This window comes from Gopherus flavomarginatus, chromosome 8 (genome assembly GCF_025201925.1).
Source record: "Gopherus flavomarginatus isolate rGopFla2 chromosome 8, rGopFla2.mat.asm, whole genome shotgun sequence".
NCBI lineage: Eukaryota > Metazoa > Chordata > Testudines > Testudinidae > Gopherus > Gopherus flavomarginatus.
This window is the reverse complement of record NC_066624.1, coordinates 93,353,341-93,425,429: the sequence shown is the minus strand read 5'-3', so window position 1 is coordinate 93,425,429 and position 72,089 is coordinate 93,353,341. Positions and strand designations below refer to the sequence as shown.

Sequence of the window (72,089 nt, the reverse complement as noted above, 5' to 3'; positions counted from 1 at the left end):
AAGCAAAGAAGTTTCCTTTTGGATGTTTGAAATGATCAGGCTTAACTCTTAGATCATGTATAGGAAACATTTTCCACCAAAACACCCTGAAATGCTATAGCTCAGCCTTCCACCTTAGTGTCAGTGGTTTAGCTTCGCAAAGAGTTACCTTATTTTGGCCAGAAAATTGGGGTTTTGACTAAATGAAATTTTTCACAAGATGTATCTGCTTTTCTTGAAGATGTCCAGTTGTTGGTGGGAAAACCAAAAGCTGAAGTTTTCATTTTTCAGCAACTGAAAAAAAAATTTGCCCCCTCTCCACCCCAAAATTAAGACCAACTCCTATAATGAAATTAGTTGTGCCTGTGCAATCTAGGAAATAGACTTGCTGTAGTTTTCCCAGAGGAGCTAAAGTAGGACAGTTAGATCACCAAACTAATCCATAATACTGGACTATTTTTAGCTGTGGCTTGCTATTACACACAGCACACTTCTTTCCTTTAGGGGGCCACTTGAGAGCCTATCCCTCCCTCAGTGCCAATTGTTGTGTCTGTCAATGGGTGACCAGGCATACTGTGCTAGGCCATTTAACAGAGTAATTTTTTGTAAGGAGGAGGCAGCAATGAGCTGTATCAGACTCATACTAGAGAATCAGAGTACTGGAGTTCAGTTAGAAGCCTGCTGCTGGACTGCAGCGAGCTCTTGTTCTCATTCCTTAGATAAGAATCCAGCTGAACTGCATGAAGGCCTAGGAAAACTATATCTATGGAATTTATTGGGGGCGGGGAGTTGTATGTTGTCCTAGTTTTTGGATTGTGGTAAATACAGCACAGTTTGTGTTAAGCTATCTTTTCATCAGATCAGCAGGCCTTTCAAGGAGCAGTGACTCAAGGAAAGAGGTCACACAGAGGTGCAGCTGAGTTGTTTGAAAAAAGTTATGCCTGGTCCCCCATTCTTCCATCCCCTTTTTATAAGAATAGGTACACTGATTAAAAATCTCCAGCTGCCAGCAATGTTTCTCCGTTCACTATCCAGGAGCAGCACAGAGCAGCAGAGCTGACCAAGAACTTTCAGCATATTCAGTTCTACTTATGGTCATCTTCTGAAAAACTTCTGAGGTTATTATTGAGTTATCCAAGCCCACCTTTGGAATACATTAGCACACTGCAGAAAGTAAAGAAGCAGAGGCCCCCAAATATTATCAGATATTCTCCTATGGGTCAGCAGTGACAAAACTGGGAACCAACAGTGCCTAACTTTTTCCTTCCAATCATTGTTATAGGCAGAAGTTAACATGCATCCAGCCACCTTTTCCCATTTATTATCCAACAGAAGCCAAACTAATTTAGTAATCAGCCTCCAACAATCTATTCTTTCAGCACGAGAGATATTGAGAGAATCACAGCCTCCCATTAACTTTCCATGAAGTACCAGAAAAGCTCAGTGAGAAACCATCACCCTGCAGACATTTTCTCCTCCAATTTACATTTTAATGGAAGAGCAGAGAACTTATTGCAAAGTGCTGGGAGTTGATAGTGTTGTGTAGAGTCTAAGGGTCTGACTAATAAATGCACTGACCCGCATTTTTAGATTTGATAGGACAGCTGAGGAAAACGGTTGAAGAGCTCATTTGCAGCTGCATTAATTACACTTTCTATGTGAAAATAGCAAAACATGCCACCAAGAGCTAGCTTGCAGGCTGCATTTGTGAGACAGTTCTGACTAGTGTTTAGAAGAGGCAACTGGGTGCCAGAAAGATCCAGAGCTCCAATGGTGGCTGAACCACTTATTGTGTGATCTTCATGGTCAAGACACCTGACTTTCTTGTGCCTTACTCAGCTCCGTTGTAAAAGCTATAAAAGCAGCATGACTTCACTGAAAGACAGATGCTGTGTCTGGGTAGAGCTTTCCTGGGTAATTAGATTTCCCCAGTCATTGTCACTGAAAAACAGAAGAGTTAGTGAAAGGTTTTTGGCTGTGGCATTTACTTTCTCTGATTTAGCACCGGCATTAATTAGGGCTATGGATTGGGATTTCTCATTCTCTTATCACAGCTGGAGAACAAGGCAGAAGTGAAAAAAACCTGCACTGCCATTCAGCTGTTTCTCTCATTCAGTTTTCTAATAGGACAGTGGCAAAACTATCTGGGAAATTCCAGTTTATATCCTAGACTTGAGAGCACTTTGAATCACTTGTTATAGCAGAGGACTGGCAGACACATTGATCCCAAGCCCCATAGTTCTGCCTACTTAATATGTAACTGCTGGTGAGTTGCAGCCTCTTACGTTTGGGTTTTATTATAGATCATAAAAGTAGATTAAAGAGGAGTCAAGTTTGTCCTTGCTTACACTTACTATGCGTGCTTAAGTGGTTGACCCTAGCAAAGTTCTTCAAATATCACTGAACAGAATGATGAAAAAGTGCCATGCATAGTCTGTTCCTACATAGGAATTGCACACAGCAGCCTAGGCCTGGATTTATGGTCTCTTTCCTCCCTCCCACTATGGAAGCTTCAAACACTTTCTTGAGAAACAGTCAACATCTCACCTTCTCTAGATCTATCTAGATATACAGATGGCCCCCACCACTGTAACATCTGTGCAGCACCTCCCAAATTTCCCTGTGAGGTAGGGAAATGTTATTGCCATTTGCAGATGGAGGCAGAGAGAGACTAAAACACACAATAAATCTATGGCAGAACCAGTAGCTGAATCCACATCTCCTGAATCCCAGTTCAGCACCTTTACTGCTCTCAATGGCAGAGCAGAACAGTAATTGAAACATACAGGTCTGCTACAGGGCTCTTTTAAATGACTTGGCTGTGGTTGGCAGATGGGTAGCCATATTCTCCTACTTACCTTCTATGGAGTACAAAGTTTAAAAGAAGAGGTGGCCAACAAATGAATCCACCATTGAGCACTGAATAAGGAAAGCAGAATTGTTTGATTGTATCCAGAAACTTCCTGGATAAGTCATCATTTTAGCCATCACGGAGTAAGTGGCAAAGGTAGTTGTGAAGTGCCTGGCCATTCACAAAGAAGAGGTGATGTTCCAGCAAAGTAAGCTCAAGACACTGACAGCTATCACAGGCCTGTGATGAAGCAGCCTTGGGTGAATGAATAACATTTCCCTCTCACTGTCACTATGAGAACAGTAGATCATTTAAGCCATGAAGACTGACCTATAGACATATTATTCCCTGCCCATTTTTTAAAATGTGGAAACAGTGGGTCTTTTAAGCAGGCTCCAGTCTCAAGATGTGTGTTCCCTCATATTAAAACTTCAGCAAGGCAGCACAAATTGTATAAGCATTAGAGCAGGCACGCCCTGCCTCAACCTCAAGGATGTGCCTCCCCTACTTCATCTTGCAAAACCTGATGGATCAGAGCAAAAGAGTAATCCATAGGCAGGAAGGCAAAGTTGGGTAGCAGCAGAGCACTTAGAGGGCTTTCATGAGAGTCTCTCAGTCTTATCAGGATATGTAGAATCTTGACGGTGTAAGTCCTAACCCCAACACACCACACGGATGAACGAGAGCCACAACTTAGCCAAAGTGAGGAGAAAGTATTCTAAAAGATACAAACAACAAAAAAAATTAAAAAAAACCAGAACTCACAAAGCATACGGCTATCACCACCACAAGTACTTGGCTCACTGATTGGTCCCTTTGCCCACATCCTTCATTTGCTTTTTGTCTATTCCATTTTCACCAGGGCAAGGACCTACCCTTGTGCACACCTGTAAAGTACTCATGGGCACTCTCAAATAGTAAATAATAAAGTGAAGAACTTTCCACAGGCTGCCTTCTAGCCACACAGTTCATTATTCTCCTGCACAGCAAACAGTTGAGATTTCAATCTACCAAAACCAATCCCAAACCACATTAATTTTAAGACATTGGAGTTGTTTCCTTTTTACAGGGGGAGAGGGGGGACACAAGAAACCACCAATAAATATTTTGTATAGATCTTTGCATTTTTAAGAATGAGTTTTACAACTTTTCTCTAGTCTTTCCTATTATCCTAGAATTTCCTAATTTAAAGGTACATTATATAGGTGCTAGTAACATGTTTTAGAAATAGTCTGTATGTAATTACATTGATTAATCCTATACAACATATCTGAATTGTAAGGGATGAGTTAGAAAAGAATTCTGCCAAGAACAGAGGATGTACTGCCCTGAACTTATGGAATAGGTGTTTGTTTCAGGACCAGAGGATGAAGTCTTCCAGTTCAGACATTTCATCTCAGCTGGCTATGGCAGGGATTCAGATGCCTAGAAAGGAGAGCAGCAAGCAACATCTATGATGCCACAAGGGGAGAGCCGAGGGATCATACTCAAAAAAGCTCAAACTGATCTGAAGTTGTGACTTATCCATTGCCAATAAGATCTTGGCCTTGGATGTGCTAATAGTGTTTGTTGGATTCTCATTGCAGATGTTTACTTCTTTTAAAAATTCGTTCTCTGTATAGTTTCTGCAAGAGCTAGATAAAGCGACCGTTTCAAACACCTTAGCCCAAATTTGCAACCTTTACTCATGTTGGTAAGGACTTGTCAGAGTGTTTTTAAAGGGACTTATTGTCTACATACTTCTCATTATGAATAAAGTTGCACAATGAGGCTGTAGGGAAAGAAGCATATGTCTGAAAGCTCCGATTATTCTATTGTTACCATTCTGTTGTTGCTTGAGCACGTGGAATGAAATCCTGGCACCTGTGAAATCAATGGGGCTGGGATTTTACATTTATTTTTTGCTCAGTTGCAAGCACAAGTTTACAAGGGCACTCCAAACATTGGCCCCAACGATACCGTAATGGAAGTGAGGCTGATGCCAGTTTGTGTAAACGTCAGTTGGATCAAGCTAATATTTTGTCATTACAGAGATGATGCCACTCATTTGACTCAATAAGAAATTTCCCATTGACTTTAATGAGAGCAGGATCAGTCCTTTTGTCACTGATAAAATTAGTCAGTGTAAGACTGACTATACGTCCTGGTTTTCTGTGAAACGTACATTACATTATATTGCTAGTACATGCTACAGGGCTTCTGAAAACTCGCAGGAAACCATTGACTACGATTTAGCCTAGACTTTGCTTTGTTTCTAGTAACAAACTGATGAAATTCTTGAAGGACAATTCCAATGTATTGGGAGACTTACATTATTTTAGCTTTCTATCCAAACCTCAGGAAAAAAAACACCTGTAAAGGTCTATTATACTAGTAATGGAGTTGATTCTGCAAGAGTAAAATCAGCTAAAACTGAAATTTCAGAGTGAGGGTAAAGGTAGTGAATTGGCATATCTGCAAGAAACCATTTTCCATTGGTACTAAAACGTGAATGGCTTTCAGGAGATGAACTCATGCTTCTTAGAAACATTTGATTAGTTTAACAGTATTGTCCAACAACTTGCATTTCCACTGATATTCTAATACATCAAGATGGACACAGATATTGTATCTGTAATTATTAGACAGATGCACTTCCTTGTCCCGCTCCATTCCTCATTTACTAACAAAACATTTTAAGAACAGTAAAAAGAAACCTTGAAAATGGACTTTGATCATTTTGTTCACCAGAAATTGCTCTCTGTGGACATAACTTTCATATTCAGATTTATCAGACTAATTCTGCATAACTCCAGATTCACACCTATAAAACCAATTTACAGACTTGTGATATATAGCTAAAAACCAACAGAAAAAGGCTGAGAGTCAGAATGGATAACACAACAATTTCACTTATATAAGTAATGTGATTATATTATTCTAATATTTTATTGACTCTTTAAAATGAAATAAACTCCGAGATTAAGAGGGCCATAGACAGGCATTTTTATTGACTAGTTTGGTGTTCTTTCAATACCAAATTGATGAGCAATCATGGCAGACAATCTTATTAAGCTAGTTTGCAGATTTATGAAATCCCTGGAGTTTAATAAACTGTTATGGGGCAATGAAAGTTTATGTAGATCACTAGAAATGTCAGAGGAGTACTCCAAAAGGCGCCATAAAATGGCGCATTACCCGTTTAATTCACGACCTAACTAAAATAAAACCAGTAGTTGTTTTATTAGTTTGTCCTCATCTTAGCAAAATCCAATTTTCCTGCCTAGAGTATCTACTACTTGGTGAACAGACTGGAGCTCTAATCTGGAGAACAATAAGTTCAAGAGACCTGAATTTCACTTAATGAAAACTGTCTTCTCATTGGGGGGGTGACAGGCCACCCTTAAAGTAAGGACAACAGAAAGAAAGATAAAGGTGGATGGGACAAGAGTACAGAGACAGTAGATGACAACAGAAATTAAGCTCCTGATCCCTTCCTCGGCCAGAAAGAAAAGGTGCAATGGTTCCATCCCCACTGTCTCTTTACTGCCTTGAAGGAGAGAAGCTAAAGTTATATCCTGCCCCCCCATTTTTCACCTTCTCAGAGGACAGACATTTACACCTCCCCTTTTTCTATGCCTACCAAACTACATGGAAAGAAACATAGTTCCTTGCAGTTCTCTCGTCTCCCACATACCCACTCTGTTTCCTCAAAGAGAAATAGGGGACCAGGCACGCCTTTTGTACAACCGCATTTCACCCTCTCTCTCATATCAGATGCTTAAACTGAAAGCTCTTTGGGGCAATGGCTGTTTTAAAACACATGTGAATACAGTGCCTAGCATGGTGGAGACCTTTAGGTACTGCCACAATACAAATACTATTGTAAAAGTTTAGATTATATTTATAAGTACAGGAGCTAAGAATAATTCTTTCAAGCTACACTCTACACCAGCTCTCATTTGTTACTCCACTTCCATCTGCTCTGGAATAACAATAACACAGCTACTCCCCTGTTCCACACCTGACTTGGAAAATGCAGGTCACTTTATCCTCTGGACAGCACAAAACACATGCAAACTCAACTGGAAAATGAGACTAAAGGCTATGGTAAAGGCTGTTACAGCTACCAGAGAGCAAGAGAAAATGACTCTGCAGTCCAGTGATTAAGGGCTTCCACCTAGGAAGTGGGAGACTGCAGCTCCAGTCCCCCTACTCCCACCACTCTTTCATTATTTATCCACATTGAAACAGCTTTAACAGGAGAGACTGAGGAACCCCACATAGGAATTATCCTAAAGCAGGGGTGGGTAAACTTTTTGGCCTGAAGGCCACATCTGAATATGGAAATTGTATGGCGGGCCATGAATGCTCACGAAATTAGGGGTAGGGTTGTGGAAGCAGGTGAGGGCTCTACCTGGGGGGGGGTGCGGGCTCTGGGGTGGGGCTGGGGATGAGGCATTTGGGATGCAAGAGGGTGCTCCAGGCTGGGACCAAGGGGTTCAGAGGGTGGGAGGAAGATCAGGGCTGCAGCAGGGGGGTGGGGGAGAGTGAAGGCTCCAATTCAGGGTGCGGGATCTGGGATGGGGCTTACCTTAAGCAGCTCCCTGAAGCAGCAGCATATCCCTCCTCTGTCTCCTACGTGGAGGCGCAGACAAGCGGCTCTGCACACTGCCCCATCCGCAGGCATTGCCCTGTCCGCAGGCGCTGCCCCTGCAGCTCCCATTGGCTGTGGTTCCCAGACAATAGGAACTGCGGGGGCAGAACCTGGGGCAGGAGCAGCATGTGGAGCCCCTGGCTGCCCCTACATGTAGGAGCTGGAGGGGGGGACATGCTATCTGCTTCCCAAGAGCCACATGGAGTGGGACAAGCCCCCCTACCTGCTCCCAGGCTGGAGCACTGGAGCGGGACAAGCTCCCGACCCTGCTCCCAGAGGGAGCTCCAGGACTGGATTAAAAGGTCTGATGGGCCGGATGTAGCCCACAGGCTGTAGTTTCCACACCCATCCTATAGCTCAATAGTTAGAGTACTCAGAGTTGGGAGACTCCTGTTCAAGTCTTGTCTCCTCTTCTGGCAGAGAGCAGGAAATCAAACCTGAGTCTCCCACATCCCAAGTGACTGCTCTAACCACTCATCTAAGAGTTATATGGTGGTCTTAGGGTTCCTATGGGTATGGAACTTGGAGTTAAGGTTAGGTTTCCTATGGGTCGGGCTCCCCACATTAGGGCTAGAGCTCTTATGGGAAGGGTATTGGAGTTAGGGCACCAAGGGGTAGGGTACCTGGAGCTAGCGTTAGGGTCCCTATGGGTAGGGTTTCTATGGGCAAGGCTCCCCACCCTAGGATTATGGTTCATAATGGTAGCTTACTTCCTGCTATAGTTAGGATTCCTTTGAGTAGGACACCTGGAGCGAGAGTTAGTGTTCCCATTGATATGGTATTTGGAGTTTGGTTAGGGTTCCTATGGGTAGGGCTCCTTGCCATAGGGTTATGGTTCCTATGGGTAGGGTACCTGGAGCTAGCGTTAGGGTCCCTATGGGTAGGGTAACTGATTCAAGGGTAAGGGTTTCTATGGGTAAAGTTCCCCTACCTAGGGTTAGGGTTCCTATGACTGGGGTACCTGGAACTAGGGTTAGCATTCCCATGAGTAGGGTACGTGGAGCTAGGGTTAGGATTCCTATGGGTGGGGTACTTCGAGCTAGGATTAGAGCTCCAATTGGTAGAGTACCTTTTCAAGAGATAGGGTATGGGTAAGGTACTAGGTACTAGGAGCTAGGGTTAGAGTTATGATGACTAGGGCTCCTGAGCCCCAGGTTATGGTTCCTATGTTTAGAGATCCCCAGCCTCGGGCTAAGGCTCCTATGGGTAGGCTTCCTCTACCTAGGGCTTGGGTTGCTGTGGGTAGGGATCCCCACTGTAGCATTAGGGTTCCTAATGCCCCCCCCCCGCCCTAGAATAAGGATTCTTATGAGTAGTTAACTCAAGCTAGGGTTAGGATTCCTAAAGGCAGTGTTCCTGGAGCAAGGATTAGGGTTCCTATGGGTAGGATAAGTCAAGCTAGGATATGAGTAGGGTACCCAGAACTAGGGTTAGGGTTCCTGTGGGTAGGGTACCTGGAGCTAGGAAAAGGGTTCCTATGAGTCTGGTACCTCAAGCTAGGGATAGCATTCCTATGGCTATGGTACTTGGAGCTTGGGTTAGGGTTCCTATGGATAGGACTCCCTGATGTAGGGTTAAGGTTCCTATGGGTAAGGTACCTGGATCTAGCATTAGGATCCCTATAGGTAGGGTACCTCATACAAGGGTTAGGGTTTCTATGGGTAAGGCTCCCCTCCCTAGGGTTAGGTCCTATGTGTAAGGTACCTGGATCTATGCTTAGGGTTCCTATGGGTAGGGGATCTGGAGCTAGGGTTAGGTTTCCTGTGGGTAGGGTTCCTGGAGCTAGGGTTAGAGTTTCAATTGGTAGGGTACCTTGAGCATGAGATAGGATATGGGTATGGTACTAGGAGCTAGGGTTAGGGTTCCTAGGAGTCGGGCTTCCCACCTTAGGGTTATTGTTCCTGTGGTTAGAGCTCCCCACCCTAAGGTTAGGGTTCCAATGGGAAGGCATCCTCACCCTAGGGTTAGGGTTCCTATGGGTAGGACTCCCCAAACTAAAGTTAGGGTACCTATGCTTAGGAGTCCCCACCTTAGGGTCAGGGTTCCTATGTATAAGCCTCCCCTTCCTAGGATTAGGGTTCCTATGAGTTGGGAACTTCAAGATAAGATTATAGTTCCTATGCTAGGGCTCCCCACCCTAGGGTTAGGGTTCCTTTGGGTATTGTACTTGGAGTTAGCGTTTTAATGGGTAGGGTATCTGGAGCTAGAGTTAGGCTCCAATGAGTAATGTACCTGGATCAAGGGTTATGGTTCCTACGGTTGTGGTTCCCAGTCCTAGGATTATGGGTATGGCTCCCTGAACTAGGTTCAGGGTTCCTGTGGGTAGGGTACCTAGAGCAAGGGTTAGGGTTCCTAAGAGTAGGTTCCCGACTGGTTAGGGTTCCCATGTGTAGGGTACCTGGAGATAGGGTTACGGTTCCTATGGATAGGACTCCTCACCCTAGTGTGACGGTTCTTATGGATAGGGTACCTGGAGCTAGGATTAGGATTGCTATGGGTAGGGTGCCTGGAGCTAGGATAAGGGTTACTATGGGTTAGGTAGCTGGAGCTAGGGTTAGGGTTCCAATTGATAAGGTACTTTGAGCAAGAGATAGGGTATGGGTACGGTACTAGAAGCTAGGGTTAGAGTTCTGATGAGTAGGGCTCCCCCCCTTTAGGTTATGCTCCTATGGTTAGAGCTCCCCATGCTAAGGTTAGGGTTCCTATGGGTAGGGGTCCACACTCTAGGATTAGGGTTCTTATAGTTAGGGTTCCCCACACTAAGGTCAGGGTTCATATGGGTAGGTTACCTCCAGTTAGGGTTAGGATTCCTATGGGTAGGGTACCTGGAACTATGGTTTGGGCTCCTTTGGGTAGGTTAGGGTTCCTATGGTTAGGGTACTTGGAGCTATGGTTAGGGTTTTTATGAATAGGATACTTGGAGCTAAAGTTCCTGTGCTTAGTGTACCAAGAATTAGGGTTAAGGTTCCTATGGGCAGGGTCCCTGGAGTTAGCATTAGGATCCCTATCGATAGGGTACCTGGTGCAAGGGTTACAGTTTCTATGGGTAAGGCTCCCCACCCTAATGTTAGAGTTCATGTTGGTAGGTGTAATAACCTTAGTCCCAGATTTGGACCTTAGCGTCCAAAATATGGGGGTTAGCATGAAAACCTCCAAGCTTAGTTACCTGCTTGGACCTGGTACCTGCTGCCACCACCCAAAAAATTAGAGTGTTTTGGGGCACTCTGGTCCCCCTGAAAAACCTTCCCTGGGACCCCAAGACCCAAATCCCTTGAGTCTCACAACAAAGGGAAATAATCCTTTTTCCCTTCCCCCTTCCAGGTGCTCCTGGAGAGATACACAGACACAAGCTCTGTGAATCCAAACAGAGTGAATCTCCCTCTCTGTTCCCAATCCTGGAAACAAAAATACTTTCCTATTCCCCCAGAGGGAATGCAAAATCAGGCTAGCAATCCAACACACAGATCTCCCCGATTTCTTCCTCCCACCAATTCCCTGGTGAGTACAGACTCAATTTCCCTGAAGTAAAGAAAAACTTCAACAGGTCTTAAAAGAAAGCTTTATATAAAAAGAAAGAAAAATACATACAAATGTTCTCTCTGTATTTAGATGATATAACACAGGGTCAATTGCTTAAAAGAATATTGAATAAACAGCCTTATTCAAAAAGAATACAAATCAAAGCACTCCAGCACTTATATTCATGCAAATACCAAAGAAAAGAAACCATATAACTTACTATCTGATCTCTTTGTCCTTACACTTAGAAACAGAAGATTAGAAAGTAGAACTACTTCTCCAAAGCTCAGAGAAAGCAGGCAGGCAGAAAACAAAGACACAGACACACAATTCCCTCCACCCAAAGTTGAAAAAATCCGGTTTCCTGATTGGTTTAAAAATCCGGTTTCCTGATTGGTCCTCTGGTCAGGTGCTTCAGGTGAAAGAGACATTAACCCTTAGCTATCTGTTTATGACACGCCCCCCAAATTGCAGACAGTGGGGAAGCTCACTGGCGGCGATTTCCTTCTAGAACTTTAAAATAAACAGATTACTACAACACATGCACCTTTACATATACTACTAAATATATAACTAACAGACTTCTACATTTTAAGAACACTTTTTAACTACTGAATTCTGGGAAACTCTCACGGGAGAGTGCATCAGCTACTTTGTTAGAAGCTCCTGTGATGTGTTGAATTTCAAAATCAAAATTTTGGAGAGCTAAACTCCAACGAAGAAGTTTCTTGTTGTTCCCCTTGGCAGTATGAAGCCACTTTAGTGCAGCATGGTCAGTTTGTAGTTGGAACCGCCGTCCCCAAACATATGGGCGTAGCTTTTCCAGGGCGTACACAATGGCATAGCATTCCTTTTCACTGACTGACCAGTGACTTTCCCTCTCAGACAGTTTCTTGCTGAGAAACACGACAGGATGGAAGTTGTGATCTGTTGCTTCCTGCATGAGCACTGCTCCTATACCACGCTCAGATGCATCGGTGGTTACTAGGAATGGCTTGTCAAAATCCGGGGCCCTGAGCACAGGGTCAGACATGAGCATCGCCTTAAGCTGGGTAAAGGCCTTTTGACACTCATCAGTCCACTTAACTGCATTTGGCTGGGTCTTTTTGGTCAGGTCGGTCAGTGGGGCAGCGATTTGGCTGTAGTGTGGTACAAATCGCCTGTAGTATCCGGCCAAGCCTAAGAAGGATTGGACCTGCTTCTTGGACCGTGGGACAGGCCACTTTTGGATAGCATCCACCTTGGCCTGTAGGGGGTTTATGGTTCCTCGACCCACCTGGTGCCCCAGGTAAGTCACTCTGTTTTGGCCTATTTGACACTTTTTGGCCTTAACAGTTAGTCCTGCCTGCCTGATGCGCTCAAAGACCTTTTCCAGGTGTAGTAGGTGTTCGGGCCAGGAGTCTGAAAAAATGGCCACATCATCGAGGTAGGCAACTGCAAATTCTTCCAGTCCAGCTAGTAGACCATCTACCAGCCTCTGGAAGGTGGCGGGTGCATTTCGAAGGCCGAAAGGAAGGACATTGAATTCATACACCCCCGCATGGGTGACGAATGCTGACCTCTCCTTGGCAGGTTCATCTAGCGGTACTTGCCAGTACCCCTTGGTTAAGTTTATTGTAGAGATGAACTGGGCACGTCCCAACTTTTCCAATAGCTCATCAGTGCGTGGCATTGGATAGTTGTCCGGACGAGTTACCGCATTTAGCTTACGGTAGTCCACGCAAAAGCGTATTTCCCCATCTGGTTTGGGTACCAGAACCACTGGAGATGCCCATGCACTGGTAGATGAGCGGATTATACCCATCTGTAGCATGTTCTGGATCTCCCGTTCTATAGCAGCTTGGGCATGAGGAGACACTCGGTAGGGTGGGGTTCTGATTGGGTGAGCATTACCTGTATCAATGGAGTGGTATGCCCGTTCAGTCCGTCCTGGGGTGGCTGAGAACAATGGGGCGAAGCTAGTGCACAGCTCCTTGATTTGTTGCCGCTGCAGACGTTCCAGGGTGGTTGAGAGGTTCACCTCTTCCACGCCACCGTCTTTTTTTCCGTCGTAGTAGACACCGTCAGGCCACTCAGCATCATCTCCCTGGACTGTAAACTGACAAACCTGTAAGTCTCTGGAATAGAAAGGCTTGAGAGAATTAACATGGTACACTTTAGGCTTTAGTGAGGAATTGGGAAATGCTATGAGGTAGTTTACAGCTCCCAGGCGCTCTTGGACCGTGAATGGCCCTTCCCATGATGCTTCCATCTTATGGGCCTGTTGCGCCTTCAAGACTATAACCTGGTCTCCTACCTTGAAGGACCGATCTCTCGCATGTCTGTCATACCAGGCCTTTTGCTCTTCTTGAGCATCCTTTAGGTTCTCTTTAGCAAGGGCTAAAGAGTGTCGGAGGGTGCTTTGTAGGTTGCTTACAAAGTCCAGAATGTTAGTTCCTGGAGAAGGCATAAACCCCTCCCATTGCTGCTTCACCAACTGTAATGGCCCCTTAACCTCGTGACCATACACAAGTTCAAATGGTGAAAACCCTAAACTGGGATGTGGTACAGCCCTGTAGGCAAACAGCAACTGCTGCAACACTAGGTCCCAATTATTGGAGAATTCGTTGATGAATTTTCGTATCATGGCCCCCAAAGTTCCATTGAACCTTTCCACCAGGCCATTGGTTTGATGGTGGTACGGGGTGGCAACCAAATGATTCACCCCATGAGTTTCCCACAGTTTTTCCATGGTCCCTGCCAGGAAATTAGATCCTGAATCTGTAAGGATGTCGGAGGGCCAACCTACCCTGGCAAAGATGTCTGTTAGGGCCAGGCACACAGTGTTAGCCCTGGTGTTGCCTAGAGCTACTGCTTCTGGCCATCGGGTAGCAAAGTCCACTAAAGTCAGTACGTACTGCTTTCCTCTGGGCGTCTTTTTTGGGAAAGGGCCCAGAATATCCACAGCTACTCGCTGAAATGGAACCTCAATTATGGGGAGTGGCTGGAGAGGGGCCTTGACCTGGTCTTGAGGCTTTCCCACTCTTTGGCATACCTCACAAGACCGGACATAATTGGCAACGTCCTTGCCCATCCCCTCCCAGTGGAAGGACTTCCCCAACCGGTCCTTGGTTCTGTTCACCCCAGCATGGCCACTGGGATGATCATGGGCTAAGCTTAAGAGCTTCCCCCGGTACTTAGTTGGAACCACCAACTGTTTTTGCGGCTGCCATTCTTCCCGGTGTCCACCAGAAAGAATTTCCTTGTATAAAAGTCCTTGGTCTATAACAAACCGGGATCGATTAGAAGAGCTGAGAGGCGGTGGGGTGCTCCGTGCCGCCGCCCAAGCTTTCTGAAGGCTGTCATCTGCTTCCTGCTCAGTCTGGAACTGTTCCCTTGAGGCTGGGGTCACCAGTTCTTCCTCAGACTGTGGACTTGGGCTTGGTCCCTCTGGAAGCGATGTAGGTGATGGGGTTGTTTCCGTTACTGGTGAACCGCTCTCCGCTGGTGCACCTGAGGGTATTTTAGGCTCTGGCTGAGCCTTTTGGGTATGGCTGTCTGTTGCTTCTGCCAGTTCTGGCTCGCTGGCGCCCTCTGGCGTTGAGTTTGAAGATGTGGTTGCACTTGCTGGTGCTGGTTGCTGTTCCAGTTCCGGGCCTGGGACTGGAGATGCTGTGGCTGTTTCAGTGGTAGGCATGGAATCCGGGTCCACTACCTCTGTCTGGGTCTCTGGTAACACAGACGGGGCCTCTGTGGACGGCTCAGGAACAGGAATGGGTCTGGAAGCTTGCCTGGTTTGGCTACGGGTAACCATTCCCACCCTCTTGGCCCGCCTCACCTGGTTGGCCAAGTCTTCCCCCAGTAGCATGGGGATAGGATAATTGTCATAGACTGCAAAAGTCCACATTCCTGACCAGCCTTTGTACTGGACAGGCAGTTGAGCTGTAGGCAAGTCTACAGCTTGTGACATGAAGGGGTAAATTGTAACTTTGGCCTTTGGGTTGATGAATTTGGGGTCTACGAAGGATTGGTGGATAGCTGACACTTGTGCCCCCGTGTCTCTCCACGCAGTAACCTTCTTTCCGCCCACTCTCAAATTTTCCCTTCGCTCCAAGGGTATTTGAGAGGCATCTGGGCCTGGGGATCTTTGGTGTGATGGTGGTGTAATGAATTGCACTCGCATGGTGTTCTTTGGACAGTTGGCCTTGATATGTCCCAGTTCATTACACTTAAAGCATCTTCCATCTGATGGGTCACTGGGCCGAGGTGAGTTACTGGAGACTGGTGAGGTTGAAGGGTAGGGTATCTGTGGCTTTACTTGGGTGGTATGTGGGGTCTTTGGCTGTCCTCGGTTGTAGGGTTTATGGTCTGTGTGCCCCCTGGGGTAATCGTTCCCCTTGACAGTAGCTTTCTTGCTTTTTGCCAGTTCCATCCATTTGGCTCCAATCTCCCCCGCCTCAGCGATATCTTTGGGATTTCCATCTTGTATGTACCGTGTGATGTCTTCAGGAACACCATCCAAGAACTGCTCCATTTGTATGAGGAGGTTCAGTTCTTCCAAGGTTTGAATGTTGTTTCCTGTTATCCAGGCCTCATAGTTTTTTGCAATGTAGTAGGCGTGTTTGGGAAATGACACCTCTGGTTTCCACTTTTGGGTTCTGAAGCGCCGACGGGCATGATCTGGGGTTATCCCCATTCTGTATCTGGCCTTGGTTTGAAAAAGTTTATAGTCATTCATTTGCTGCTTAGGCATTTCAGCTGCCACCTCTGCTAAAGGTCCACTGAGCTGTGACCTCAATTCTACCATGTACTGGTCTTCGGGAATGCTGTACCCAAGACAGGCTCTTTCAAAATTTTCCAAGAAGGCCTCGGTGTCATCACCTGCCTTGTAGGTGGGAAATTTCCTGTGCTGTGGAGCAATAATGGGCGCCGGGTTGTTAGGGTTGGCTGGCACATGCAGCCCAGCTTTTGCCAACTCCAGTTCATGTTTTCTCTGTTTTTCCTTCTCTTCATTCTCTTTTTGTTGTTTTTCCATTTCTTTTTGTTGTTTTTCCATTTCTCGGCGGTGGGCCACCTCTTCTTCTTCTAGTTTTCTTTTGTGTGCTGCCTCTTGGGCTGCCTGTTCTCTTTGGAAGGCTGCCAGTTTCATGCTTTCTTCCTTTTCTTTCATCTCCATCTGTCGCCTGTGTTCAGCTTCTTTGATTTGTTCTTTGGCGTCAATTTTTGCCTTAGAAGTCATGGTTCCTGTTTTCTTGTGTTGGGGTGCCCTCCGGTGTTTATCTTCTGAACTGCAGGCTCTCTGTTGCCTCCTGAAGTCTGCCTAGCAACAGTGCTTTTTTCCCTTTCTCTCTCTAGCTAATGTTCAATGAAGGGAAACCAGAAAAACCACTTTATTTGCATGCATATAAGTGCTGGTACTTGCCTCCTAATGGGAGGGCTATTGCATGACAAAAGACCCTCAACAGTCTCTTAATGGCTTCTCGCTTAACATGCAAGCCACAAACTGCCAGAGAGAGCAGAAAAAAAAAATTCTCTCTGGTTCCCTTTTAAAACCAACTGTTTCTCTTTGCTAAAAAGCCCTTAGCAGAGAAAAGAAAAATATAATATTCCTACTGGCTTCTGGATTCTGTCTATATCCCACCACTGCCACCATGTAATAACCTTAGTCCCAGATTTGGACCTTAGCGTCCAAAATATGGGGGTTAGCATGAAAACCTCCAAGCTTAGTTACCTGCTTGGACCTGGTACCTGCTGCCACCACCCAAAAAATTAGAGTGTTTTGGGGCACTCTGGTCCCCCTGAAAAACCTTCCCTGGGACCCCAAGACCCAAATCCCTTGAGTCTCACAACAAAGGGAAATAATCCTTTTTCCCTTCCCCCTTCCAGGTGCTCCTGGAGAGATACACAGACACAAGCTCTGTGAATCCAAACAGAGTGAATCTCCCTCTCTGTTCCCAATCCTGGAAACAAAAATACTTTCCTATTCCCCCAGAGGGAATGCAAAATCAGGCTAGCAATCCAACACACAGATCTCCCCGATTTCTTCCTCCCACCAATTCCCTGGTGAGTACAGACTCAATTTCCCTGAAGTAAAGAAAAACTTCAACAGGTCTTAAAAGAAAGCTTTATATAAAAAGAAAGAAAAATACATACAAATGTTCTCTCTGTATTTAGATGATATAACACAGGGTCAATTGCTTAAAAGAATATTGAATAAACAGCCTTATTCAAAAAGAATACAAATCAAAGCACTCCAGCACTTATATTCATGCAAATACCAAAGAAAAGAAACCATATAACTTACTATCTGATCTCTTTGTCCTTACACTTAGAAACAGAAGATTAGAAAGTAGAACTACTTCTCCAAAGCTCAGAGAAAGCAGGCAGGCAGAAAACAAAGACACAGACACACAATTCCCTCCACCCAAAGTTGAAAAAATCCGGTTTCCTGATTGGTTTAAAAATCCGGTTTCCTGATTGGTCCTCTGGTCAGGTGCTTCAGGTGAAAGAGACATTAACCCTTAGCTATCTGTTTATGACAGTAGGCTACCTCCAGCTAGAGTTAGGATTCCTCTGAGTAGGGCACCTGGAGCTAGCGTCAGGGTCCCTATGGGTAGAGTACCTGGCACAAGGGTTAGAGTTTCCATGGGTAGGGAACTTGGAGCTACATTTAAGGTTCCTATGAGTAGGGCTCCCCGCCCTACAGTTACAGTTCCTCTGCATAGGTTTTCTGGAATTAGGGTTTGGGTTCATATGGGTACAGCTGAACTCCTATAGCTAGGGTTCCAATGGGTAGGGGACTTGGAAGTGGGCTCAGGGGTCCTATGGGTAGGGTACCTGGAGCTACAATTAGGGTTCCCTTTGGGAGGGCCCCTGGCCCTAGGGTTAAAGATTACTTACTGGAAGGTTTAGGTTTCCTAAGGATTGATTCCTTGGAGCTATGGTTAGGGTTCATGGAGCTAGGGGTCCTCTGGGTAAGGTAATTGAAACCTGGGTTAGGGTTTCTATGAGTAGCACTACCTGCTCTAGTGTTGGGGCATCTATGCATAGGGTAATTGGAGCTAGAGTTAGGGTTCCTATGAGTAGGGCTCCCCTCCCTAGACCTACGGTTCCTATGGATAGGGTAAGTGGAGCTAGGTTTAGGGTTCTTCAGTATAGGGTAGTTGGAACTGGGGTTATGGGTCCTATGAGTAGGACTCCCCACTCTACGATTACAGTTCCTATAAGTAGGACTCTCCGCCCTATGGTTGTTGTTCCTGTGGGTAGCGTACCTGGATCTAGTGTTCGAGTTTGTATGGGTAGGACTCAAGGCCATAAGGTTGGGGTTGTTATGGGTAGGGCACTTAAGCCAAATTCAGGGTTCCTATGTATAGGGCTCCCCGCACTAGGGTTACGGTTCCTATGGGTAGGGATCCCTGCCCTAGAGATAGGGTTCCTATAGGTAAGGTGCTTGGAGCAAGGTTTAGGTTTACTGTGGATGTGTTACCTGGAGCTAGGGTTTGATTAGGGCTCCCATCCCTAGGATTACGGTTCCTATGGGTAGGGCTCCCTTCCTTAGAGATAGGGTTCCTATGGTTAGTGTACTTGAAGCTAGAGTTAGGCTTCCTAAGGGTAAGGTTCTTGAAGCTAGGGCTAGGGGTCCTGTGGTTAGGCTACTTGGAGCTAGGGTTAGGGTTCTTATGGATAGGACTCCCCACCCCAGGGTCAGGATTCCTCTGGGTAGGGTATTTGGAGCTAGGGTTAGGGTTCCAATGGGTCAGGCTCCCCACCCTCAGGTTGGGGTTCCTATGGGTAGGGTACCTGAAGTGGGGGGAGGGATAGTTCAGTGGTTTGAGCACTGGCCTGCTAAACCTAGGGTTGTGAATTCAATCCTTGAGAGGCCCATTTAGGAATCTGGGGCAAAAATCTGTCTGGTGATTGGTCCTGTTTTGAGCAGGGAGTTGGAGTAGATGACCTCCTGATATTCTATGAGGGTTAAGGTTCCATGGGTAGGGTACTGGGAGCTAGATTCCTATGAGTAGGGCTCTCTCCATCCATTGTATAGGGAGCCTAAGCCCCAAATTCAGCTGTGTGTATCCCAGTGTTGTTCCTGGACTTTCTAGGTGCCGCGACACTCAGCGTTGCAACTCCAGTGCCTTTGTGTGTCCCACCTCTTCTTATATTTCTCATTAAATTGTCTACCCCCTAGTAAGTGCTATGTATATTATCTAGAAACAATGTGGATAGAAAGACAACTCAGCACCATGTTGTAACTATGTATTAGAGGGTGTTTGGAGGACATGATTCTTAACTGTGAATTTCCATCCATTTGTGAATGCAAGATGAATTTTCTTTTAAACAATAGCTTATCTCACCAACTCTACTTTTATACAAATTTCCCAGTATTACTTTTGCTAGGACACAATCCCAGTCTAAAGGTATGAAGAAACCAGATCAGTTAGCAAAGCTCTCTTAAATTCTCTTAAATGTACTGTGGTTTACAACTGGATTCATTAAAATCAGCTCATTGATTTCAAGCAGAAGCAAACTGTAGGTTCCTTTGAAAACCGAAATGTTCCTTTAATTTCAATAGTTCTCAGCTGCACATTTCCTAAAATCATAGGGACAGACATTCAGCTGGTGTAAACCATGGTAGCGCAATTGGCTTCAATGGCGCTATGACAATTTACACCAGCCGAGGAGACAGTCTATAATTTTGTTAGAACCCTGGAAGGTAGAGAGAGACATAAGAATGAATTAGGGCATTTTTTAAAAAGTCATTCAGTTTTTATTTCCTGTTTCTGTGCTCCTAGGTAAGTAAAAGCAGCCATTTGTATCTCCAAGATAATACCTATGTTTGTATAGAAATATTGATTATTGCATTGCTCACAGTGAGAAACTGAGTTAGTTTAGCTGTCTGGCAGGCTATAAGACCCCAGTGTTCAAAAAAATGTGCCTAAGCGTGTGTGCCAAAGTTAGGCATATCCGTCACTCCTTCCCCCATGACACACACAATTGCATGTGTGTATTTAGGGCCTGATATAAAACCACTGAAACCAATAGAAGATTCCCGTGCACTTCTGTGAAAATGTGGGCATCATTCTGCAGGAGAGAATGGATCCCTCCCTCACTCCTTAGTTGGTTTTAAGCTATTAGGGGTGGGAATTTCAGAAGTACTCAGCATTAGTCTAAATCTGCTGTCATTGGCAATAATTTCAACAGGAACAGAGTGAGCCTGTTGCTGAACACTGAGGTTAGAGATTTTAGAATTTCTATTTGCTATCATTTTTCATGCAAATGTTCTTTTAAAAAATTAGTTGGCCTGATGTAAAAATTTTATACAGAAAGCTACTCTCTTGCTGAACACAGATGCATTTCATTGTAGTAAATAGGAATGTTTTCTCATTATATTGCTTCATTTTGGTTTTTAATGTTATTGAAAGTGTTCAACAGCTTGTTTTTAAATAATGTTCACCCAGCTTATCAAAACATAGAATAAGTAGTTCAAATACCATTTCATGCTAGGAATAATATTATAATGCATGAGGTGGGGGAGGGAAGAAATCATTAAAAGAAGATATTTGGACCAAACGTTGTTTCTGTCCAACAGTACGTTTTTGCATGTGGCTTTATTGGTCCAGTGGTGTATTTAAATATGAAGATTTGTCATTTGAATTCCAGCTAATCATTTTCTAATTACCCTGTTAAGCCCATACTATAATACAAGACCTACTGCATTAGATCTGGAAGTCAATCCCCTAACTGCAAATGAAAGATATCATCTCCGCTAGAAGATTTATTCAATATTAAATTGATACTACACTGGAATTTTGCTAAAGGCCAAGATGTAGCCAAATAGTAAGTGCTTTTCATGCAACAACTCACAGGTATTTTAGGGTTTGGTATCTTTATATTATCCCTTCCATCAGTCCAGACATAGAAAAATCTGTTGTTACCATATCAGCATTACTAGCTGAATTTGCAGGAAAGGTCTTACTATCTAGATTAACACACCATCTCTCACAGGACAATACAAGGACAAAGAGAGTTTCAGTAGAGTCTTGCACAAACTCAGGCCTACAGTTCCCCCACCTGCCACGCTCAATAATATAGGGCTATGTGCTCAACAGCCACAGCCCTGAGGAATGGATGGTGAATAGTCACATGCAGGGAGATATTCCCATAATTTAGTTCTAGTCCAATCCACTAGAAATGGAAAGTCCCGGGTATCGTGAAGAACAATGAAGTGGATCTTGTGGACCCTGATAAGTGAGGCACTTTGACCAGAGACCACATCAGAAAAGTTTCCCATCAAAATGAAAAGATACTATTTTAACCTTTGGGTCAATGTTTTATAGCCTTCCACACTTGATCTGACAGCCTCATCTCCACAAGCCAGTTTCAAGGGCTATGATTCTTTAGCCACCGCTGTCTCTCACTTTCTCATATATAAATATGCTTATTTAGAGAGAGAAACCCTAGATGTGTCAGGATTAGGACTATTAAGCCATTTTCTCCGTATCTTCCCATGCTGGGAGTTGAGTTAGCCAGGGACAGAATTAAACTGACCCTGATTTTGGTTTTGCAAAACTCAACCAAATGACAAGGATTAGCTCAAAGAAAACAAGTTCAGTGTCTGCTCATCTCCAATTTTATGTTTAATTAATTTGTATGTGAAGAGTGGGCAATACACATTGCTGAATTATGTGAGTGGGGCTTTAAGAAATTCTGCAGGAAGACTGGCTGCCATAGCATATTCAGCCTAGTTCTCCTCTCACACTTTAAAAAAAACACCAAGCTAATTTCACTTTCCCTATTTACATGCATTGCATTTTTTCAGACTGCTTGACTTCTCTAGTTTAATATTGCATTAACATTCCTATTTTGAAGAGTAGAGATGTAGACACATTGCTAAAGTATTTTGGGTGTCCTCTGGAATAAAGGTGATAGATATATGTACGTAAGAACATAAAAATGGCCATATTAGGTCAGACTAAAGGTCCATCAAGCCCAGTATCCTGTCCTCTGACAGTGGCCAGTGGCAGGTGCTCCAAAGGGAATGATCAGACAGGTTGTCATCAAGTGATCCATGCCCTGTCACCCAATCTCAGCTTTTTGCAAACAGAGGCTAGGGACACCATTCCTGCCCATCCTGGTTAATAGCCATTGATGGATCTATCTTCCATGAATCTATCTAGCTCTCTTTTGAACCCCACTATAGTACCAACCTTCTCAACACCCTCTGGCAAGGAGTTCCAGAGGTTGACAGTACATTGCATGAAAAAATACTTTGTTTGTTTTAAACCTGCTACCTATTAATTTCATTTGGTGGCCCCTTGTTCTTGAATTATGAGAAGGAGTAAATAACACTTCCTTATTTACTTTCTCTATACTACTCATGATTGTATAGACCTCTATCATATTCCCCCTTAGTCACCTCTTTTCCAAGCTGAAAAGTCCCAGTCTTATTAATCTCTCCTCACACGGAAGCTGTTCTATACCCCTAATCATTTTTGTTGCCCTTTTCTGAACCTTTTCCAAGTCCAGTATATCTTTTTGAGATGGGGTGACCATATCTGCATGCAGTGTTCAAGGTGCGGGCATACCATGGAGTTATATAGAAGCAATATGATATTTTCTGTCTTATTATCTATCCTTTTCTTGATGATTCCCAACATTCAGTTCACTTTTTTGACTGCCGCTGAACATTCAGTGGATGATTTCAGAGAACTAGCCACAATGATTCCAAGATCTCTTTCTTGAGTGGTAACAGCTAATTTAGACCCCATCATTATATATGTATAGTTAGGATTATATTTTCCAATGTGCATTACTTTGCATTTATCAACATTGAATTTCATCTGCCATTTTGTTGCCCAGCCACCCAGTTTGGTGAAATCCTTTTGTAGCTCTTCACAGTCTGCCTGGGACTTAACTGTCTTGACTAGTTTTGTATCTGCAAATTTTGTCACTTCACTGTTTACCCATTTTTCCAGATCATTTATGAATGTTTTAAATAGGACTGGACCCAGTACAGACCCCTGGGGGACACCACTATTTACTTCTCTCCATTCTGAAAACTGACCATTTATTCCTACCCTTTGTTTCCTTCTTTTAACCAGTTACCGATCCATGAAAGAACCTTCCCTCTTATCTCATGACTGCTTATTTTGCTTACATGTATATTCACTACCAGAGAGCTCTTGTGTAGTAACAACCTTCCATACCAGCCTTCATTGCACACTGTTGAACCAATGATCTAGAAGGAAACATTTTATACCCTATTACCGATAACCTCAGCCATCCTCCTCCCAGCTTCATCTGTACAACTCCTATTTGAGTAAAAACATATCGTTGAAATTGTTAAAGTATGTTGTTGGCAAATTAAAATGTTTACCATGCAAGGTCTCGATTCTGCAAACACTTATGTATGTGCCAACTTTCAAGCTTGTGAGCAGTCCCACTCAGGTTCCATTTTTATAAGTAATATTGAGCATTATGAACTTTAGCATTTTTCCAGAGAAAGCAACAGATCTCAGTAAGACAAAACAAAGAAGCATTTCCAGCTCACAAGCAAATCATGTTTGCACAAACTTTCCAATCACAATGTATAAAATTAACTAAATTTTTTTCTGGCAGGAATAAAGGATGAGAGAGCCACTTACCCAGAGATAAATTTCCCCCAGTTTTAGCTATGGGCTGAAACCAAATATGGAAAATTTCAGCCCAAAAGGAATTAGCTCAATGAAGTTAGGAGCAACTCAAAAAGGAGATTAAAATGGAAACAGTTTTCTAACTTGCCCAAAGTGGCCACTGCCACACCAAGTATAAACATGCAATGCAGGCACCTCTGGATAAAGGACACAGCAGTTGTTAAATTGAACCCAGCTATACGCCAGTATGCACAGGAGTATTCTGAAATGACACATAAGATTATAGCAGTGCTCTGACCATGAACAAATAATAGTGAATATAGCAAAACAATGTCAGCCTCCCCACCATTTGATAAATATTCCCTATTAAGAATCTTCTCCATTTCACAGACACATCTGATTAACTGAAAGTGATAGCCCCTGAACGCATTTAATTCACATTGAAAGATTCTCCCCACCCCCCAAAGACTGTTTGTGTCCACACAATTGACATTATAGCAAAGCTACAGATGTTTATGACATGTCTCAGTCCTTAAAGTGAGATAGTTTTATGGTGTCTTCGAAACCATTATGAATTTATTTCATGAAATTACTGTGCTTTCACTGAAACACATTCATTTTTGTTCAAACTGGTCTACAGCACTGGAGCTGCTTGCTTACCTGACTGCTTCCTATGCACTTGCAGTTTAGTCATGCCCTCCCCGATATACCTAGAAGAAAGAATGAAAAAAGAGGCCCCACTGAGCATGAATGCCTTGCTGATTTGCAGCTTAATGTGAGTTCTTTGTTCTTTGTCTTGTGTCTGACCCTAGAATGTTTTGAATTGTATTCTTTTTGAATAAGGCTGTTTATTCATTTTTCTTTTAAGCAATTGACCCTGTATTTGTCACCTTAATACAGAGAGACCATTTTTATGTATTTTTTCTTTCTTTTTTTTATAACATTTTTCCCAGATCTGGACCTTAGCGTCCAAAATATGGGTGTTAGCATGAAAACCTCCAAGCTTAGTTACCAGCTTGGACCTGGTAAAGCTGCCACCAGCCAGGGATCTATACAGTGCCTGGCGCACTGTGGTATCCCCAAAACCTTCCCTGGAGGACCCCCAGACTCAGATTCCTTGAGTCTCACAACAAAGGGGAATAAACCATTTCCCTTCCTCCCCTTCAGGTGTTCCCTCCCTGGGTTCCTGGAGAGATATATAGAAGCAAGCTCCGTGAATCTACACAGAGGGACTCCACCCTCCCTTTTTCCAGTCCTGGAAAACACAAGTACTTCCCCCCTCACCCAGAGGGTATGCAAAGTCAGGTTAGTAAATCTAACACAAAGAGATTTTCCCCCTGACTTCCTCCTCTCACCAATTCCCTGGTGAGCTGCAGACTCAATTCCCTGGAGTCCCCACTAAAGAAAAACTCCAACAAGTCTTAAAAAGAAAACTTTATAAAAAAAAGAAAGAAAAAATACATAAAAATGGTCTCTCTGTATTAAGGTGACAAATACAGGGTCAATTGCTTAAAAGAAAAATGAATAAACAGCCTTATTCAAAAAGAATACAATTCAAAACATTCAAGCAACTACACACATGTAAATACAAAAGAAAAACAATATAAACCTTATTGTCTTACTATCTTGTACTTACAACTTGGAAACAGAAGATTAGAAAGCCAGGAGATAGAAAAATCACTCTCAGAGCCAAGAGGGTCAGACACAAGACAAAGAACAAAGAACTCACACCCAAAACTTCCCTCCACCCAGATTTGAAAAAGTCTTGTTTCCTGATTGGTCCTCTGGTCAGGTGTTTCAGGTTACTGGTGTCACCCCTTTACAGGTAAAAGAACATTAACCCTTAGCTATCTGTTTATGACAAGGACACATTCACTAGTGTCTCTAGAGAACAGTGAGGTTCTCAGATGGAGGGCACTACAGAAATGCAAACTGTATCACTAAAGGTGGTCATAGCCCAGAATCATTTTTCTAGGCTACTGAAAACAACTGCTCCTACATCAGTATACTGAGTACCTATCTTATTTTCTAGGTCAAAGAGTCAAACAGGAACATTTTGACTTAGAAAATAAGATAAGATGTTTCAATCTGATTACATATCAGCTGTCCTTACTATTTAAACTATATAAAATAGAATATTTCACTAATAAAGGACAACTTGAGACATCATGATGCAATACTACTGATGTCATGACATAATAAAATGAAACAAGTTTTTAAATGAAATTTTATTTTCTTAAATGAAATTTCAAAATAAAAAAAATTAATTTCAAGATTTATGCCATCAGAATTCTTATCAGTCTACTGATTTTGTAAAAAATTTTTTAAAAATCTGACATGGTATTTCCAATGGAAAACTGTTTCAGCAAAAAAGTTTTCTAAGCAGCTCTACTTATTATATATCCAGCCAAAATTCAGCTCTTCATAGAGCTCCTCACTCACCTTATCACAGAAGCAACAGATGTGAATGGGATTTATTTAAGAAACAGGCAACAAAAAGATAAAGCCTAGCTCTGCAGCAGGTGTAAATAGACCTGCCAAGTGTCACTCATTTGCAATGTGAAATACACAGCAAGATAGCAAATCTGTGTATTTCTTTCAATGTCATTCCTCCTTCCACTTTTCTTGATTTAAAGAAATTAAGCCTTTTGATCGGGAAAGTTTTGCATGGCCTCTCAGAGATAGGAAAATACCAGCAGGGCGAGAGCCCTGTGAATCTCTGCTTACAAAGAGGAAGGAGCTAGGGGTGAGGAAGGTTAATGTGCGTATTTACACAGAAAATTAAAACTAGTTTTGAGCAATTTATAAACCCAGCTGTAGGTTGATCTGATCAAAGGCAATTGGACTAATAAACAAAACTTGGTATGGCCAAAAGACTGAACTAAGAAAGATACTAAATGTAGAACAATACTTTTTGAACATTGTTGTTAATGTCATTTTATATTAGATAAGATCATTCTTTTTCTCTCTGAAGGCATGTTTATTTTTCTCATTGCCCCCCCACCCCCGATGAACCCTGACTAAAATCTCAGAAGAATCCAGTTTAGTTTATTTGAATTAAATTAAGTTTATATGAGGAAAAATAGAATGCACACAAACATACCTCACACTCACTTTTTAAAAGATCACCAAGCAGACCAGAGGTTCTAAGTTACTTACAAGTACGAAATAGTATCTACCACCTGGCTGTAACTAATACCCAGCCTTTGAGAAAGCTGCTTGCTTCATCAGTGACCCATCCAGTGTTCCTCTCTCCCTTTCCAGGAAGTGGTTCATTATGAAATTCATTCCACCTTCATAAAACCTGAGGCTAAAGACTCTAACCAGGTGGAATGCAGAGGGAGTGGAGAGGTGAGATCCACTATCCTATCCACAGGTCAGCGAGCAAGGCTGCTGCACTGCACCTCCCAATAACAGTAGCTACTATTGCCTACGAGTTGCAGTACCAATCACAACCCCTTCAATCCATTTGCACAGGGGTTTTGAGGGCCAATGGATTTGTGTTCATGCATCCTGCAGCCTGTCCCTTTGCTTGGCCCAGCCCTCCCACATACGGTCTTCTGTGCTAGTCCAGACCCTTTCCAGAGCATGTATGGGTGCACAACACTCCTGCACAAATCCTCTGCTTGCAGTATCCCCACATAGTACCTTCTGCAGGGCTTAAATGTATTGAAGGACTTGTGCTGCCCCTCTGCACCATAAGTGAGTTTCACCCACAGAGTTTTGTAAGAAAACAGGGGCTTTATCTTCCAAACCACTCACAGGCAACACTTGGCCTGCGTGAACAACAAGTCATTTGCCATTGCATCCCTGTTCTCTTCAAAACTTGCATATAGAATTACTGGCTGCTGTTCTCCACAGAGAGCCAACCAATTTCTAGTGAGGATTATGTGGGCAATTTCTTCAGAGCCCCCAAACCCTGATGAGCTGTTTTCCCCAGAAACTGACATATAGTTTATTCATACAGAAAGTTCATAACAGTTCAGAACAAGAACAGAAAATAGTTGGGTGTCCAGATACAGCCATCTGTTACATGGACCATGTGTGTTGCAGTGGGCATGCACAAGTAACTAAGTAGTATTGTGACAGCAGAAGTCCAAACTTATAATATTTTTTCCAAATATTTAACAGTTGTCAAAGAATTTATAGACCATACCCTGCATCCTTCATATGGCTAGCACTCAATTCAAACCATATACTAACATACTCAGAATAAGTACCAAATTAAGTCGCAACTACTTGTTAAAGCTGGTACATGTTATATTTGAATTACCAGTGTTTAAACTGAGCTGTGAGGCTGATGAGTTGACAGACATTTTTAATTTTGCAGGTAGATAGAATCAGTCTTTTTAAATTGGCTTGTCTTTTATCTTAGAATTTAACAGAAGTTCTCTGAAGTTAATTTTCTCAGTGAACATAAGAAGCATTGCTATGCTTTAATCTTGAAACAATATTTTAAAAAAGTAGAAATGAAGCACATGATTTATGGTGGTATTTAAAGAAGATATTGAAGGCATGATGACAATTTAAGTGAGAGAACCAAGTGTGAAAAGACCATTTAACCTCTCCGATTCACTGTATTTCTGTAAAGTCTGATCCAGCATCCATTGAAATCAATGGAAAGACTGCCATTGACTTCAATTAATATTGGATCAGGACCTTGATATTTATAATAATATCACAAGAAAACTTTAACCAACCACAGCAAATGTCCTTAGATCAGAAGGAGCATCATCCAGCAGATAGAGCACTGAACTGGGAGTCAGGAGACCTGGGTTCTATTTCTTGCTTTGCAACTGACAGGCTGCTTGGAAAATTCACTTCAACTCTCTGTGGGTGTTTCCTTCCTATCCTTTGTCTGTCTTGTCTATTTAGATTGTAAGGGGCAGGGACTGTCTCACTATATGTTTGTGCAATACCTAGCTCCTGGGGGTCCCTATCTTGGTAGGGGCCTTGAAGTGCTGCTGTATTACAAATAATAACAGTGTTAAAATATATATACAAAGTAAAGTCATAACTCAAAACAAGTTGGCGCACGTTATCAGCTGTGAATAGTGAAATAGATTCCCTGCAGGAGGATCATAGTGGAACTGTTTGGGCCAAAAAAGTGCCCTACCCGGAAATGATTGTAAATGGAATCAGCAAAAAGTGTGTGCAACATTCCATCTATTTAAAAGACAGTCATTTGCTCCACAGATAAGAAACACTATGGAAACAATTCTCCATTTAGAGGGTTTTGAGGTGTCATCATCCTGATTATATGTGCACCAAGATCTTGAGCACTGGCAAAAATGCAAGAGTATGGACAGCTGTGAAACCCTTGTTGTCCTGGCTACATTCCATCTTCAGTAGCAACACTACATTGCATTTCTCATCTTCTGGTCTAAAATGGGGTGCCATGTTGCTGTGTGCTGTTAAAAAGTTGCCATGTTTAGCCCCAGAGCTGGCCATATTTTAATTAGGGGTGAAGTGGTTAGTATGTATATAATTTGTATATCTGTATGTGAGACACTTTGGATATACGTGACTAGTGGAGTTGCACATCTCTCCCAGGAACATTACATGTACAATTCTATTGGAAAGCTGACGGGGCCTGTTGCTTTCCCTTGGTGAAATGCCATTATGGCAGTGTTAATGCTGTTGGATGTGATTTCATGCTCCAGAGAATGCCTGCCTTGGGCAGAGAGTGTAGCTAAATTTATGTTTTGAAATTCTGTTTAATTTCATTAAAGCTGTTAGTTTTAGTGGATCTTTGTATTATTCATAAAGGATCTGTTCTGAAACCCATAAAATTAGTGAGAGCTTTTCCATTGACTTCCATGGGTTTTGGAATCAGCACTTATGTCAAGGTTGATCTCTAGGGGATTTTATGTGGTTGAAGTGATATGGCAAGTACAGTTTTTACTACTACTTCTTATCTAAAATTCCCCTTTTTGATCATTGAAATAGTCATACTAAATCAGACCCAAGCTCCATCTAATTCTATGTCCCATCTCTGATAGTGGCCAAAACCAGATGCTTCAGAGGAAAGTGAAAGAAACCCACAGTAAGCAGATACAATCTGCCCCTTCTTCATATCCACTGGTCTCATGCCATGGAAAATATTTTCCACAGGTTTGTTTTTGATGTTTTCCAGCTTTAGGAGGTCAAATCATGTTGTTGAACCTCCAAGGGGTAGCCATGTTAGTCTGGATCTGTAAAAAGTGACAAAGAGTCCTGTGGCACCTTATAGATTTAGGACTCTTTGTCATTGTTGAATCTGTAATTCTAGATCCTTTCCAGATTTTTGGTCTGTATGTCCATAAAACATTTGCTGAAAAGTTCATAAGGCAATGATCTGAGAGCCAGGCTTCTGCCTCCCAAGCAGATTCAGCAAAACAAAGTCTATACCTTAGTCCAGCTAGTCACCAACAGCCTGAGACAGACCTTCACTAATGATTGCCTCCTCCCTAACTAATCTCCTCTCTCCCTTCTGCATGTGCCTCTTTTTTTATTATATAGGCCAACCCCAGGCCAGAGCAGGGAGCCCCCTTAATTACACACAGTCTGTTTTTATTGTGAGCTCCTAGCCAGGGGCGGCTCCAGGCACCAGCACGCCAAGCGTGTGCCTGGGGCTGCAAGCCACAGGGGGCACTCTCCCGGTTGCCACGAGGGCAGCAGGCAGGTTGCCTTTGGCAGCATACCTGCGGAGGGTCCACTGGTCCCACAGCTTTGGCAGACCTCCCGCAGGCTGCCGCCAAATCTGCAGGACTGGGGACCTCCCACAGGCAAGCCACTGAAGGCAGCCTGCCTGCCGTGCTTGAGGCGGCAAAATACCTAGAGCCACCCCTGCTCCTAGCTGTGCCTTAAAGGGGTAGATTATGGCCCTCTGAATGGTTGCCTTGGAATCCTATCACCCAAGAACACGGATGCTTTCTTGGTCATTCTTTTTGAAGTGTAATTTTGTTCGTGAGTGCAGGTAGTTGTTGAATCGTGATTTCCTAAGAAGTGATGGTTCCAGTACCAAGAACTGGGAGAGAGGAATATGTGATGTCACTTTCATCCTAGCAAGAGAGTGATCCGATTTTCAGAACCATTCCATTTATCATACTGAATATGCCCAATATTGTTCTGAAGTTCTAAAAGGAATTATGAAGTTAATAAATGTCAGAGAAGGCATTGAATGGCCTCTGATACAGCACTATCTAAGCACTATCTCATACAGCACTATCTGATATAGCGCTAATAAGGACCTGGATTAATTCTGGTATCCCAAGATTACTTCATTTCTTATTTTTACTTCCCTAAATTCAGGTTGGCTTTGGCAAAGGAATTCTTAAAAATTGTCCAGGGGTTCATTAAACATTCACTGAGTTATAGGACTTTTCTGATCATACAATGATATGCCACAACCAAACACCATTTACAGAAGTACTTTTCCTCTAAATCATTTGAACTAATTGTTCCATCAGTTACAATGTTGTCAACCAGCACATTAATGTATTTTTCCCTGTGTGTCATAGGAAAAAATAAATTAGATTAGGGAATCATCTTATTTTATTCTTTACCATTCCAAAGATATTCAGTTCTTGTAAATACAACAATAATTTGATGAACAGAGATGTTTGCACTGATTGAGTGATTATAATACAATCTCTAAATCAACCTTTTATTCCATGCATTACCACATATAAAGTAACACATAATACTGGTTTGACAGCAGACGTTTTTAAATCTATGAACATGATTTGAAGAAACCTAGTACTTGCAATTGTATCTGATTAATCTCTGAGTCAAATCCTACAATCGTTAGCTAAAATTTGAAACTCCAACTAAATTCGACACTGACTCCCATGGACATTTTGACTTGTAATTATTGCAAGATTTGGCCTTATCTGAATTAAACTAATATATTGACTTTCTCTGTGTAATTTTAACGATTTGATGATCTAGCCTGCGTCTGAAGTGTAAATAAAATCTCTTTGGGATCTATATCTTCCTGAATGCATTTCTGTAATATTTCCTTATATGATCATGAAAATTAGGCATCATCACAGAGGGTGGTTGCATCTTTTGGGGCTCTTTAGTTAAAATTAATCAGTTTATTACAAATATAAATATTTGTATAGAACGATTATGACATCTATTTCACTAAAGTGACACTTTCTTTCTCCTTCACCCTTCTCCCTCCACCCCCTACTGACAATCAGAGTGAAATAAATGTTTCGTTTCTTAGTAGTGTGTTTATTACCATATACTTATGCTAGGGTCTCAAAAATATCATCTGGATACAAAAGAAACCCTGTAAATATGCTGTCATCTTCAGCACTGACATAGATCCCATTCCAATCCCGTCCAACCTCCAACCAAACCTGATCCCCTGCATTTAATTTCAAAATGATCAGGAAAGATGCCTGGTCTATCTCTTGCCCATAAAGTGTTTCACGGGTTTTGACTATCTTCTTGTTTTGTGCCACAATGCTGATTCGAGCAGGCCGCCCTCTGATTGTCATGTGATAAGCAAAGACATACGCTCCAGGAATGCTGCAATTGAATTTGCCTGTAGAAGGGTTATAATCTTCCTGATCATTGTACAAAATCTTGTCAAATTTAATAGGGATATTTGGTGGAGGGAAAGGTTTTGACAAGCCAGCACTGAAAGCTGATCTTCGGACGTTTGAGTTATCACCCTTGGAGCCTTTGATACCTCTGGAGCCTTTCTTTCCACTAGCTCCTCGGGGCCCTTTACTACCAGGATTTCCCTTGGGCCCAAGAGGTCCCATCACACCAGCTGGTCCCAAGTCCCCTTTTTCACCCTTACTGCCTGGCTCACCCTTTTCTCCCTGTTTTCCATTCATCCCAGGAATACCCTCAACTCCAGTGTCTCCTTTGCTGCCTTTTTCCCCTTTTATTCCACCTTCCCCTTTTTCCCCCCTCTCTCCTCTCTCCCCTGGCTCCCCACAATGCCCCTTTTCCCCCAGGTCTCCCTTTTCCCCTTTATCTCCATTTTCCCCATCTAGCCCCTGTAAGCCCAGCTCTCCTTTGTCTCCCTTCTCTCCTTTGGTCCCATTCTCACAAGTGTCCCCCTTCACACCCTTCTGTCCCTTCATTCCAGGAAGGCCAGAGTTTCCTTTGTCTCCTTTAACTCCAGCTTCACCTAGAAAAAAAAAGATAGAAATAAAGAGCCACAAGAAAGAATAAAAACCATGCAGCACTACTAGCCTTGGGCTGGTCACTGTGCTAGGTAGGGGCTAGCAGAAGCAGATGTAAATGCCAAGTGGCTGGGACTAAAAAGAAGACTGCATGTTCCATTCTCAACGTTTTCTTTCTGTTTTCCTCTGGAGCGCAGTGAGTGAGTGGAGGGAGTAATTTGCATTGTGAGTGAAGGGGGAAGTGGATTTGGGAGAGGGGAGTCATCATGGGCTGAGTGGATTTAATAGGAACAAGTGGAACTGAGGTAAGAGGAGGCAGATGTTGAGAGGAGAGGTTAGAAAAGGGAAGAAGGAAGAGGAGTAAAGGGCTAAGAAGGCTTGGGAAGGAGATTAGAAAACAAGAGAGAATAGAAATAAAAGACGAGGACAGAGAGAGAGAGACTGGGAACGTGGAGAAGACCAAAGAGAATGCAACACTGGGTATGTGGGGAGGAAGCTGGCTTGATGGAAAAGAGAGAAGTAATGACATTAAAAACAGTTCCAAGGTATATGGCAAGAAAGAGAATGTGGAATCAAAGAAGAAAAAAAGGCAGAAATTGTTTTTTGAATGCATTTACCATAAAGTTGAGGGGCAACATACAATTGAAAACACTAAATCCACCATATTAAAAGCAATTGATAAAATACATGTATTCTAAACAGGGCAAGATTATCCAGTGCCATCTATATGCTGGTATGATCTGGCCTTAAAGCCATCTTAACCAAAGGAAGATTGCCCCAGTGTGAGGGTCATCCTCTGGTGGCATAGTGCTAGTGTAGAAACTCCTACACCACACACTCTCCTGGCTGTCAAGGCAGCAGAGAACAAAGGCTGTGGTTTCAAGAAAGCAGGTGGTCAGGACAACTTTACACTATGCTGATCCTTGGATTGTACCCCAAGACTCCTCTAATGCACCCCAAGATTCCTCTAATGCAGCCCACTGATGACACGCCTGCAGAGAGCAGAGTTTTAAACCACTTTTGCACACACATCCCTGTGTATTCTGTGCCATTGGGTTGCACCAGAGGATCTGATCTGTCTCTGATGAGATTTTTCCCACTATCTAAATATGGCTGAAAATATCACTGCCAGGTGTGAATTTTATCTCCAGCTCATAAAGTTACTTTTCACTGAAGAATAACTTTTCTTGCTTTCAGAATGCAACAGATTGCAACAAATCCCATCTCCAGTACATTTTCCAGGTGGAATATACTCCCCTACAGGAACTCTCTCTCTCTCTCTCTCTCTCTCTCTCTCTCTCTCTCTCTCAAACACACACACACACACACACACAGAGTCTCTCCCTTCCCCCTGCCCCCGCCCACTCCAAAAATTATTAGTTTGGTTGGTTGCTCAAAGATATTGCCTGGATGGTTTGCATCTGTCAGTTGGGCCCTGTTTCTATCATAAACTAGGACAAGCTAAAGTTTATAGTATCTACACACTTGAAATTAAATGATTGAAACTGCACCATAGGTAGACAGAAAGGTAGACAGATAAATAACATAATTCAGTAGGTAGACTGTGATCTAAATACTGAAGTCCACATTCAGTTCTTACTCACACACAGCTCCCACTGACTGTAGTGAGTTTTTCCTGAATGTGCACTGAATAAAAACTAAGTAGTGAAGTCCAGATTGGGAAAAAACAGATTAAATATTAGAAAACCAGATTAAAGAGGAAGATAGAGCAATGTTCTTGAGTACTCTGGTGTAGCCTTACGTACCTTGTTCTCCAGGTTTACCCGGATACCCTGGAATTCCATTTGTTCCTTGGTCACCATGTTCTCCTTTATCTCCTAAGACATTGTTACCATTAATATGCTGCTAGGTATATTATTTGCAGCAAAATATTCTTTATGCAGCATGGGGCTTACACCATGTGTGTGTCTGTCACTCTCTCTTCCGTACTAAAAATGAACTTAAAAAATGACAGTCCTAAGAAGGTTCTTTGGGACCCCTTAACTGAAAACTCCAAAACACCAGCACCCATCAAACTACCCATCGCGTTGTACTTACGTAGTTATCTGATCCATCTTAATGCCTAAGAAATAAGTAACCGTATAAAATCAGTAATGTTGGATAGGGAGGGCATTTACTGTCATTTAATGGCCTGATAGAGAAGCTGATAGCCACTAGACTCAGTATTGTCAGTCTAGTTTGACAGCCCTAGAAAGCATTAGGCAAGAGGGGACATCGTAGCAGAGGACATCAATTGAATCACACTCTGATGTCATTTTTTCCCCCTATTAAAACGTTCAAGTGTATTCAGTACTTATTGGCTTTAGCAAAGTATGATGCATGCAAATGCTGTGCAAGCAATCACTTATAGCTCTGCAAATACAATTCAGTCCGTGTGCGCTATTCTAGTACTGTGATGAACTGGGAAAGTTCTTAATGTTTTCTCTGAGTACTGTGTTGGTGCCTCAGTGTCCCCATGGCAGTTCTTAAGTATCTGGCAGAGCAAAGGGCCAGTGCACCTAAATGCCTGACACTCTGTCTCCTAGCAACTGATGGCCTGGGCCCCTCCTCTGCAAAGGTGCCAGCTGAAGGTGTTGGAGACAAAGGGATCAGGTGACCTCCTGGCCCGGGAAAGGAGCTGAGCAGGGAGGAGGGGCTGGGAGGGGTTGTGAGTCTGGAGCTGGCTGGGGTCAAGGGTGGAGGGCAGACCTGGGGGTCTGGCTCACTGCCCCCCAGAATGGACCCAGCCGAGGGGTCCAGTTCGCTGTATCTACAAGCTCTGTTTTAGACCCTGTTCCTGTCATCGAATAAACCTCTGTTTTACTGGCTGGCTGAGAGTCACGTCTGACTGCAAAGTGGGGGTGCAGAACCCGGTGGCTTCCCCAGGACCCCGCTGGGGTGGACTCGCTGTGGGAAGCGCACGGAGGGGCAGAGGATGCTAAATGCTCCAAGGAGAGACCCAGGAGGTGAAGCTGTGTGAGCTTCTTGCCCTGAACAAGTCTGCTCCAAGGGAGAGGAGGCTCCCCAAAGTCCTGACTGGCTTGGTGGGGAGCAGTTCCAGAGCATCGCCCAGGGACTCCGTGACAAGTACAATAAACCCTTTGGACAGAAACAGGCAATTGAGCTGAATTGTGTCCAGTATGTGGTAGTTTAGTGACATGCAAAGTGAGAACTCTGCGATGACCATCAAACTCATTTTCACTTGAGATTTGAACACAGGTTTCCAGGGCAAATGATTAATAGAACCAATAACCACACAGACAACCTCTTGATCAGAGGATGGCTTAGAAGAGGATAAACAACCTGACTGGGTATCTGTGGTTATTGCAAATATTCCGAATGGGGCCATGCTTGACTTTTTTCTCATTTTTGTATTGCATACAACTCTCTAAGTTTGTTTCATCACAGCAACAATCCCTGGGACAAGTGATTATTCAAGTGTAGGTGCTAAGTGTTTAGGGATCCTGAAAATCACACAGGTGAAAACAGAGAAGCATCGCTCTAAATAACAGTTAGTTTAGTGGACCAACTTTTTAAACATTTTAAAAATATGTTTTCTCCATGAGCAAGAAACTTCTAGGCCGTACTTAGAGTGATGCATGATAGCAGATTAACCACTGAGGGCCTGGTCCAAAGAATATTAAAGTGAATGGGAGTATTTGCATGAAGTTACAGCTAATGAACTACATTCTACTCTCTTGCTGGGTGCAGTCAATTTGGTCTGAGAGATTTAACTTTTAAAAGCTGCTTCTATGCCTGCCTGTTGCTTTCATGAAGATCTTTACTACACATGGGCATGACTCAAAGCCCACTGAGGTAGAACTCCAATGAGCTTTGGATCAGGCTTTTGTGAATATCCATTTTTATTTTGTGCTGTTATAAGCTATTAATTTTCAGTATTACAGGCCATGGGAATTACAAGGTATTAATTTGTACCAAGACGTTTCAATTGCTTTAGAAAATAATTTCTCCTACAATTTTGCTATATTGGACTGAAAAACATATGAGCAAAAAAAAATCACATGTGCTTTTGAAATGAGCAGCTACTGTTCCTCACCCTTGTCTCCTTTGAAGCCCTTTGGGCCTTGAAGTCCAGGAATTCCTGGTAGGCCCTGAGGGCCAGCATCTCCCATCTCTCCTTTAGGACCTGGAAAATGAGCATTTGAAAATTCATTAGACAATGGAACTCTATCTTCATAGTGACTGAAAAGGATGAACTTTATAAAGTGATCTATGAATGTTAGTTAGGTAATAAGCCACAAATGATTGGGGGTGCCACATACTGATGGGTGCTTTGTGAAAACAGCGAAGAACTGAGTATTTTCCTTTGCGTCATGGGAGTGATACAAAAGAAGCGGAGCAGGGCTCAGGACTGAGTCATATTTCCTTCACAGATGAAAAACACTGCAATTGTTCAAAGCCAATTAGGGACTTTAGTCATACAGCTGAAATTAATGGGAACTGTGTGGCTAAACGCTCTCGTCAGCTATGAAAATCCCAATTTATATTTCCTTCTATATCTATTGACTGGTTCATGGACCTTTGTCTTTCACCTGGTGCATAAATCCCCATGCCATCTTTAAGACCTTAATTTTTGAGTTTGGAGGTCTCTTAGCTAGAAAAAGTTGAAAAATAGCTTTCAACTGCTATACAGCTATAGAAGCCCAAACGCATGGATTACATCCTAATTTGTGTGTCCAGTATTTAAATGCACCTGAAGACATCCTATATCTAATTAACTCCACCCTTTCTTTTTTTTTTTAAACTGCAAATTCAAGTATGGTTATCGGGCAGATCAGATCCACACATTGTCAGAAACATTAGAAAGACAAGCAAGCAAGATACTCAGTGGTTTAATTTTACAATAAGCTTTAAAAACTTGGGCTAGCTCATGCACATCTGGCCTTGTTCGTTGTCACAATACAAACAACTTGACATGAGCTTTTCTTCCATCAGTCCTCGGGAGATGTATGCATAGAACTCCCTCTATAGCTAATACAATATTGTCCATTGTTAACAATGGGAGACTAGAGTCCCTTGAATACAGTATATTTAAAAAGCTCTAGGCATGATTCTACCACCCTTACTCAGATGAAAAGTATCTCTCTTCAAAAGTAGTGCTATTAAAATAAACGTGAATATTTCAGATTAAGGTCCTGCTCAATGTAAAGGTGTCAGAATCAGGCCCTATCTGGGTGTGTATTTTAATAATAAAAAGTAAGGTTACATAATATACAATATATTGGGTTACAAAATATATAGCTCTTATAAAATATTTATAGGGTACTTATAGAGACTCCGTTGAGCAAATTAATCATATTTAAAATGCGGCGCCTTTATTGTCTTTTGCATTTAACTTCCCTGTTTCCAATAAAAGGTCAGGGATTTTATTATTAATTATTATATAACCCTGTAGAAAAACACAAAACTACTTTCAGGTAGCTTGAAGGGTCACAAAACCATGCTAAAAGGAATATGTAAAACAATCTGCAACTACTAGAAGACTGTAAACACAAAAGTGCAGGGAGAGGAAATGTCTGTGGGGTTCCATGAGGACATGACAAGGACTAAAGGGATCAACATGAGCAAAGGGAACTTCAGACTGAATATCAGGAACATTTTCCTGGCTACTAAATCATATTTTCCTGTAGAGTAGTCTCCTAAGAGGTGGTAAAAGTCTCACTGCTTGGCAGATGTAAAGTCAGACTGCAGACACCATGGAAGAAAATATTGCATCTGCTAGTGGAGGGATTGGGTAGACTATCAGGTTTTATCTCTTTTAAAATCTATGCTCTAAGAGTCTGACAAACCAGGGAAATAAGGAAAATTAAAATTGGGGGGGAAGGTTAAAGCTTTTTGGGGTGATCTGTCCTTCTCCGAATGGCCACTCTTTCTCTTTTCAAATCCCAGGTACAACTCCATTATAAAGCAATAAAGATGATGTAAGTACAACAGTCCTTAGTCTTAGTGCACTTTTGTATAGTCTGTCTGTTATCGATTGTAAGCTACCCTCAGTGCAAGGACATTGTTTTCTTCTGTGGGTTGCCTGGTGCCCAGTTGCTCTATTAACACTCAGTTAACACAGTTAAAGAAAATAATAGAACATAATAATCATACCCTTCTCTCTGTAACAACATCATATATGAAGTGTAATATTGTACAGTTTTCTGGGATTTCTAAAATACAAAGGGAGAGAGAGGCTGAGGAATATGGAGTATTGTCCAGGAGTTTGTGTGCAACAGTAACTCTGATTCTCCTTAGTTTTGAGTGCAAACCTGAGACCTTGTAGGTCCTCTATATGCAGAACACTGCTTTTAACTGGAGTTCCATATGTGAGGGACTTACAGAGCTGGGCCCTAGGTTACCATTGTTTTAATGTAGCATTTAAGAATAATTAGATTTCTATCTGATATTATATGTAATACGAATCCATTATGGCCAGTCCGAGCTGGTATAAATCACCATAGCATGATGTTCCAGCCTGCATGAGAATTTATTCAAGAATTAATAAAACTGGAGAATGATTGCCACTTTCTACTTAGTTCATATGCTACAGCTGACACTGCCTCTTGAGAAATGAATAACGATAATAATTGCTTTCCCCTACCTGGCAGTCCATGCTCTCCTGGTTCCCCTTTCTCACCTGGCACAGGGGTACAGCAATCACAGCAATTAAAAAAGAAATCAGCTGTGTCAAGAGTAAAATTTTCAAAAGGAAACAGAGTGGTGGCCGTTCTGAAGGCCGGGTTCAGCGAGGATAACTCCACTGGCATTTCGCTTGTTTCCGATATTTCTGTGAACGGACTTTCTTCAGAGGGTGGCACAATGGATGTATCAAAGCCATCAGTGACCTCCATCTCTGGAGCCTTTATCTGAGTAAACTTTTCAGCCAGGGTAGCTTTCGCCTCTGTGCGTACAGTGGCAGCAATAAGTATAATGAAGGTGGCGCTGTGCCAAGGTAAACGCCACATTTTTGTAGCTGAAAGAAAAGATTAATGCAATTATAAAGCATTGCAGCAGGTTTCTGGTATTAGCAATTTCCCTGTAAGGTTCACTTGTTTTGCATCCGTTATTGCTTTTCCTGCACTTCTCACCGTTAACCTTTTCTTTTTAAATCGAAGAGAAGCAGCTTAATGTATGAACAGCAAAGAGTAAAAATGCAAAAATGCAATTTTTATCAGTTAAGCAGGTTTCTTTATTAAAAACAGCTCACAGCTCTGATCTTGTCAGTTGATCTATGAGGAGAGGCCCTTGTATTTGTACAGAGCCCCATTGATTTCAGTGGGGGCCCTATGCAGCTACAGTGGCCCTCTACCTAGGCCAATTTCTCAGATTGGCATTGAGTGACATGTGGAAAGCAAAAGAAGTTAAGAGTTCCTGCTGTGCAACCTTGCATTTTATAATGAGTAGGTATGTTCCTGTTGTAAAGAGACACAAAAAGACAGTACTGCTAGCTGACCAGCTCTTGGCAATAGTTCCAGAAAACTCAGAGGTTTCAAGTGGGACACACTGGGAGGAGGTAGGCTTTGCCCTAATGCAAGAATTATATTTGTAACACATAAAGAAAGCATAAATGCCACAAAGTTAGAGAGGGAAATCTTTGATGTCCTGTTAGACACTTTCTATGCCTCTCTAATTTGAAAAGTTTACAGAAGGTTTTTACATCTCATTATTTTTCTGCTTAGCAACCTAACTGAAGCAATTAGAACACAGTGAAATATCAGTAATTTGAAACTAGCAAAACCAGTCCTTTCTGCTTGAAATCTAGAGTGGTCACACTAACAAAGCTAATGCTGCTTCAAAAGATTCTTCCAGAATGAGATATTCTATATTTAAAATGAGGAATATTGTCTGTGGATAGCACGTACCAGTAGCAACTCCCCACCAGATGTCAAGTGGCATAAAGCTGGCGTAATGCAGTACAGAACCAGGTCCTCTAAGTGTGACCATGGCTACCAGTGTTGCCAACTCTGACAACATTCGGCACCTGTCATAGAATCCCAGTTCCTGGTATCAAGAGATAGCATGAGAATGTTGGCTTTTTAAGTATGTTTTCTAGCCTTTGTTGTGGAGAAAAGCCTGCAGGCAAGAATGAGTTGGTAGTAATGGTTTCAGGGCAAGAAGCTGAAGCCTGGCAGATATTTCATCACAGCTGGAGGTAGCTGGGCCCCAGCTCCCTGTAAAGGAAAGAGAGAGATGCTGGCAGAGCTAGGGAGCTGCAAGAGGAGAGGAGGAAATATATGCAAAAGCTCAAGTAGATCTGAAATTGTGACTTACCCCTGAAATGCTGACTCTCCTAGATGAATAAATATATTTTACTCTTTTAACTCCAATTGCAAACAGTTTTTGGCTTGAATAAGTTTACCACTAAAGCCATTGCATTCATGGGGGCTTCTGTATCTCCGCAGGTTGCTGGATAAAACAGCCTCCTTCAGATAACCAAAATGAGAAAGACAAATGGAAAAAGAAGCGAACACGCAAGAACTCTGCTTTTGTGTTATCTGCACACTTTGGACCAATTCTCTTCCCAATTATACTAGTGTCCCAATGACTTCAATGTGGGTTATATAAGCATACACGAAAGCAGAAATTGCCTCTTGGCTTTTTGTCTGTAGAAGATAAATCCACATATTTACAAAGGACTCATGGGTACTCCCTTCCTCCAAACATCAAGTCTGATTCTGCAAAACACCATCATTTGAGTTGGGACTGTTCCAGTTGAATTCCCTGGGATTCCAATAGGACTATTCTTGTCAATGGGGGTTTTCAAGATCTAACCCATAAACCCCTTCCCAAGTGGAGCGAAACAATGAGCTTGACCCCCAATTCTCTCTGCAGCTTTTCCTGGATGTAATAACGCCGCAATATGTCTTATAAAGCTTGAGAAACATCTGGTGCAAGGGATGGACAATCAAGACCATGCAGGATGGCTCCAAGAATACAGAAAAGCCAGATTCTGAAATGTGTGATGTACTGAAATGATTAGAGAGAATTCAGTAATGACTTCAGAGTCAAGAACAATTACCCACTTTGAAAGGCTTTGCTTTAAAGGAATAAGTGGAAACAAAATTACACCCTAAGTATTTCAAGCTGTCTGAAGTAAATATTTCAAAAAAGGTAAGATTTTCCAATTACATAATCTATCTTGGTCTAAATTTTCATCTTTGTTTCCTTATCTTTCATACAGCTAATTGCTTAAACAAAGAAAGGGAGCCTAAATAGCAGGGTTGCAAACATTTTCAGAGTGTGGACCACATTTCAAAAGATGGATGGTCTTGTGGACTTCTGCTTTCCTTCCTTTCAACAATTGTGTTGACTACCTCACATCCAATTGGTTAATATGAAGACTATCTCCCCTCTTGCAAACTAATTTTATAACATTGCAGTGGCAACTACAGCAGTTCCTTACACTAAAAGCTAACACTAGGAAAGTGTTTACATATTTTTGCTATCCTCAGTAACATAAGGAGTTCTGTCTACAGAAAATTCTGATGAAAACAAAATCAAAATTCATTTTTGTCTAAATTTTCCATGGAAAATTATAATTTTCAGCAAATATTTGAAAACTGAATAGTTCAGCTGAAAACTAAAATATTTCAATATAAAAATGCTGTGTGGTACTTTATGGGAATTGTAGTTAAGGTGCCTCATGCTCCCATTCTCTTCTACAGGCTGGGCTCCCTGGTCAGACTACAATGCCCATGATTCACCCTCATGTCCCCCTCTGGGGAGCGGATGCTCTGCATCATAGGAGTACCTGTCAACAGTGCATCATAGGACCTGTAGTTCAACTGGAGAATCTGGCCCATACAGAACAATGGAGACACGAAACAACCGAACTATAATTGCCATAAAGCATGGCAGCAGCATCTCTAAATTTTGGTTTTCAGATAGACTCTTTCTGTTTGTAGGTGTTTGGTATTTTTACAAAAAAAAATCCAGACAGCAGACACTTTTCATGAAAAAATTCATTTAATCAAAATCCCAATTTTCCATCAAAAAATAGTTTAGACAGAATGTTTTCAACCAGCCTTACTGTTTAGGTTGACAGGCTGTCTCACCCTTCCACTTGTTCTGTTTCTCTAGCTGCAAACCAGGAGAAGAACCAGCATCATGTATGCAGTTAGTGCCAGATCACCAGGCATCTGACAACAACCGTTTAGGAGCTTCTGGCCTATGTGATGCAATTCATGCAGAAACCCTAAACCAATTACATTTCAATATTATATTAAGGACAAGAAAGAGACTTTGGGTCTCGCTCTAAGGACTAGTGTGTAGCTGTACTGCCCCAGGAGCGGACAAGGAAGGAATTGTGAATTAGACTCCGTTCCTTCCTTGGTTCCTATTTGTTCCAGAATGGCAGTAATCTGTTGCTGGTTTAGGTGCGCTGGCTGGCATGTGGGCAGGTGGACATCAGAGCCAAAGCTCCACCCATGCCCCACTCTGCCTGCCCACCTGGTCTAGTGAAGGATTAATAGACACAGTACCCTGTGTGTCACCCTCAGAGGTTTAGTAGGGAAGGATTCTTACTCCACCCTTACTTACCTGAGTGTTGTCTAAAAAGAGAAAACTGACTAGATAATGAAATGCTCAGAATGTTTATTTGGTGCAGTGAGTAAAATTCATATTATCTGATCATGCAGCCATGGCTAGCGTGCATACCTCAAGGGGCAGTCACTGACTAACGTGTGAGTATGACCTGATCTGACAAGGTACCCTAAAACTCACATAACTTCAGCACAACTTGGGGCCACTCTTCACCTTACAGAAGGCGCTCTGCAGCTCCCGGCCCACAGTCACTCTTTCAAAACTTGCTCTGATCATCCCAGGGGAAATAACCTAGAACTGCAGAGCATAAGTACGTCTTAGTGCCCATCTAGTCACAATGCAGTGAGAGGCTTTTGAGCCAAGAGGCTGATAATAATATATTTACCTCAAAGCAGCAGGTTCAGCACCAGCCAAGAACAGAACAGAGAGAGACTGTTTCTAAGATGTTAGCAACAGATTAATGCAAGATGTGAAAGGTCATCAGCCACGTCCTTTTTCAGGATATCTTTGCTACTTTATACTCTGAATGACTAAGAACAATCCATGGCTTTGTACAGAGCACTGTAACTCAGGCAATTAGCAAAGTAATGGCTTGTGTGCTTCATTAGAGCAGAACGTCAATTTAAACACCTGGCAGGATGCTCTGGAAAACCCATAACTTACAAATGGTACAAATCTGCAACCGGAACAGCAAAACAATAGCAATTTACACTGTCAGGTTACTCCTAGGAGCTAGCAAGCAGAACACCACAGTAGTATCTGAATTGTCAGTTCATTTCTGTGCACATTATAGAATCATATATAAAACATGCAAAATAGTATCTGTAGGGTCTAGCTTCATCCCAAAAAAGTGAAGAAATACCACGTCATTTGGTGACAGTCTGTCTCTTAGGCATGTTCTCTTGGGAACACAAAGGCTACAATGTACATAAAGCATAAAGCATTTATTTTAATTTTTAATTCCATGACTTTTTTTCAAGTTAGACATTGGATAATGTTTAATGTAGTTATTAAAACGCAAAGAGCAAGAGCTATTATAATAAAGATTAAAAACACCTAGCAGGAAATCCTGGTCCCCTGAAACCAGTGGCAAAACTCCCATTGATTTCAGTGGGGCAGGTTTTCACCCCATAGCATGTCGGAAGGTATATAAACCTTCATGCTTCAGGGCAAAGCCAACTTCTAAATATTGGACATTAGGAAGAAACTTTAACTTAGATGAGTTTTTTCCATAACTGCCTAAAGCAGAATTTCCTACATCTTCCTCTGAAGCAGCTGGTTCTGTCCACTGTCAGAGACAGGATACGGGGCTAGCTGGACCATGGAACCGATCCACCATGGCAATTTCTGCTTTCCTATAAAATGTCGGAAGTAGTTGAGCTTTATTTTTATTTCTTATTTAAAAATCTGAATGGCATGAAATATATTTAATTCATTGCCAAAATAGCTTAATTATGCCAAGTTGCTAAATTGTAGCCTAATTATCTTTAGGGAAAAAAAATATTTTTCAAATCAAAATCATTTGAGAGTTTGACAGGTACAAAGAGCTTCTGCGACTATTTCTAAACACAGAGATTCTGTACATTTAAGTGGCCAAATTCAAATGAATGGGTTTACATGATAGTATAACATAATAAAATGAATACAAATAAAATAAATTGCCTAGATGCTCTGAGCTTGTATATGTTTCAGCTAGTGGTGAATTTTAAAGTCCGAGTTTTACACTCTTGAAAATAGGGCTGATGATTAGACTGCTGAACCCTGTATTACAGTGGGCAAAGGTGTTACTAAAATAAAGACTTTAATATATGTAAATACATTTTAATAAATGTGAAATTGTTCATTTTTCATTCTATTAGATTTCTTTCCAATTGCTCTAAAATTATTCACTCTAATATACTCACTTGACGTTTATAGTTCACAATAGACCCAAACTGAGAGCAATTATTCTTCACTGTAATGATGTCAAGTTTAGTACATCTATTCTTTATTGGGTTTAAATGTCCATGAAATGTTAGCATATGTCTCACGGCTGTACACTTGTAATGCAACTGTGCTATTGTTTTTGTCCCTGAATAACTGAATTCAGATAGTCTAGTTCACAACAGAAGTTTATCCACAACCAAAAGACTTTAAATAATGGGCAGATGGCTGTGTTTCTTTGCTGTTTGAATAACATTTTGCGCTTTTATTCTGGGGGTGGGGGAGTAGACCAGTCTTCTCACAATTACACAGTCATTAAATACACTAAGATTTTTTGAGACAAATTATACCAACTGTACCTTTTAAACTCCACAATTTCATTGCAAAAGCCATACTGAAGATAAAGTGAAGCAATGTTTGTTATTGCCTACCTTATGAATGTTTCCTTTATCAGGAATACCCGCCCAGGATGGCACATTGGAAAAGCCAATCTTATTCTCAATCAGGTAGTAATCTGTTTTATTTCTTTAATTACTTTTATTGTAACCAATGAGATGGGGCACTGTGACAGAGAGGAAGTGGGATTGGTGAATTCTCCTCAAAGTAACTAGAATGACACTGAAATTTGAGGAAATGCAAATGTTGCCCGCAGGCTGGGACACTGCTCTTCAGCTGACCCTTTTCTGGCTGCTCTCCAGGCCCCCTACTACCAGCCTGCCGAGCATAAAGGATTCTCCTTGCACAGCAGTGCTTTTCAGTGATTTCAGAGGATGCTTGCACAATCCTTTGTGCTACTCCAGGCAGATAGGAATTTATGGCATGCTATTTGCTACACCCCAGGGTCAGATGAGAAGAGCAGAAGGGAAGAAATACTTTGAGATTGTTCATGATGAGCTGCGTGACAGATGCAACAACACTCCTCACTCAAGTCCCAGGTGAAAACCTGGCTGCATTGAAGTCAATGTGAATTTTATCATTCACTTCAGCGAGACGAGGATTTCATCCTCAGGATTTAACAGTCACTGAGATTTTCTAGTTAGGTATATGTAGGGTTTTGCAAATTAAGAGAATGGTCTTGTTTATCTTAACCCCACCATCTTTCAGTGTCTACAGGAAAGGTGAAGAAAGAAACTGTAGTGTGGATGTGGGTGTAAGAAAGCCAGTGAGAATAAGGCAAAAATTTCACATTTCCTAATGTGTTGGCAAGTCTGGGCTGGTGAAATGTGTCAGATTGACATCTCTAGAGTATGAAGTACGCATCACAAAACAGGTGCGGCCCAGGCAGGTCTTTTTCCTAGTATCCAGTGGCTAACCCAGGAGGCTACTGAAATCATGAAACCTGGGTTCTATTCCTGACATTCCCACAGACTAGTTGTATGACCTTGAGCATGTCACTCCACCTCTTTGTGCATCAGTGTCCATAGACAGTAATTATACGTACCCTACTTTGTAAAGTGCTCTGAGATCTAGAGAGAAGTGTTCTATAAATGCTAACCAAGTTATGTGCTTTTGCCCTTAGCAAGAGGGATCACCTCTAGGGATGGAATGGTAGTATAGTTTTCACTCTTTGTCTCTTTCCTGTACATATACAAGCCAGAAATATATTTCCAACATCCAAATTGTGTAGAAGATCCATAGATAACTGTCATAAACAGGGCCTCTAAGTCTACTGTAATATTTAGAAAGCGTCATTTACAGCAGAAGCAACTTAAATGTTAATATTTGCCAATTGTCGTCATGTAGCAACTGCAAATATATTGTTAAGTATTTAGCAAAACTGTGTATCTCAGCTACCACTGTATACTTAGCAAACGGCAACTACTATAAATGCATTCACTTGAATACTTTTATGTTTGATTCTGGATAGATTCCAATTCCTGAAACTATTTGTTTTAGTTGAATTAGCTTGGATTTCTCATACAGTACTATCCTCAGAGGGGTTTTTTTAGATGGGGACTTGTGAGTTGTTTTTGTTTCTTTTGGTTTGCTTTGCTTTTTGCCTTTAATCACCTGAGCCTTCTGACTTTCATTCTGATAGAAGAAATTTCATTTGTTTCTTGGTACATGTTATGTTCCATCAGAATCATTTTACTTTGGAGCAGTTTGGAAAAATTTAACTTGTGTTTTTGTACTGGGATAAATTATTAGATACTTTTGGTCTAACAATGTATGGAAAATGTAATATGCAGTATATTCACTTTGGATTCCTTCTTGTACCCTCCTTAGTTTCTTCAGTTCTTATATTCACATATATTTCTACTTTCTCTCTGTAACCAATTTTCATCTATTTTTAGCAAAGTCAATGATTCTAATATAATCATTTTCCTGCTTAAGACTTTTTCATGATTTTCTCCAATAACACTTGTCAAGCTGACAAAAAAGAATACCAATTACAATAGCAATATATTTTATTGATTTAGGGCCCAATTTCTCTGTTGCAATAGGAAGGGGATTGAATGTCAAGTCAAACTGAGTGAAGTGTGTAGACAATATTTGATTGTAAAAATATGTATTTTTGGTCATGTCAGAACTCACATTTCTCCTTTATCATCAACTTCCAGGGCTCGAACCTGCTCCCTTTGTATTAGCTGAACATTTTGGCATTCACCAGGAGTAGGTTTGGGCCACCAATATTTGCAGAGAAAATTAGTTTTGAATTGGTTTAACGATGTTTAATTCCTTTTTGTTTTTCCCTCTCCAAACCCAATATGCTATTACAAAGAGTGGTTTCCCTTTCCCTTAACACATTTTGGTGCTCTCGTTGTTTTAAATTTTGGAAACTGCATAGTTCACCGATCATGTTTGTTCATTTTAAAAGGGAGCTAAAGGTGGTGCCTCACTGATATTATACAGCATTCTGCCTTTAAGTAAAGACAAGACAGACTTAGAGCAATGGAGGGTTCAGTGTGACTAGGCCAGGAGACTTGATGTTGGAAACAAACTCTGGCAGCAAGAATTGTTAGTTTCTCAGCAATGCTTTTCAACTGAAAAAGTCAGACTGATAAGAGGTGTAATTAACAGCCAGGATCCGAAAGGTTATTTCTTTTCTCATGATGTTTAGATTGCATGTGATTCACTGTTTTCCATAAATACACAACTAAAATTCATATAATTTTACATGCTAATTTTCGTATTTTATTTGAACGTTCTCTCTTATCCTCATTGCCAAAGCCAAAAAGTCAGCTGCTGATCAGGCACCTGTTCTGAAAATAAAATGATGGTAGTGAGGAAAACCTCACCAGCATACAACGAATACAGGGCATGGAACACTGAATAATTGCCCTGTTCTGTTCAGTCCCTCTGACGCATCTGGTACTAGCCACAATCAGAAGACAGGATACTGGGCTAGATGGACCATTGATCTGACCAGTATAGCATTCTTATGTTCTTTTTACCCTTTGTAGCAGCTGATGCCTTTCATCATTGCTTCTAGCAAAGGAAATTAAGCAGCCAGAGCAACACACTCTTTCACAACTATTGTGCAAACCACGGGTCTAATTCTGTTATGCTTATTCACCCCGAGCATTACCAATCACTGGGGAAAATTCACCCTTCCCACATTAAAAATTGTGAGAGAATACTTTTTTACAAGTAAATTCTCATGTGAATTCCCAAGTGAAGATTACTCCACGTTGTCCCATCAGACCAATCCCATGGGATCCATCCAGAAGCCCTCATCCCCTGCTTCTGCACCAGCTGTCCACTCCACAAACTTTCTAGCTGCATGGTTCTATTGGAGTCACTCTACACCAGGGCATAGTGGCTTCTGGGGATCCTCAGTGGAGCCATAGCCTTGAAATGTAATACCATTATCAGGTAAGATCTGCAGTACTGGCCGGGATGGCATGAGGATGTTCTGCCTACCCTCCAAGCCTGTGTGGTGTATTAAAAATTGTGTTAAAATTACAAGCTATCATTTTACATTTAGAAGAGGTTTCCTAGTCCTGCTTACAGACTAGGGAGTTCAGTAGGGAAGTGTACAATCTGGGTTTTGTACAATCAGTCTGAAAAAAGCCAGCCTAGAGCAAGGCCAGTTTTATTATGGAAGTTGAGTTAGGGAGCAGCCTGTTTTGTCTCAATGTGTTGATGGGTGATGGTGTTTTTTTCTTGTGTGTAAGGATTCTGGATTCTAAGAAATAAATTTGTGTTATATTACAACCTTCCAAAAATCGTAGCTTATGTTAACACCTGCACCCTCCTATCCCCAGTCCACATGGATAGGACTCCAGGAGGTCTAGATGGTATGGTGCCAAAAAAGTGGCTGAGATCCACAACAGAGTGGAATGAGGTGATCTGCAATCTGGCCCACTGGTACAGCCCTGAAATAAAGAACTACTCAATATCAGTATGGGTGGTGGGATATTGTGTCTAAATTTTTATCTGTAGCATTAGCTCTTTGTATTTTTGTCCAGGGAGCATAGCAGGCTAACAGAGGGTATGTCTCCACAGCAAAGAAAATCCTGCAGCTGGCCCATGCCAGCTGACTCAAGCTGACAGAACTCAGGCTACTGGGGTGTTTCATTGCTGTGTAGACTTCTGGCTTGGGCTGGAACCCAGGCTCTAGGACCCGACAGGGGTCCTCATCCTGGTGAAAATAAAACCAGAAATTAATTTCATTTACTGATTCAGCATTTACTGTGTTACAGTACATTGAAAATTCAGTTTGGCCATTGGACAAGAAAGAATGAGTTTGTTTCAGACCTTCTTAAAGTTAACAATCAATTCTCCTTTGATAAAAGCTGCTGGAACAGTAATCTTCCTCTATCTATTTGTAATTTAAACATTACCTTTTCTCTCCCCAACACTCACACTGTATGAATTTTAGCAATATAAAAAGCGCAGCACATTATTAAATATACCAAACCATATTGATTCATCAGTTTTTCAGATGATGTCTGAAAATCTTTGATGTCAAAAAGGAGTTTTGCTGTAAAATCCACTCTTAGCCCACACATCCTGACAATATCACAGAATAACCACCAGGAGTGACACTAAAAGTTAATGCTTACTAAGCTGAAAATAGGACTAAGATCCTCAACCCAACAAGGTCAGTTCATTTTTAATAGTATTGGTTTGTGTATCCATTAATCAGTCCCAATTCTGCATATTTTAAATTGAAATTCAAAATATTTAAAACCTGACGAGAAAAAAAGGTGTATGTGAACTGTAGACAAGCTGCATCGTTTCACAGGGGATTAGGCCTTCATAAAGGGATATATTCTGTTCTCAGTAACACTGTTGTAAATCCAGAATAACTCTGCTTAAGTGATTTTTGAAGGTAACTGATTTACACCAGTATAACAGAGCAAAATTTGGCCCAGAGTCTGCAACATTTTGCGATCTTTACATTCTACTTTTTTTGCTATTAAGTTTTTAGACTCTTGCTCTGCTTACGGACAGCAGTGGACAGGAAGAGGATTGACAACATACTATGGGTCCGATCCTGCCAACTCTCACACGCCTCCTGAGAGTTGCTGAGCACGCTCAACTTTCATGGAAGCCAACAGGCAGGAAGACCTCAGCCCCTGACAGAATGAGATACAATGGTACCTGGAAAGTTTGTAATTTCTTGTTTTGCCAAGTATTTCTCATTAAGCACAATGATACATTTCCTGGATTAAGGAAGAAAATTACTTGTGTTAATACAGCCCCATTCTACAACTGGAAGCCAAATAAAATATAACAGATACAAAAAAAAAATACAGTGTGGATACAAAAAGGGTAATTTGCACATGTAATTTGAAATGAAATTGTGTGCATTAGTTTAATCAACTGTATTACAATTACAACGAGTATTTGGGTCAAAACATTTAATTGTTTCTTGAATGCTGCCAAAGTTACTCGTGTGTTTTAAATGTCTTGGAAAAGGCTAGTTTCAGCTGCTGACTCATTTCTTTCTGCTTCCTTTAAAAAAAAATTACTTAGTTTAAATAACCTTACAGTGTCAGTGTCTAATGGAAGGCAGGAGTTATAATTGTTTCTATTGTTTAACAGCTCAGCATTGTAACATCCTATGTATAAGAGTGTGACAGTAAGCCCTTTCAGAACCTTTTATGTATTATTGGGAAGGGGCTGCACAGTACAATAGTCATAAGAGGTTGCTTTGTCTATTCCAGCCTGAGCTGCACCAGTTAATCTCTATTCTGTGAATTATCATGGACCATATCTTACAATCCTTATTCTTGCAAGTAGTCCCACTAATATCAATGGCTCAAACCAACCACCAACACCTGGATTTTGGATGGGCTCTGATCCTCTAGATGTGGTCAGAGCATGACGCAAAAGGCAAGATATCTTCCCCTGGTTTGATGATCATGTTGGGGCTGAGGCAGATGGGCATCCAGATGCTTAGAATGAGGCGTTGTGTGCATGCCCAGAGGCAGAAACATAGGTGCTTAGGGAACTTTTACCACAACACCAAGTGAGTTCAGGTACCTACAGCATTATGCGGCAGATGAGCATGGGTTTTGAAGATCTCAGCAGTGCCTAAATCCGGGGTTTAGGCACCTAAATTCCTTTGTGGATGTGGGTCAGTGGGACTGCTTATATCAGTAGAAGATAGCAGCATCAGGCCTACACCGGAGAACTTGTGTAGCTCCCGACTGAACAGATGTGACATCAGGGAACGGCTATCAAATTGGTTGTAATAAAATCCTTATGTTGATTTCAAATCAGAACCTTCCAGAAGGAAAATAATTTATTCAACAGTGCAACTTTTTAAATCAAGATTATTGCCACTTACAATGCTACCTTTGTATTCACCAAAGCTACTCTTCCCTGGTTTCCAGTTTAATGTCCTATTTATGCATGTTAAGGTTAGAGCATTATCTTTGCTACAAAGACAGCTTCAATTTCTTGTTGGTATTTGCTTAAATGACTTGAATGCTGTCTGTGTGGGAGCTGAAAGACTATTACCTGGTTCTGTGACAATTTCAGGTGCGTCGGTGAATGGGAGATTTTCTCAGTAAGTCGACTGCACATTACCAACAGCAACTGATATGATGCAAAACTCAGAATGTGTCTTTGTTTTCACGCTAAGCAGTAATTATTGAATTTTAGGCACAGTTTGGAGAGCACAGAGGCTGAGCATGTAAATTAATGTTTATCTTCATTTACATCACTTTCTTTATTAATATAATTTAGAATTCACATTTAACTGATATAAATGATGCATGCAGGCCATGAAATGCCTTAAAGTATATGCCCAAAGACATTGGTAGAATCATGCATTTCCACAGGGATAAGCTGAGATTTGTAAAGCTGACTAGGAGATTTAGGCACACAATTCCTATTTAAATGAGTGGTAGATTTGTGGCTAAATTGCCTATTCATCTTTGAAAAAATCTCAACCTATGCTTCTGTTTAATCACAAATATCCCAATGAAGAGACCTTTGTGAAGGAAACTAAAGCTACTGCAAAACAAGAAACAAATAACTTTTTCTTATTTTATCTAGTATGAAAAGAAATGGGGTTTTTTAGCTAGTTGTGTGGCTCAGTAAGAATCCAAGGCAGAACAAAAGAATTCAAACTACTGTTTATTTGCACAGCTAAATAAAGGTCAAATAATGTGCACAAGGTTATGCCTAAGTAACATTAAGAGCCACTCTGCATTACTTCCAGCCCCTAAGAGCTTTTGGTGCATCAGGAAATCAGGATCAGGTTAAAAGATTGTGACAGACCAATAAAAGCAAAGAAACACAAACCTAAAGGCAAAATCAGCTCTTTGCGAGCCCTAATACGCAAGCTGTCCACCCTGCTTGACTTTCAGATAGGAAGAGAGAAAGAGGGACATCCCTAGTAATTCCCAATTCTCCCTCTCCCTCCACCGGCAGATTTTTTTTCAGAGGTGTTTGGGGATGGTTGAACTTGAACAAAGTTTTCTGGATGCTCTTTCTTCCACTACAACTTCACATCTAACTCCTGTTAGTAGACTCATGGGGGTAACTGATGCCTTTCAGGCTGAGAGGAAAGGGCAGGACATATGTTGCTGCCGGAGGCAGGGAACATAACTATCGGGGCTATTCACAGTACTAACCACTATGCCAAGGAGGAGCTGTTTGCAAGATCAGGCCTATGGATGGCATTTTGAAACAGATTTGAACAGTTTGAATATATTTGGTATTAATGCCAGCAGCCAGATCACGAAAGGAGATACAGAAGGTTCCTCTAGAAGTGGTTTCACTTCTACTTGTTCCCTAAATGTAAAAAATGAAATTGGAAAATTTCATTTACAGGCACAAAGACAGACAAAAAAAACTAGCACAAAAAATAGGAAAAAAAGCTGAATAACTGAGCATCACAGAAAATAGGCTAGGATTTTTGTTAAAATGAATTAAACAAGAAGGTTGCTAAATGGACAAACATCAAGAAACAAGTAAATCCAGAAAGATAAAAAATTGAAAGGAAAATAGGCAATGAATTGAAATAACAACGAAAACAAAAAAAAGATATTGAATGGAGAGCTGGGTGGTTAATTGTTTTCTGCAGAAAATTTTGAAATATTTTCATTTTTTTCAAAATTTCCCACAAAAATGTATTCATTTTTGATAGAAAACCCAATTTCAGTTTTCACAGACTGAAACATTTTCTGTTTTTCTGCCTTCCCCCCACACACACTTTTTCCTTTCACATACTCTTTTCCAGAGGCAATGTCACAAAAAAGTTTTCTCTTTTACATTGAAAAACTAAAACATTTTGACGAAATGAAAATTTTCTGCTAAAATCTTTGATTAGAAAAAATACTCATTTGGACCAGCTCTCTGTGCACTCTTTCTCCCACTACCGTCCATATTATAGTATAGTATCTTTTAAGAATCTGATCCTAGATTCTGTGATTGTAAACGTCTTGGGGCAGGGACCAGTGCCTTTAAATTTCTGCAAAATGTACAGGACACATTTTGATGCTACATAAAGAATTCACAACAGTGATAATAATGCCCTTGCTGAGGTAGAAGAAAAAGAAATTACACCCATTCATAGATTCCATAAACAGAATTTGAAGTTAAATGAAATAGAGTGAAGTGTACAAATATGTAAATATTACAAACGAGCAATTTGTCTTTGTGATCTGAGTTGACACTGTCAATAATCAGCAGTTTATAATCACAGCATATGTGCCTTATCCTGCGGAGTGCTGGATGTCCCCTGATCCTATGTTTAAGTACTGCAGGAACCACATCTACAGTATTTTATATGATTTTGAAATTTTCTAGTCAGGGAATACCAGAAAACCTGAAAATACAGAATCAGTGGTTTCATCAGCTATCAGGCCATTTTGAGATGCATTCAAAATCTGGAGCCAAACTTTATCATCTTCATTAAGATGAATAAATATAGATCCAGAAACCTGACACACATTATATGCAGCTTGTTTGACAGGTCTTACACTGGACATTTGTAGAATTATTTTACCATTGTGGAAAAGTGCACCCCTCAGTGATTTGCTGGAAACACTCATGTGGTAACTGAAAGAGTAGATACCTCCAGTGCTGGCTACAAACACACCTGACTCCACATTATATGCTTCATTTTCATTAAGGAAAATTTTATCAAATCTCACTGGAGACCCTGGTGGTGGGAAGCTATTTCTTTTTTGAAGACCAACAGAGAAAGCTGTGATGTCACTTTCTTTGCAATCTCCCTTCTGTCCTTTTTCTCCTTTTCGTCCTGGAAGTCCAGATGGCCCATGTTTTCCAGGATGACCCGTTTTTCCATGAACCCCAGGATGTCCTTTAAGACCTGGAGCCCCCTGGACTCCTGGTGGCCCTGCATACCCCTTTGGCCCCCTCTTACCTGTTTGCCCTCTTTCTCCTCCATGCCCTTTTTCTCCAGGACTCCCACTCGGTCCAACATCACCTTTTGGACCCAATTTTCCACACTCTCCTTTATCTCCTTTAAGTCCTTGAGGACCTCTAGAACCAGTGCATCCAGCATCACCTTTATTGCTGTTTGGACAGGAAGAAGACCAACCTTGTTCTCCTTTCTGACCAGGAGGCCCTGGTTTACCTAGATCACCTTTGGATCCTTGATTACCCTTTTCTCCCTTTAGTCCTTGTTGTCCAGTTTCTCCCAAGGGCCCTCGTACTCCTTTTTTCCCTGGGTTACCTATAAAGAAAACAGTTGTATTTCAAATATTACCATCCTATATATGCTCTTTATCAAGTGTGAAATGTCCCAAACAAACATAAAATTCCATATCAGAATGTTCACTTGACATTTGCATTTTATAATGGTAATTCTAGACTATGTGATTATAGAAAGCTAAGCTGTAAATTTCCTATGTGAAAAATTACCCATTTGATATATTTTACAATAGACAAATATTTAAAAGAATGAAAAGTCTTATCATCTCATGCTATTTGTCATTTGTACATTATCCCACCTTTTAAAAAAAATACAAAAAAAATTTCGTTAGATTAAGGACATAATTTTAAAAATATATGTGTTTCATCTGAAGATGAAATTTAAATTATGTAATTTAGAAATGGGTCAAAGTTCAAATCTGGATCTAAACTTCTTCAAAATTTAAGCACGCTGGATCCAGAGGTGTGGTTTGGAGCCACCTCTAGTCTGATGTTAAGGTTTCATGCTACACAGTGAACTATAGCGTTTAGGAGCAGTCATCATGCCATCTCAAAAGAATACATAATAGTGGTGCTACTTGAAGAGCTACACAATTAAAGATGGTCAGCTGTTCCATTCTGAAATCATTTGCAGGCTTTAATGACCTATATAGGATTTAAATCAAGGCTAAGGGGCCTGATCCTCTAAAGTAGGGGTCGGCAACCTTTCAGAAGTGGTGTGCCGAGTCTTCATTTATTCACTCTGATTTAAGGTTTCACGTGCCAGTAATACATTTGAACGTTTTTAGAAGGTCTCTTTCTATAAGTCTATGATATATAACTAAACTGTTGTTGTATATAAAGTAAATAAGACTTTTAAAATGTTTAAGAAGCTTCATTTAAAATTAAATTAAAATGCAGAGCCCCCTGGACTGGTGGCCAGGACCCGGGCAGTGTGAGTGCCACTGAGAATCAGCTCGCGTGCCGCCTTTGGCGCACATGCCATAGGTTGCCTACCCCTGCTCTAGAGGCTTACACACATTAGTAGCTCTAAACATTACCTACTTATGGGATGACACATATGAGTAAATGTTTGTAAATTTTTAGAGCCTGGTCTTGCAAACATAGGCTCATCCTTGATTTTTCTTTTTAATACAACATTCGAAAAATGTGGTATATTGTGGTGACAAAAAAGTTACATTAAACAAGTTTTTTTAGAAAAAAAATTATTTAGAAAAGAAATTACTGTTCATGTGGAGTAATCTTTAAATACAATTCCAAAAGGTTTCTTGTTGGCTGCAATAAGGATAAATCCTCTCATTTTTTATCCTATTGTAATTTGTTTATCAAGGGGAGAACAGAACCAGTACAAAAACTGCACTGATACAAAATAATATGCCCCGATATTATCCTGTATTATGCCTAAAATTTTCTAAATTTACTTAATGGCACCTTAGTTGCTCCTAAATGTGGATTTATTACACGTGTTAAAGTGTAATTGCTAGAAAGGTCCAAAAGCTACAATTTAGTAACTCCCTAAATGCTTGTTTACATGAAAGATTATAAACGCTTCATGATAGCCATTTCAGTCTATTGAATCAATAGCTCTAGTCTTGAAGAATCCCTAAATACATGTTTAAAGTATCAGTAAATTGTGTTTATTTATACATCAGGTAGCAATGATTCCAAATGAACCATTATGACTCATCATGCTGAATCTCAAATACTTTAGAAAGGTTTGTACTTTTCTTAGCTACCATTAACAATGCTAGATGTGCTATAAACTACCACATGCGCACATACATGTGATCAGTGACACTATGAGTTGTGACACAAAAAAGCCAGTGCAATCAGGATAGTCCTCAGCTTGTTCGAAGGTGTCTATTCAGGTACAGCGAGAATAGCAAATTAGCTGCACATAACGTGATACAGTGGCTAGGCACAACAGGACAAGGCAGGTTTTGTTTTGTTTACATTCTGTAGTTTCATGCGCAGTCAGTGCATAAGCAAGCACAGAATCCAGATTTGTAGTTGCTGAGTATTATACTGATGCATCTGCTTTTACCTAGGAAATAATTTAGCTCATTTGAAAAATGTAGCTGACCAAAGGCATTAAGTGATAAAATTACCTGGATCCCCTTTTTCACCCCGTTCTCCCTTTTGTCCTTCAGGCACAGGACTGTCACAGAAGCACTGTTTTCCTGCTGCACTACTGTTTTCCTTTGGTGTATTAATGGAGAAAGAAGTAAAGTGATCATCAAATACAATGCTTTCATTAGCACCAAGTAATGGGATTAAGATGGTATTGTTTTCCTCCTCTCCTCTAGGATCAATTGTTACTGAAAAAGTGTTCTCAGTGTTTGTGTTGGTAAATACTTCTGAACTAACTGGTTGTTTACGGCCAGTAGAAGTGGGCTTCAGCTCTTGAAGGTTAATGTTATTTTCCACTCCACCTGCCTCATTGTTAAAGAGAGAGGTTGCTGGGGGTGTTACAGCATGCTGGGAACTTACTTGAGTTCCAACATCTGCGACTGGATCGGTTTCATTTGTCCCCAGGTCTGGACCAGGGGGAACAGTAGATGCTTGTTTAGGATCTTCAGTTTCAGCAGCACCATTGAGGGCATCCATTGTGAATAACTGGTTGGGAGCTAGACTGAAGATAGTTGTAGATGCCACAGGACACCAGACACTGCACAGCAGAGCCTGTGTCAGGAGTGTAGAAATCATTCCGGCAATAGTCAGAAAGCACACTGTAAAATAAAAGTGACCAAACTATAGCCATGCTCTTATGAAAGACAGAGGTCTGAATAGATAACCCTGAACACTCACATTAATAGGAACATACAGTATTTAAAATGACAGTCTGAGTGTATTTCAGTGAAGTAATTTGCACTCTTGAGTGCACTCCTGAGTCCTGCCATAGGGCCCAGTTATGTAGGATTTCATTTAGAGGCATAAAGGCTAAAATTTACATGTTTCTTATGTATTATAAGAAGACAAAAAGAGGGGGGACTTCTCTTTCACACATGCACACACACACACACACGTGTAATGTGAAGGGGACAGCTCAGAGAGAGAGAGAGGAGAGGGAAAGTGCTAGTGTAGTGTAATGGTATATGTCAGGGATCCCCAGCGCAGTGCCCGCGGGTGCCATGGAGCCCGCCGGGGCGTCTAAGTGCGCCCGCGTACTGGCCAACAGACGAGCAACTGCTGAAATGCCGCCAACAAGCTGCGTCATCCAGAGGTGTCACCACCCAAATGCCGCCGATTTTCAGTGGTATTTCAGCAGCTACACCTCTGGATGACGCTATTTGTCGGCGGTATTTCGGCAGCAACGCCTATTGACGTTGCCGCTTGTCGCCGGAATTTCGGCAGATGTTCATCCGCCGCCACAGTCCTCCGTGACTAGTTGTCTGGCACCCGCCAGACGAAAAATGTTGGGGACCACAGCTATATGCGGTGGTCTTCACACAGCACTGATCTAACATGGCTAATACCCACAAAGGCAGGAAAGAGTGGCTTCAGACCACTGCTCCCCCCTATCCAGAAGCAGTGAATGTACCCAGGTAACATAAAGTGTCTTGGAGCTTCTTTCCAATTTTGGAGTTAGAATCTCTTCAGCTTCCTGGGAGCCTATGTGGGTAGATTCGGAATGGGGCCCATAGACCGCAACAGGTAACCAAGTCTCAAAATAAAAATACTTAGCGTTTACAAAGCATTTCCACTCAAAGATCTCAAAGTACTTCATAGACATTCACAAATTAAGCTTCACAACCCCTCCTGTGAGGTTGGTGTGGCAACTTTTATTAGCCCCATTTTACAGATGGGGAAACTAAGACAAGTAAAGCACAGAGAGGCAAAGCATCATGTCCCAGTTACACAGCAGGACACTGTCAGAACCATGATTAGAACCCAGGTCTCTGGAGCCTCAGTCCCGTGCTCTAACTGCTAGACCTGGCTGCCTCCAACAATTAATCCAATTTGCCTCCACAAATCATCTTCTCTTCCCAGTGCCAAACGCAAGAGAAAACTATTTGGCAGATTTCACCAAGTAACAGAGAGGTTTTAAACTTGCAAAAACACAGACTTAATGAACTTCAAAGTACTGTATCTTTCTACAGTATATTTATCTGGAATCAGAAAACAAAATTAAGGATTTAAATTGAACACATTGAAGAAACTATGATGAGATTAAGGTTTTGGTTTAATCAGCAGTACAGGAGCAAAGGAAATTTTAGTTAAGCATTTAACAGCACTCTCAAATGAGCCTGTAGGTATTATTATGTATGTCAATAAGTACATTCTTCCAGAAAGGAGGGCTCAGGCTACTATTTTGTTATTATCAGGATAACTGTTATGGTACCAAAGTGGTTTGTGACTTGCAGTAATGATGAGGAGTGAGTCTTGTACATACACAACAAAAAGACAAAACAGCACTTAGGTTATATCTAAAACGTTTTAGCTAACATGCTAGTGCATTTTAAAACCCTGATGTAGACTCAGGACAAGTTATATTTTAACATGGGTTAGCTTGCAGAGATGAACCCTAGCAGTTGCACTGCCTACACTATGGTGTTAAACATGTTTTCTAACATGTTTTTAAAAGACACCTTTCAGCCTAGCCCAGACACACCTTCAGGGGTTAACAATCCCAAGGCTTGAAAAAGCCACTTGCCCCTGAAGACAGAGAAGCTCTCCTGGGTGAATGTCAGCAACCTCTAAGCTCACACATTCAAAAATTTTATTTCTAGCGCTTATGGCTTTGATTAAAGCCTTTTAAACATAAGGCAAATGCACTAATCAGTCCACATGCAGTGAAAATTCCCACTGCAGCTAAAAGGATTAAGACAGAGCAGGATGACTCCTTTCCTTGTGCAGACATAGCTTCCCCCCATTGATGTTAATGGGAGCTCTTCACATGGATGAAGAGGAAATACTGATCGCATAACAAGTTGAATTGTAGAAAAAGAGTCGTAAAGATACACTATCAAATTCATTGCAAGCTTCTTACCTGAAACAAAATCAGCAGATATATAGGCTTTTTCAGCATCCACAAAACTGAAAACTCAAACTGAATTAACAGACTTAAATACCAAAACGAAGAACAAAGACCATGTGTACAGTACAATAATTAAAGACACACGCAGGAAGATCAGTATTTCTCCATAACAAATAAGCATCTGTAGGAAAGGCTACAAAAAGCAATGGTTTGTTCATCCTTGTACCCTCATAATTAAATTTTTTTTCTTCACAATTTCTTTTTTGATGTATAAAATAATACCTCAGAACTCAAAACCTATTATTACATCCAATAATTGTTATTTATGGGGATAATGGACAACCAGCCTCTACACAAAAGCATATGGAAAATGCATTTAACTGTTGAAAGGAACAAAGGCAAAATCCTGAATCAGGTATAGGTTCCACAGAAAAGGTAGTAATTTTGCCTGAATAAGGACTTTAATAATTTGGACCAATGTTAGAAAGTAATTTATGAGAAAACTCTAGAGCTTAAAGGGCCAGTTAGGTCAAATTTGGACAAGATGCAGCTATTATAAAAATAAAGTTTTAGATTAACAGAAATATTTCAGCAGCAAAGAGTTCTGTGGCACTTTATAGACTAACAAACGTACTGGAGCATGAGCTTTTGTGCATGCATACGACGAAGTGGATATTCACCCATGAAACCTCCATTACGTCTGTTAGTCTATAAGGTGCCACAGAACTCTTTGCCACTTTTACAGATCCAGACTAACATGGCTACCCCTCTGATACAGAAATATTTCAATGACCTTAGAGTTTTATCATTCCAATAGAGACAGACACTGGAACAAATTGATTCTCAGCTGGTTAAAACAGCATGGCACCATAATTAGGCTGATTTATGCCAGCTAAGAATCTGACTGTGGTTTAAAAAATATTATTTTTCATACCCATGTCTCTTAGCCTGCCCCAAGAGCAAACAGTTCTTTTCACCCACTGGGTAACATTATTACATGTAAGAGAAACTGAGGCACGCATAGGATTCATAAAAATATTACAAAAATGCCCACTTCAATTCACCTCTATGATACAGACCTCCCCACTTCAGGCCCTATGGAGGACTCTGCACAATTCAGGGTGAGTGCTAGGGGAGGGAATGAGACTGAGTGAGCAGGGAAGGGAGTCATGGATGGGGCAGGGATGCAGATCATTCCCCATCTGATTGCCAAAATTAGACAAAAATGAACATAGATCCGAGGGCCATATTATCTTATACCCTTTCAAGGATCTCAGGGACAACTATTGGAAAGGGGTGCTCCTGGCAGCCTGGCTCCCATGCTGGCAGGGGAGTCTGTTGGAGCTAGAGTCATTGAGGAAGAACCAGGGATTCCACAGGTTTGAGGTCAAGCCCTGCAACCTTTTCCATGTGGTGGCAATCTGCTCCTGACCCCTACAGAGAACACTGGGGGAGAGCGGGATCTCGGTTAGGAGATCTTCACAGAGATTTAGTCCTTGTAAGAGGTGTTGTCCTAGCCCTATAATCTTTAGTGGCAGTTTCCATCATGATACCATTTTAGACCATTGCAGACATTATCTGTTCCACTAGGGAGCAATGTTAGACCACCTAGTTTTCCTTTGTTCCACATTGTTGAAGGAAGCACCTGTGCTTTAGCACAGACAACCATGCTGCACTCATTTGCCGGTAGCAACACTGTACCACAGAAGATATTTGCAATCAAGGTAAACAGTAGCCAGCAGCCTGTTCAGCACTTGATTATATAGGGAATAAAAACAGCATGAAGGTTTTTTTCCTATCAAATAACAACAATTCAATGACAACTTATATTAACAAGCATTTCATGTCCATTTATGTTATATTACAGCACTGCATTTGAAAAGAAAAGAACCTAGCAGAAAACTTGTATTATTACCCATAATTTTCTGAAGATGATGGAGTCTTTAACAAGCAGTGCATTATGAAGTTTTTAATAGTCTTTAATTTTTGTTTTTTCTCCAAACTGTCAGAACATTTCTATCCTGGCTGTTGACTCACTGATTCTCACAAACACACAGTTTGCTTTAGGAGTCACACGTCAGCATGTATGTGCACTATGTCCTCCCACATTTGTTGTCAGCTTCACAGATGAAGCTATTAGTGAATAGCTCCATGGGCTCCCCATCTACTGGGGTAGCCCCTACACTATGGGTATTTCCAGGGGCAGGAGAAGGGTTATGACTGAATAATTTCCCCACCCTCATGTTCTTATGTGAGATTCATTAGACGGTGGAATAATTCCAGTCCATTGCCTACCTATCCCTATCACAATGGGCACCCTTGTTACAGTCTCCACACAGAGGCCAGGCAGTTTTGTTTTTGAAAGAAACTTATTCTACAAAATTCCTAAAATCAAAGGTTGATTTGACTTATGTCACCCAAAGTTCATGATGTCATCAAACTCGTTGAAATTAGAGACATAACATACAGCTACTTCATTCTCACTATGTCCCTCAGGAGACAATTTTAGTAGGATCCCAGTCATATTATTTACTAGGTTTGTTTGTTTGAAGAAGAATAATACAAACAAACAAAGGAATATAATTCAAATGTCTCATCCCTTTTCAGATATAAAAATAAGTATCAATTTCCTCTACACTAAATTCTGAAATCACAAACAACTTCTATAAAGATTACAGCTTAATAGATACCGTCACATTCTCCTGGGATGGATCATACAGTACTTGTTTTTTAAATAGCCATTAGTGTAATTCACAAATTTGTACGTACACGTATATCCTTTGCAATTCAGATCACTTCACAAGAAAAAGTGGAGCTATTTTCCTATATCTTTATTTAGATCCTTAATTATAAACCAATGCACTTATGTGACGAAATTATCAAATCTGAGTGAAGTCTCTATCAAGTACACTTAGAACAAGAAAGAAAGAAAGAAAGAACTCAGATAGGTTAAAATGTGAAGACATTCATGAAGGCAACTATAATATTGTATTTCTCAGGAATCAGAAAAAGGATAGATTAAAACTTTACTGACCCTGAAAAGGAAGATCAAAAGTAAAATATCTTGAGAAAGTGATTTAATATAATATAGTCTCCAGTCCAATACAATCTAATTTAGTGAGGAGTGGGTAAAACTAGAACCACAGAGAGCTAACATATCTCTGTTTATCATCGGACATAGGTTACATATGGTGTGACGAGTCAGTTGCAAGTGATGGAGTAAATTCACTTCAGTGGGAGAGTGAAGACAGTAAATAGGGATAAGTTTGTGAACTCTCCCTTCTTACCTCTCACATCTCAAACCCTACTCCAAACTTTAAAGCATGGGTTTGTTTAGATTCAGATTTCTACTAAATTTTACAAATTAAGGAGAGTATCTACATACAACTGTTATTGTACTTGGGTTATGTAAAGTTATTTTCATATATTTTGGTTCCTAGAAAATCCCACAGATGTGGATGGCTGCCAAGTTTTAAGAGATTTTGGATTTAAAATAGGCAATATTTACAAAAGGTAAACACCACGATTACTTACACAGTAGTGCCCTATTAATCAGTACAGGGCAGGTGTTGTTATTTAAGACTCTTTATTCCAATATTGTTGACTAAGCCAAATATGATCAGTTTTCACCTAATTATTACACACAGGAAAGAAGGTCTTTCTATCTCCATATCCCTGCCACTTTCCGCCAGGAAAGCCGGATTTTAATTAAAATTATGAGCCTATATCTTTACTACAGTCAGTGCAGACATCAGTGCTGCCAACTTTCATGGTTTTATCATGAGTTTTGAGATATTTGGTGTTTTTCAGGAAACCACACCTCCTGGAGTCCTGTGACTTTCAGCTTTCATTAAAAAGGTAAGCTTCGAATCGTCATATTGTCTAAAGGCTTAAACACAAGAAGGTAAATAAAATGCCTCTGAATTTATTATTTTTTAAAATCTCATTATTTTTATGCTACACTAATGATTTTGGGGGCCTGATTCGTGATCTTTGAACACCTAGAGTTGACAATACTTAGACATCCAGCAGTTTGATTTGAAGAGATAATAAACAATGTTTGTGGGTTTGATTACAGCAAGCTGTTTCCCCAGCCAGAGAAAGGAAGGAAAGCTCACAACATGATCAAGCCCTTTTTAAGTTCACTGACTACCACAAAGGTCACAAACACCACAAAATAGACAACTTAGCTGAAAGCACAGCTCATATTCTACAGAGGCCATACCTGCCTCAACCAGGTTGAGGGAATAGGGGATAAGGAAGGAGGACAAACCCTCTCACTGAGACCTTCTCATACCCAACTTCCTCTTCCTTAAAATACCCCATCCAGCCATACCAGGAGGCAGGGGATCCCTTAACTCTTTCCTGGCTATTGTGTCTACCTACCAATAAGCACTATGGGTCCAAACCGTAACTTCAGATCTGAACCACCACCAGATTTTGTGGATGTTAAAATTCAAATCCCCTGGACCCAGACCCTGACCCCTGTAGTTTTTGAAGCTGGACCAAAACATGGAATTGGCTTGATTTCTGGATGTGGCACAGATGCTACCTTAGATTACAGACGTTTTTTGAAAGATGTCTCAGGAGATTTCAACCCATGATGAAATTGTAGGCTGAAATCTTACCAGTAGAATGAAAACATGAATTATCAGTCACAAAATCTTTGACTGTTTGGTATGACAAAGCTATTTTTCTCTGTTCAGCTAATGAACATGTATGTGTTTCTATATTCATTCCTTGAGATATAGAAATAACTCTCCTCTACCTAATGGAAAAGTGGCAATGCATTCTCACAGATGAACTTGTGATCACATGAAATACTAAATACAAGCTGAATTAATACATAGTAACTAGAAATATGTCCAAACAGTTCAGGTTTCTCCCACTATTAAAAAACAAAATCTGTGAAAGGGCACTGTCCTGACATCAGTTTTCGTGTCCAATCTGCTTTGCCTCTGTGGACAATTTCCTTTAGTCCACACACAATTCCCTAGGTTTTATCTGTCCAATAGATGGCAATGTTAAACTATCAGACATTGCCTCATTGTTCAAGTCAGCCTTGCCCTTCACTAGCAAAAGCTATTGCGCTACCCTTATTAAAATTGTGTAATCATTATCTTTTTTAATACTGTGAAATCCAGGCTACTAAGTGTTTTATATCAGAGGGGAAGCCTTGTTAGTCTGGATCTGTAAAAGCAGCAAAGAATCCTGTGGCACCTGATAGACTAACAGACGTATTGGAGCATGACCTTCCGTGGGTGAATACCCACTTCGTCGGATGCATGCACCTATGAAAGCTCATGCTCCAATATGACTGTTAGTCTATAAGGTGCCACAGGACTCTTTGCTGCTTTTAAAGATATTAGAGTAAATGTGAAAAACAGTCCAGTAAACAATGTTAAACAAAATTTAGAAAATCTGGGATTGTGAAGGGGCAAAGAACCATGACTTCTCGTGAAAGGTACTTGTTTCGATGTTTTTCTTAGCATATGAATGAAGTAAAAATGTAGAAGAGCTTAAGTTCAATTATGTTTAGCTAATAGTTTAATGAATATTAAATCAAAGTTGAGTGTAAACAAGTGAGGAACTCTTTTTAAAATGAGAGTAAATGTGGCAATGAAGCTCAGCACAGATGTATCAGAGGGGCAGCTGTGTTAGTCTGGATCTATAAAAAGCAACAGAGTCCTGTGGCACCTTATAGACTAACAGATGAATTGGAGCATGAGCTTTCGTAGATGAATATCCTCATTTGATGAAGTGGATATTTACCCACGAAAGCTCATGCTCCAATACGTCTGTTAGTCTAAGTCTGTAAGGTGCCACAGGACTCTTTGCCGCTTTAACTGTTTTATGAGACAATGGCTTTATAGATCTATACAAGACCAAATTTCATTCAGCATGGATTCTTGTCCTGCTCAATCCCAGAACCATGTTGATAGGCAGTGATGTGGTTTCCCTTACAGTTCATTTTTTTACAGCATAATGATAGATGTGACAACCTTGAAATGAAATAAGGAAATGGGAATATTTTCCTTTTTCTAGGCCACCCACTTCGGATGAAAAACAAGAGTATGACTCGTTATAAAGCAAGATTGTTAGTCAACTTAAACCCATTTTATGTTAACAATGTTGGTTAGTAAGCATACTTTTTATGCTACAACCATAAAACCTTAACTGCAACTATAACATCCTGACACAATAACATCTGTGTGTAGTGCTAAGGACTTGCCAGGAGTTTGGGTAAGTTTTGTTGTTAAAAACAATGGGAGGATACATTTTATATAAAGGAAGTATCTATAAATGTTTAAAATATTATAAAGCATAGTGATATGAGAAGGAAATTGCCTGATAGAGTGGCATGCAATTTTAGGTCTGGGCTAAAAACCCATTGAAGTCAGTGGAAACACTCACATTGACTACAATGGGCTTTAGATCAGGTCCTTAGTGATGGTGCAAGTTATAAAATCAACAGTACTGGAAAGAGAAGTTCTCTGATTACCTTCAGACAAGGGATAGTATGGGCAATAATGATGTGACATTAAGGCTCACATTACATTCCCCACTCTTCCGGGGGTGAGAAAGTATAAAGGATGAACAGTTTGTTTCATTGTTGGCCTCTCCTAAAACTTCCAAAGAAGCAGGAGATTTTATGAAAGAGTCAGGACCCATGGAATTGATTTCTACCTCTACCACTGACTTGCTGTGTGACCGCAAGAGAAGTATAAGGGGCCTACCATCAATCAAACTAGTCCTGCCCCTGGGGGTATTACTTCCAGGGTCTAGACGGACACATGACCGGAAGCAAAGGCTGTCATGTGATCCCTAAGAATTCCTCCCACTGCCCTCTATCAATGAGGATGGGTTTCAGCCACAGAGGACCTCCTCAAGAGGAGATCTGACCAATTGTGGGGAGGTCTGGGACAGGGTCACTCGCTCAGAAGAGGATCATGTGACCCCTCTTAGAGCTCACCCTACCACCCTCTACCAATCAGAGCACAGCACCACCCCCAGAAGTCCCAGTGCCATGCAGAAGAGGCCATTTCATTCCAAGAAAATGTGTTTTAGAAATCATGGAAATGCTGAGAGGAAATATGGACTCCTTCACTACCCCCATGAGAACTTCAGACCCCCATGGAGGAAGCACTACATCTGAAACAGTTCCGAGGAGGAAGAGGGGGTGGCTATGGGGAGCCCTGTGGCCCAGTCATTGGTGAATACACTGGAACCCGATCCTGAAACCCAAGCACTCATGAGGCAACCAACGAGTGTGATGGCCTCTCATTGTCCATCCCATGGAGGAAGATGACCGCAGCTCATGGGAGTCACCAGTGGACAAGGTGAACAGAAAAACGTCACTCAGGTAAATGAACAATTAAGAAGTGACAGTCAAGGATGAAGTGTAATGGAGTTAGGAACTGACCCACGGTTGCGTAAATCTTAAAAAAAAGCAGTGGGGACTTACAGTTGTTTCTTTTCTGAAAATCTCTCGACAGCTCAACAATGTCTTTCTAGAGGACTCGGAGGCCCTGGACAGCGTAGCATCAGACAGAGAAGATGAATTGGGCCTGCCTTGTTTTTGCTCAACGTTAATTCAAATCATTGAAGAGGATGCCAAGGATGACAGCTATGTGGAGTTTAGGAGGAGGCTTGGCATAGGACTAACAGAGCCAGTGCCATGTCATGAGCATAAAAAAGTCATGCGTTCTATAGTACATGTTCTGTTTATGCTGTCCTTAATCACTGCTTTAGGGAAAAGCTTTCTGAAGATTGTGAGGGCTGTGTCATAGACACACCAGCGCAACGGCACCATGACTGTGTGACTCGGACTCCGGAGGATATAAACTGCAAGCTCTGTGACCTGTGTGCTGAACTGAGTTTGGAAAGTTATTAAACACTGTTATTGCCATAGGCAGGGTGGCAGGTTTGTATAATTTTTGGTAGTGCCCAGAACGGGGCCAAGTCATGCCTCACCCCCCACCCCCACTTCCCTATGGGTCTGGGAGGAAGTTTGGGTGTGGGAGCGGGGAGGTGTTGGGTTGCATTTGGGTGCAGGCTCTAGGCTAGGCCAGGGGTGGACTCTGGGAAGGTGTTTGAGTGTGGGGGGTAGGCTCTGGGAGGGAGTTGGGGTGTGGGGTCTGGGCTGAGGCAGGAGTGCAGGAGGGAGCTGAGGACTGGGGCTGAGGGTTGAGGTGCACGGGGTGAGGGCTCTGGCTGGGGGCACAGCCTCCAGGGTGGGGCAGGGCTGGGGATGAGGAGCTCGGGGTGCAGACAGACTGCCCCAGGGCTAGGGCCAGAGAGGAGGATTCCCCCAATCCTCTCCCCCACTGCTGCTGCCCCTCACTGTAGCCTCACTGGGGTGGGGGATGGGGCTGCCCCTTGCCCAGCCTGGGGCAAAAGAAGTGACTGTGGGCGGGGGGGTGCAGGGTGTCACTACACTCACCCAAGCCCCAGCTACTCAAGTCCAAGAAGCCCCTCATCTCCCCTGTGGTGGGTGGGTGCTGGAGGGGAGGGGGCTGCCATCACAGGTGGCTTCCTCCCCTGCTGCAGCCTGCTGCCCCACACTGTAGCCTCACAGGGTGAGGCTGACCCTTGCCCCATGGCTGCGGTCTGTGTTGTGGGGTGGGCAGGATCACAGGTTCAGACACTCAAGGAAGCCCCAGCAGCTGCTCAGGTGAGTGAGGTCCAGAGGCCTCTTCCAGCATCTCCTCCTGGTGGGTGCTGGGGAAGGAGAAGGCTGCCAATCATGTGTGCATCTCCTCCCCTCCTCCGGTGCAGCAGCAGCCAGCGGCTTCAGCCTGCTCTTGTGCTGTAGCCTAGCTTTAGGCAGCAGCGCAGGCAAAGGAGAGCAGCACAGAGCGTCAGAGCAGCTGCCTGCTTTTAATCAGGCAGGGATGCTCCGGGGCCCAGGGGAGGAGCACTGAGGGTGGGGGTGGCGCTGGCTCCATACATTGGTGGAGCTGGGCCCCCAGCCCTGAATACTGCTGGAGCCTGGGCACCACGGGCCCATGTAACTCACCGCCGCTGGCCATAGGTTATGCTATGCCATGTCTGTGCTTAACTCAAGAACATTTAGCACAAGGGTTGACCTTGGTAAATGCTGTGCAATTCGGTCAAGATCCTAGCAATCTTTTAAAGAAAATGACCAAACCTGCTTACTGCGTTATATTGACCATTTGGTCCACACAAAAAGTTACAGAACCCTGCTTAAGAAAAAGATTATTTGTAAGAAATCTAAAAGAATTAAGTTAGAGAATGGTGAGGGGACAAACGTGCAATATAAAACTTGGTAGCTATAAATAAAAATATCTATTGACAAGGGCTTTGTGACTATCTGTGTTTCTGTTAGAAGATCTGTGTGGCCCTTAAGTAAGATAAAAATTTCAATGGAGCATCTTAGTTTGTTTTCAAGGGGCTGTCTGTCTTTTAAATAAAAAATAGTTTGTGAGAAACTAGCTTTTGTGTCTTTGTGTAAAAGAGACCCATTTACAGCAAAACGCTGAAATGTGTGTAGTAGAATCTTGTGGGGGAGCCCCCAAAAATGTGTTTAAAATAAAAGCCAAAAAAAAAGCTTCTACATAAAACAGAGATGTTTGAGACATGTGTTTGAATACAATAGAGCTGAGTCACCCTGTTGAGCTGATGGTTTAACCACACCCCCACTGAATAGCCTGGGTGTCTCTATTCAGTCTGTAGGTCTAGATGTGATCACCCACCTTTGTTGCCATCAGGGTTAAGGTATTAGTGATCCTTAATTAAGTTTGATGTGTGCACACACACACAGTAAGAGAGGTAGGTGGGTGCGTGGCGATGGTGAGCTCTGATTAATATTAAATTAAATAAAACCTCAGAGGTTCGTAGACACTATTGGACAGTTTAAATATAACCCAGGAGTTGGTAGAACTCTATTGGACAGTTTAAATAAAACCTTAGGAGTTGGTTGAATGCTATGGGTCACTCTTTCTAACAACTCAAAGTCATTAAAATAATATATTTACAAAAATGAACAAGGGTCTAACTCAAAACTGAAATGTTTCAAGGATTCACAAACCTCCACCATACTTTTATAGAACAAGCATTAGCTCTAAAAACATTTAAAAGCTATAGGTATTCATGCGGTGTTTGCTATGATTGTGGTACATCCATTTTATTTTTAAAAAAACCCAAAACTTTAAGCATGAAAGAAACATGTTTAAAAAAAGAGACATTCACTGATATCAGTAACATTAAGGACTGTTGTGTATGGTGATTTACTGTTCAATACTGCAAGAAGGCCCTACAGTGCTCTGTTTTTTCATTAAAACAGGAAAAATTATTGTAAGTTACAAAAAAATAGCGAAAAGCAGCCCAGTTATGCAGACAACTTAATTCCCCCACTCCTCAGATCACAAAAGGGAACATTTTTTTTTGGGGGGGGTGCCTATATTAATTAAATATCTATTAATTCAGAGTTTTAGTGATTAAATCAACCTGCTAACGACAGACTTTGAAACAAAGAGTTAGGATGGTGTAAAAACCTCAGTTTTTTGGAGGCTATCATCTTTTATCTTGAACATCATAGCTGCAAGATTGCAAGACGAGGTATGTTGTTTGTTTTAACTCTGAAAATATATATTATATAATGTCACTCTTTGTCTATGCAGTCCTTACTAAACAAGGGTGTTATCTTTATTGCAGTGTGTAGCATGGAAACAGCAACTTCAAAATGCTTTTCACCATGGCCAGCTAAAACCCCATTTTTAACTCTAGTTGTGCTTAATACTGTTAAATTAAAAAACAGCAGGTATAACACAGATTGCATAGGGATTTGATACAATTGGGGAATAATACTATGAAAAAAATTTTCTTGTTTTTTAACCCAAAGGTCCAAATACACATGGGGGGAAAAAAGAACAGCCATGTGTCAGCACTCCTTTGCTCTGTGGTGGAAGGTAACTTTCTGCAATTGGCTTTTAAAAGCGTGTGTGGTTTTTTAATTTTTTTTATTAGTTTTAATGTTAAAATTATGAATAAGGGGTCTGTGCAAGACATAGGTGTGGGTTTGGTTTTTTTTAAGTATATGGTTCCAAACGGTTGATTTGGTGTGTTTCAAACTAACAGAGATTTTTACTCTAAAAAATGTGATGTGTTTTAAAAGTAGGTGGTTTGTCTTTTTAAAATTAGTTTTAATGTTTAAATTGTTGGTGATTCAGGAGGCCTATACTACAGATAAGTGGGGCGGAGGACTACAGTATTTTGTTTCAAAATGGTTTGGCTTTTACTCTGCAAAATGTGATGTGTTTTTAAAATGGGTTGTTTTAAAATTAGTTAGTGTTTAAATTGTTGGTGATTTAGGGGGCCTATGCAAGATATAGTTATGGTGGGGGATTTAAAAACGTGTTTTATTGCACAATTTGTTTTTGGGTGCATGGTGGAAACGTGCTTGTATTAAAAAATGTCTAGGTTTTAGAGAAACACTAGTGGTAGAAATAAGCCAAAATCTGTGTTTGTTGTACAGCCTGAAATGGATTATTTTGTTTTAAAGCTATGGCTTTTTAAATAGAAAAACACCCTAATGAGTATCTTATTTTTTTAAGTTTACAAGACAGTTTCATGTCCACAGTACAGTCAAAACATGAGAGATCCTTAGATCAGAGGGTAAACAAGCTCAAAAGAAAAGAGAAAGAGGCAGCTGAAAAAGAAAATTCACCAGCATCAACGGCTGATGGATGGATGAAGCCCAGTAAATGTATTTTGCTTATTGGTTTGGTAATTTTATGAAGTTTTGTATTTTAAGCAAATACATAGGTGTGGGTGAGAAAGATGGTAAAGTTAAGTTTTGTAAAATGTT

General features: G+C 41.4%; 1 protein-coding gene across 1 annotated transcript; it reads right to left on the bottom strand.

Moving 5' to 3' along the window:
- Nucleotides 1-31,211: 31,211 nt before the first annotated feature.
- OTOL1 (otolin 1) lies at nt 31,212-57,888 on the bottom strand. Its single transcript, XM_050963727.1, has 7 exons — nt 57,390-57,888; nt 54,423-55,303; nt 40,596-40,734; nt 39,335-39,706; nt 36,785-36,874; nt 34,494-34,565; nt 31,212-32,732 (listed from the first exon to the last, which is right to left on the bottom strand). Exons 1-7 carry the CDS (start codon nt 57,886-57,888, stop codon nt 31,834-31,836), a joined length of 2,952 nt encoding a protein of 983 aa, XP_050819684.1. The 3' UTR covers nt 31,212-31,833.
- Between the last annotated feature and the right edge of the window lie 14,201 nt (nt 57,889-72,089).

Bases quoted from the DNA above. Each gene is read 5' to 3' on its own strand.
- OTOL1 (XM_050963727.1), bottom strand. From the start codon at position 57,888: ATGGATGCCCTCAATGGTGCTGCTGAAACTGAAGATCCTAAACAAGCA. The intron at 34,566-36,784 runs GTGAGGAACAGT...ACAATGTCTTAG, and splicing joins GGGCTTCAAAGGAGACAAGG to GAGATAAAGGAGAACATGGT. The intron at 32,733-34,493 runs GTACGTAAGGCT...TTTTTTTTCTAG, and splicing joins GGGTAAACCTGGAGAACAAG to GTGAAGCTGGAGTTAAAGGA.